This window comes from Cervus canadensis, chromosome 21, assembly GCF_019320065.1.
Source record: "Cervus canadensis isolate Bull #8, Minnesota chromosome 21, ASM1932006v1, whole genome shotgun sequence".
Lineage (NCBI taxonomy): Eukaryota > Metazoa > Chordata > Mammalia > Artiodactyla > Cervidae > Cervus > Cervus canadensis.
Window position 1 is genome coordinate 17,655,980 of NC_057406.1, and position 72,089 is coordinate 17,728,068.

At 39.6% G+C, this 72,089-nt stretch overlaps 2 protein-coding genes across 4 annotated transcripts; one reads left to right on the forward strand and one right to left on the reverse strand.

The window, feature by feature from the left end:
- Positions 1–27,622: 27,622 nt before the first annotated feature.
- On the forward strand, positions 27,623–37,877 carry CLEC4E (C-type lectin domain family 4 member E). 2 transcript variants are annotated; one of them, XM_043441611.1, is made up of 6 exons: positions 27,623–27,884; positions 28,785–28,877; positions 31,666–31,755; positions 33,320–33,471; positions 35,810–35,925; positions 37,549–37,877. In XM_043441611.1, the coding sequence occupies exons 1-6, from the start codon at positions 27,848–27,850 to the stop codon at positions 37,697–37,699; spliced, it is 639 nt and encodes a 212-aa protein (XP_043297546.1). In that variant the 5' UTR covers positions 27,623–27,847; the 3' UTR covers positions 37,700–37,877. The 2 variants fall into 2 exon arrangements, with proteins under 2 accessions (XP_043297546.1, XP_043297547.1); XM_043441612.1 differs by lacking the exon at positions 31,666–31,755.
- Positions 37,878–42,782: 4,905 nt separating this feature from the next.
- On the reverse strand, positions 42,783–51,986 carry CLEC4D (C-type lectin domain family 4 member D). Of its 2 annotated transcripts, XM_043441571.1 has the most exons (7): positions 51,902–51,986; positions 51,487–51,597; positions 49,815–49,907; positions 46,168–46,272; positions 45,308–45,459; positions 44,128–44,243; positions 42,783–43,624 (listed from the first exon to the last, which is right to left on the reverse strand). In XM_043441571.1, the coding sequence occupies exons 2-7, from the start codon at positions 51,512–51,514 to the stop codon at positions 43,477–43,479; spliced, it is 642 nt and encodes a 213-aa protein (XP_043297506.1). In that variant the 5' UTR covers positions 51,515–51,597; positions 51,902–51,986; the 3' UTR covers positions 42,783–43,476. The 2 variants fall into 2 exon arrangements, with proteins under 2 accessions (XP_043297506.1, XP_043297507.1); XM_043441572.1 differs by lacking the exon at positions 51,902–51,986 and having other exon boundaries at positions 49,815–49,904; positions 51,487–51,678.
- Between the last annotated feature and the right edge of the window lie 20,103 nt (positions 51,987–72,089).

Sequence of the window (72,089 nt, forward strand, 5' to 3'; positions counted from 1 at the left end):
CAGGCAGATTCTTTACCAGCTGAGCTACCAAACTTTAGTCAAAGAATAAATTTAATCAGAGAGGTGAGAATATGCAGAAAGGGAATCAGTCAAGCAAGACAAAAATAATAATTTAGCCATTCAATGAAGTCAAGGATCTTTAGTTCTTCCTCTAGAATTATAGACAGCTTTCTGAGTCATGTCTTTTGAGTTGTTGTGCAGATGCTAAAACTCCCTCCAGGAAGGAGAAAACTGTATGCTGCCCATAAGCACATGCTTCCCAGATGGCCCAGGGGTAAAAGAATCTGCCTGCCAATGCAGGAGATGCAAGACACTTGCATTCAATCCCTGTGTTGAGAAGATCCCGTGGAGTAAGAAATGGCAACACACTCCAGTATTCTTGCCTGGAAAACTTCACAGACAGAGGAACCTGGTGAGATATAATCCATAGGGTCCCAAAGAGTTGGACACACCTGAGCACCACCACCACCATCATGACACCACCCTAGATCGGTTGGAACCAGAAGCCTGATGATGCTGATTTCCAGTGATCTCACCACCAACCATTCAGAAGAACATCTATGAGCTGATCACAACCTGCTGCTTGAAACAGTACTTTAAAACCCCTAGTGGGGCACACAGTTTTAAGGGCATTAGCCCACAGTGGCCCCCTTTGACTTAACAATAAACCTATTTCTACTTCACCCAAAACTCTATCTCTGAGATTCAAGTCTGTGTCAGTGCACAGAGGCTCAATTTCAGCATCAACATCTATAATTTGTGACAGCAATACAAGACACAAATGAAATGATCCTTGTGGCCTGTTTCAGAAATATCTAAATCATATCTTCTCTGTAGAAATTGAATACCTATCGTGGTATGAATTGCTGTGTGTACATAAATTCTGCTCAGGTCTAATATCTGTCTAGTTCTCTCCATCATCCCTCCCACTCCTATTGGTACCAAAAGAGTGTGTGCGGTCCAAATGCTCGCTGCTCAAAAGTCAATAAACACGCCAGGTTAGTGGAAAGGAAAGTTTGCTTTATTTCAAATGCTGGCAACTGGGGTGGGGAAGGGTGGTGGACATCTGTCCAAAGGCCTACTCCCCCATCTGACCACTGGCAACCAGTGGGGCAAGAGCTTTTATAGACAGAAGGAGGGGGCTACATGCAGAAACAGCCCAATCAGTTCTGACAGTCATCTTCCAAGTTCCAGGGTCCATTTGTTCCCATTTCTTTGGAGCCAATTCTCAGAACTGTGGCAGCTCATGTTCTGGGTACAGTCGGGTCATCATGTGGTTAACTTCTCCACCTGGTGTTTTAGTATCTCTAAGACAGCTCACAGGATATGGCTCAGAATATTATCTACAGCCCTTGAGAAAGAACTAAAGGTCCTCGCTTGGGGGGAGCAAGGACCATACTGTCCTGCTCCATTTCACTATGACAATATTATATCTAATTAGGTGTCAATAATAATAACTTTATATTGAGCTCCTTGAATTCTCTACACTGTGGCCACAGGTTTCCTGTGGCAAACCTTGTTTTCCCACTTCCATGCTTTGGTTCCTCATTTGAAAAAAAAAAATTAAACTGTTGGGACTTCCGTGGTGCTCCGGTAGCTAAGACTCCACTGCACACCCAGCGCAGGGGGCCTGGGTCTGATCCCAGTGAAGGAACTGGATCCCACATGCCCCAACTAAAGATTCCTTCATGCCCCAACTAAGACCCTGCACAGCCATATAAATATTTTTTTTAAGTTACTCTTTTAATACTATTTATAAAGCCCTATTTTCCTAAGTCCCTGTTTAGCAATCCAGCCTCATTTTTTACCATGATCTCTCAACTCATCCACACTTCATGCTCCACCCAACTGTCAGATTGGTTTTGGGGGGGGTGGGGGGAATGAAGTATAGTTGATTTACAATACTATATATTTCAGGTGTACAATGTGGAGATTCAATATTTTTATAGACTACAGATTTTACCCCATTTGAAGTTATTATAAAAATTTGCTATGCCCCTATGCTGTATGTACAGGGCTTTCTTGGTGGCTCAGTGGGTAAAGAATTCACCTGCAATGTAGGAGACAAAGGAGATGTGGGTTCGATCCCTGGGTTGGGAAGCTCCCCTGGAGAAGGGCATGGCAACTCACTCCAGTATTCTTGCCTAGAGAATTTTATGGACAGAGGAGCCTGGTGGGCTACAGTCCATAGGGTCACAAAGAGTCAGACATGGCTGAAGCAACTTAGCACACACGCCCACAATGTATCTTATTTATTTTACCCATAGTAGTTTGTACCTCTTAATCCCTCCCTATCCACACTCATAGCTACTATTTGTTCCCTGTATGTGTGCATCTGTTTCTGTTCTATTTATTCATTTGTTTTTATGTTTTAGATTCCACATATATGTGAAGTGTACTTACTTTTTCTTTCTCTGACATTTCACTGTGGTGATCAATAGAGGAGCTAGAGGGTGGGCTGGCCAAGTATGGGCACGGTTGAGGGTATTGGATGAAGCATAAGATATGGAGAAATAGAACAATGACCAGGAGCAAGTATCACTGTAACAAACTTTAGCAACTTTGTGATTGTGCTGAGCAACAAGTCTCCTGAGACCAAACTGAGCCCAGATGTCAAAGCTGCACCTCCTAAGGGGGGTTTTGTTAGGATGAAAAGTTCGAGTCCTTGCTGTCACCTCTCCCCTCTTTCACTCTCAGCCTGAAATTACAGTCCTTGAGAAGTTAATAGCTTCTCCTTCAGCACCTGCTTCCAATTAGTCCAGGAGCAACAGGTGAAATTATGTTTAGAATCTTGCAAACCTCCAGAGGGTGGTTGATGTACTCATTAAGCCTAAGGCTTCTGGAAAGTTCTGAGCTGTGAAACTGGACTCTCTCCTTTGGATTGTCAACAAAACCAAGTCTCCTGGAAGTTCAGATTATTGCCTGGCCCAAGAGGCTAAGTAAGTTAGGAAAGTTTTTCAAAAGTTACTCAAGCAAGCAAACAAGGTAAACTTGCAGGCTCACTGATGTAAGAAACTGAGCTCAGTTAAGAGCAGTAAAAAAAAAGTCAAACTACAGACTTCCCAGAAAGTTTTATTCTTAAAAGCCTTCATAATAGGCTTTTCCTTTCTTTTTAAAAAAAAAACTTTATTGAAGTGTAATACAATGTTGTGTTAATTTCTGCTATATAGCAGAGTGATTCAGATATATATATTCAGACATATATATATGATTCAGATATATATATATCTGCATGTGTGTTTTAATGGGCTTTTAAAAAGATAACTTTAGACTTATAAAAAAAAACTGTGAAAGTAGTAGAGTTCTCATATGCCCTTTACCCAGCTTCTCCTAATGTTAATATCTTTTATACTCACAAAATATTCATCAATAGTAAGAAATTATGGTACATAACATGGTGCTTGATAGTATTAGTACAATACTATTTACTGAATACAGAACTTATTCAAATTTCACCAGATTTTCCATTGTCTCTCTACAACAGGATCTAATGTGAGACTGCACATTATATGTAGTTTTGTCCTATCTCTTTAGTTTCTTCCAATTTGTAACAGTTCCCCTGTTCTTCCTTGTCTTTATGACTTCATACTTTTAAGGGTGCTTGTTAATTATTTTGTAGACTGTGCCTCAGTGTGGGCTTCTCTGATGATTTCTCATTAAGATGGGATGATACCCCATTAGGAAGGAGTCAAAGCTGTTATAGCCACTCTTTCCGCGAAACAAACTCACTCAGAAGGACAATGCAGATAGTGGAGTGCAGTTTATTACACCGGCAGGCCCAAGGCAGAGTCTCCTCTTAGCCAAGGACCCCAACCAGCATTTGTGAAAATCTTTTATACCCCATGTGTACGTGTCCAAACCCACCACCCCAAATTCCTTGAGACTTACAAAGGAAGGGTAAATACAATCACAATAACCCCATCATTCGTGTGTTATGTGTTCAAACAGTTAATAATCAATAAGCCCGTGGTTACATTCCAACCAGTTAATAACCGATAAGCCTGTGGTTACATTCTGATAGATATTGTCTGGAGGCAGGGGCGATTATAGTATGTTTTCTCTTAGGCGATGAGTAACCTGGATATGATCTTCAAGGTTCCCCTGTCCGGAGGGGGTCTTATCCTTCCATTGTGGTTCCCACAGGCACTAAGCAGAGAGTTCAGAGTCCATTGGAGAGGCTGCCGAGCACGATCAGCACGGACAGGCCTCAGATGGAGTCCAGGCCCTATGAATTCCTTCTTCAAAGCCAATGTGCCTGTTGGTTGCATCCTCAGATACATTCTCCTTTCCTTCTTGATGCTCAGCCACCTAAGCAGAGGCCTCATTTTCTGATTCCCGTAATTCTTGTGCTCAGTCATGTCTGACTCTTTTGGACCCCGTGGCCTGTAGCCCTCCAGGCTCCTCTCTTCATGAAATTTCCCAGTCAAAAATATTAATACTGGCACAGGTTGCCATTTTCTACTCCAGGAGATCTTCCTGACCCAGGGATCAAACCCGCGACTCTCACATCTCCTGCACCGGCAGGGAGATTCTTTACCGCTAGCACCACCTGGGGAATGCTTAAGCACAACCATAAGACTGGGTACTTGACAATGTGTTTGTTAGTCACTCAGTCGTGTCCGACTCTGCAACCCCATGGACTGTAGCCCATGGCCCGTCCATGGAATTCTCCAGGCAAGAATACTGGAGTGGGTTGCCATTTCTGAAGGAGTCTTTTGGGCCTAGAAAAGAGAACAACAGTCTCAAAGGCCCCTTGCTGAATCATCTAACTTCGGAGAAAACAAAGCATAACTTTAGTTCCATCCTGATGCTCCAGGCCAGCTGCATCTATCTGGAACTTATCACCCCCTGTCCAAAAACCTACCACCCCTTACACCCGCCCAGAAGACTTATCACCCCCTGCCCAACTACAAGTGTCATCTCAACAAAAGAATACTCAAAATATCCCGCCTGATTGACGTTTCCCTTATCGCTTCCACAAACCTCCCTATAAGTACGAAGCCTCCCTGATCCCTTTCGGCACTCAGCCTGGTCATTAGGCCGACTGTCGCCCCTCCTTGCCTGAATAAAGGTAACCTACTTCTGTTGAGGTCGTCTTTCCTTTTCTGCCTCGCCGGAACTATGCCTTACAATTTCCTCCTCTGGGGATCTTCAGGGATCAAACCTGGATCTTCTGCATTGCAGGCAGTTCCTTTACCATCTGAGCCACCGGGGAAGCCTGAGTGAAAATGCAAATACAATTTTGACCTTGTTTTCTTAATGGGAAATTACGTGCCCTGTACTTCGTTATTTTCCCTTCCTACACATTGGACCATGAACACAGCAACGGCCTACCTTTGCACTTTGAGCAGCTTTGACCAACAGCGATGCACCAGGGCACCTTTTTCTCAATACGGTTCCCAGAGAATTTCCTCCAGAGAATTATTTGAATGATCATTTTCTCAGTTCTCCCAAGGAGTACATGGCTAGGACAACTTTAGGTGCAAAGGAAATAATTAATCACCCAAAATGAATGCAATGAGCATTAATTCTCTCCCAGAACAAATGGAGAGAAGATGGTGGAATTCTAAGGTGGAGAGAACCTAAGTCTTCAAATTACCTAGAGAGTTCAGACATGCCAGATTGATATCTTAAAGAGAAATAATATAAAATAGATCACTAATGATAACATACTGCATAGCGCAGGGTACTCTACTTAATGCTCTCTGGTGACCTGAACAGGAAGGAAGTCTAAAAGGGAGGAGTCCAGTGTAGTTAATTCAGTTTGCTGTACAGTAGAAACTAACAAAATATTGTTAGTTTAGCAACTATACCTCAAAAAAATCAATTTTTAAAAAAAGAGAAAAAAGACTTCTATCTTACTTTGTTCTTGTATCTATGTTTATCTTTGTAGCATTTATTCTCACTACTAAACATCCCTTCTTAGTTCTTTCAGGGAGAACATATTTCATTGCACTGTAGTATATTGGGTTAGGGCAGACTGGCCCAGTATTAGCTCATAAATGGATGTTTTGGATATTTAGATATTTTTACCCTTAATCAAAAACTGATAAATTTTATTTATTTGTTTTTTAAGATGTCAGTGGTTTAACAGGGAGAGGGATCTTACACGTCCGAGGCAAGGTCCTGGAATATAAGACATCTAACAAGCACAACACAAGAGATGGAAACAACTGAGCAAAATACAAGCAGTAACCACATCTGAGAAAATACCATACTTGCCTGTGATTTTTTGTCCTAGCCTGCAATACAGTTCAGAAAACTCAACTTCTCAAAAATACAAGAAACGTGTCTAAAATCATACAGATAGGAAATTTCCTGGAGGCCCAGTGACTAAGACTGCACTCTTTCACTGCCTAGAGTGTGACTTCAATCCTTGGTGTGGGAACTAAGATCCCATGGGACCAAAAAAAAAAAAAAAATTTTTTTTTATCACATATGCAATGGCCACCTAATTTTACCTTGGATGTCTGAGACACAGCTCAGACATTTTCACTTTCAAATACATTCACTTCCTCAATGGACAATACAGATGTACAATGCAGGTCTGAAAGACAAAATAGACATTCCCTGATATGAAAATTTATATCTTAGTCTTCCTCTTCTAAGAAGGCTAGGGTAGGTAAACTTAGACCCACCCAGCAATTAATGCTCCAATATTTTATCCTATTTGAAATGACACAGATAAAAAATTCTCTCTGTTTAACTTAGTTTACTTTCAAGTTACCAAAATCTGGAGACGATTTTTGAGACAGTCCCCAAAACAATTACTTCTGTAGCATTTGCCTCAAAGTTCTTTTCTTCCTTGACTCTTAGAGATCACGTGAGTTCCAGAGAGCTCAGGTAGATCATTCACATCTCAAAGGCACAAGAGAAACACTGATTCCGTCTAGGAATTTAGCTTAACTAATGACAAAAGTCTCACTGAGATACAACAGCAGAGCCATTAGAAGCCATTGTTCTCCAGATCTCTGGGCAGCCCCCATTAATCAAGGACGGCCACACAACACACACAATAGTGGATCCACGCCCCGACCCCCCCCCCCCACACACACACACACACACCACCACCACCACCAGCAACCTCCACCCTGGGATTTCCCCACAACTTTTAGGATCACTCCTGGAGCATTTGGGCCCCACGTGTTAATGGACGGTCACCCCGGGATTATGTTAACGCAAGTTCATGTGCCCAACACACAGTGAGGCCAGACAAGCTGAAACGTGGGGGTTTGGAGTAGAGCTAGGTTTATTGCAGGGCTATGCAAGGAAACCAGGTGGCCTCATGCCCTAAAAGGTCCCAAGCTTCTCAATGATTTTTGGCAAAGCATTTTTAAAAGGGCGGGTGAGGTAGCGGGGTTGCAGGGTCTGTGATGAGCTTGTGCACAGTTCTCCGATGGGCTGATGGTGAGACAGCAGGTGGTGTCACAGGGGTGAACTTGACCAGTCCTTAGGCTCCAGCAGGCCTGGGGCGCTGTGCTTTTGACTATCAGGTAGTTAACATCTTCCGTTTGGCAGGTGAGGTGGGGTGGTGATTCCCGTTGACAATACAACTCAGGAAATTTGCATCAAATACTATAATCCAGGTACTTCAGAGAGGAGTGAAAGCTGAGGATGTGGGAGAAGGCCTGTCCTGGGAAGACAATTACATTCAAAACTCGGGCACCACATACTAGAGGATGGCTCTCACAACATTCCATCCCTGTCCTATATTTCCCTACATCTATGTGCTCACAGAGTTTTCTGGGTCTCCTAGCTGCCCTGCCAGTTGTTGGCCTGCACCCCAGAGGCTACAAGGCCTACACTTGCTCAGCATTAAGATCAGTGAAAGAGCCCAGAGTCAACAACTGAGACATCAGCCGTTTAGTGGATGAGAGTGGAGCTTTCGTGTCTGAAGAAAGGTCCTGGAGCGACACCCTATGGCATGTGGCAGACATGGCAGGCAAGACATGGCGGCAGTCTTTGCTCAAAATCTGATACCTTTTAAGTAAAATGGGTATTGACTCTGAATCTAACCTGTCCCCTAATGTCACAGTAGGCAGACTGAAAACAGAGGGCAGACAGACAGAAAACCACAATCACAGAAAACTAACCAATCTAATCACATGAACCACAGCCTTGGCTAACTCAGTGAAACTATGAGCCATACCCTGTAGGGCCACACAAGACAGATGGGTCATGGTGGAGAGTTCTGACAAAATGTGGTCCACTGGAGAAGGGAATGGCAATCCACTTCAGTATTCTTGCCTTGAGAACCCCATGAACAGTATGAAAAGGCAAAAAGATAGGACACTGAAAGATGAACTCCCAAGGTCGGTAGGTGCCAAATTTGCTATTGGAGATCAGTGGAGAAATAATTCCGGAAAGTATGAAGAGATGGAGCCAAAGCAAAAACAACACCCAGTTGTGGGTGTGACTGGTGATGGAATCAAGGTCCAATGCTGTAAAGAACAATGTTGCATAGGAACCTGGAGTGTTAGGTCCATGAATCAAGGCAAATTGGAAGTGGTCAAACAGGAGATGACAAGAGTGAACATCAACATTTTAGGATTCAGCAAAGTAAAATGGACTGGAATGGGTGAGTTTAACTCAGGTAACCATTATATCTACTACTGTGGGCAAGAATCCCTTAGAAGAAATGGAATAGCCATCATAGTCAAAGTTCTAAATGCAGTACTTGGATGCAGTCTCAAAAAATGACAGAATGATCTTGACCTCTGTTCCTTTCCAAAGCAAACCATTCAATATCACAGTAATCCAAGTCTATGCCCTGACCAGGAATGCTGAAGAAGCTGAAGTTGAACGGTTCTATGAAGACCTACAAGACCTTCTAGATCTAACATCCAAAAAAGATGTTCTTTTCATATAGGAGACTGGAATGCAAAAGTAGGAAGTCAAGAAACACCTGGAGTAAAAGGCAAATTTGGCTTTGGACTAAGGAATGAAGCAGGGCAAAGGCTAATAGAGTTTTGCCAAGAGAACACACTGGTCATAGCAAACACCCTCTTCCAACAACACAAGAGAAGACCCTACACATGGACATCACCAGATGGTCAACACCAAAATCAGATTGATTATATTCTTTGCAGCCAAAGATGGAGAAGCTCTATACAGTCAGCAAAAACAAGACCAGGAGCTGACTATGGCTCAGATCATGAACTGCTTATTACCAAATTCAGACTTAAATTGAAGAAAGTAGGGAAAACCACTAGACCACTCAGGTATGATCTAAATCAAATCCCTTACCATTATACAGTGAAAGTGAGAAATAGATTTAAGGGACTAGATATGATAGACAGAGTGCCTGATGAACTATGGATGAAGGTTTGTGACATTGTACAGGAGACAGGGATCAAGACCATCCCCAAGAAAAAGAAATGCAAAAAAGCAAAATGGCTGTCTGAGGAGGCCTTACGAATAGCTGTGAAAAGAGGAGAAGAGAAAAGCAAAGGAGAAAAGGAAAGATATACCCATTTGAATGCAGAGTAATGAGGTCACAAAGAGTCAGACAGAACTGAGTGACTGAACTGAACTGAATGTCACAGCAAACTCAAGAGATTAAATTATTTTTCTTGTGCTCAGTCGCTAAGTCATAGACTCTTTGCAACCCCATGGACTATAGCCTGAAAGGCTACTCTGTCCATGAGATTTCCCAGGCAAGAATACTGGAGTGGGTTGCCATCTCCTCCTTCCTGACCCAGGAATCAAACCCGAGTCTCTTGTGTCTCCTGCATTGGCAGGCGGGTTCTTCACCACTAGTGCCATCTGGGAAGCCCAAATAAAGCTCAGCAAACAGCAAAAAACTGTGAGAAGCTAGAAAAACTTAAAGCTTGGTAGCTGCATTCAACAGGCAGATCTATGCTATGGCAGCAAATAGCCTCAAGCTTAGTGACTTAAAACCGTAAAAAAATGGATTTCTCACTCACACTACATATCCTGTTGGGGCCAGTGTAAGAAAAGCAGGAGAGACTCCATTTTGAAGCCTATTATCCATCTTAAAAACAGAATGCAAACTGGGCCTGAACCCTGCCTAAGAATGAGGAAACTGTTGCTAATGAAAATCAGGTCTCCTGGAGACTTCCCTCCCTACGATGGCAAATAGATATTGTAGTTGAGTTCAGGCTGCCCCTGTGAGATTAACCATGGAGACATCCCCCTTGATGTATAATTATTGTCCGTCCCCCCCCCCCGCCCCCACCAACATTAATTGTTTGTTCTCCTAGCACCTACTTGTTGTGAAACTTAGGCAAATACTACAAAAAGGTTGCTAACATGTAACTAGTCATGTAGCCAGGGGTATAAAACTGGGCCTCTCAGAAACATTAGGGTCCTTGTTGGGAACTGATTCCCCTTGGATTCGCTGGCATAATAAACTGTACGCCTCTGTCTTGAGTGTCCTCCGGGGTGTGTTTTGCAACTCCGGATTCCACAACATTTTGACAACTGTCAGGGTGAGAAGAGTATGAAACTCTACCCTGTATAGTCATTCAAGCACCCGGGCTGACAGATGTTCTATTATCAGTTGATATTGACAGCTCAAGAGCAGGCTTCAGATTTTGCTGCAGTCAGGTAAATAAGTACCAAAGGATCTCACCAGCAATGCACTAATCTTTTCTTGGGTAAAAACCTAGGAGTGGGCGGGACTTTTCTGGTGGTCCAGTAGCTAAGACTCCACACTCCCAATGCAAGGGGCCCAGGTTTGACCCCTGGTCTGGGAACTAGATCCTGCATGCCACAACTAAGACCCAGTGCAGCCAAAGAAATATTTTTAAAAAGCAGAAACGAAAAAACTAGATGTGGGATGGCTGAATCATATGTGTAAATAACTTCAAGGGTTTGTTTACATTTTTAAGAAACTATCAAATGGTTTTGCAAAGTAGTTGTATTATTGTACATTGTCAGCAACAGCATGTGAGCATTCCAGTCACTCCACATCCTTGCTAATATTTGGAATAGTCAAACTTTTAAATTACACATTCTAACAGGTAAAGAGTGATCTCTCATTAAGATTTAGACTTGCATTTCTCTAACAACTAATGGTACACAGCTTCTTTTCATCTATTTAATTGCTATTGGTCAAACTTCTTTGGTAAAATGTCTGGTTGAAGTCTAATTCAAGTTTGCCCATTTTTAGAATTGTATTGTTTATTTTCTTACTATTGAATTCTGAGTTCTTTGCATATCTAAATATGTCTTTTATCAGATATGTAATTAGCAAATGTTTTTGTCATTTAGCCACTAAGTCATGTCCGACTCTATTGCAACCCCAAGGACTGAAGCCTCCAGGCTCCTCTGCCCATGGAATTCTCCAGGCAAGACTACTGGAGTGGGCTGCCATTCCCTCCTCAGTGGGATCTTCCCGACTCAAGTATCCAACCTTCGTCTCCTGCTGCTCCTGCCTGCATTGGCAGGCAGATTCTTTACTGCTGAGCCACCAAATTAAATATTATCCAGCCATAACTGTTTGGCTGAATAATAGTGGCTGGAGAAGGGATCAGCTACCCACTCCAGTTTTCTGCCCTGGAGAATTCCATGGACAGAGGAAACTGGCAGGCCATGGGGTTGCAAGGAGTCGGACATGACTAAGCGACTAATGCTTTCACATTCACAGAATATGAATTAGCTAAGCATTAGCTAATGCTTAGTGATAATCATGTTGCAATATGTAAATGTATCAGATCAACACATCATACATCTTAAATTTACACAATGTAATATGCCATTTATATCTCAATAAAAATTACACTAAAAAAAGTGGTGGGGCTTCCCTGGTGACTCAGTGGTAAAAAATGTGCCTTCCAATGAAGGAGACATGAGCTCAGTCCCAGATCTGGGAAGATCCCACATGTCACAGAGCAACTAAGCCTCTGCACTGCAACTATTAAGCCTGTGCTCTAGAGCCCAGGAACCACAACTACTGAGCTTCTTTGTGTTCTGCAGCAAGAGAAGCCTCTACAATGAGAAATCTGCACACCACAACTGGAGAATAGCCCCCACTCTCTGAAACTAGAGAAAAACCCGTGCAGCAAAAAAGATGCAGCACAGCCAAAAATAAACAACTAAATACAATTTTTTTAAAGTGGTGTTTTGTGGAAGGATATATAATCAGAAATCTCAGAAACATCTCTTTCAAAGAGATGGTAAATGATGATGCCAATATTTTGTAGTAAGTATAAATGGAAAAGAACTTCTAAAATTGCATAGAATTTAAAATTTTTTATAAAATGAACAATATGTTTTATATAGGATTCATATTTATGCAAGTTTATGTCCTTTATTCACAGGATAATCTCTTTAGAAGCAGAAGCCCACAGGTTTATCAGTTCAGTTCAGTTCAGTCACTCAGTCATGTCCAATTCATTTGCGATCCCATGGACTGCAGCAAGCCAGTCCTCCCTGTCCATCACCAACTCCCAGAGTTTTTTCAAACTTATGTCCATTGAGTCAATGATACCATCCAACCATCTCATTCTCTGTTGTTCCCTTCTCCCGCCTTCAAACATTCTCAGCATCAGGGTCTTTTCCAGTGAGTCAGTTCTTCACATCAAGTGACCAAAGTATTGGAGTTTCAGCTTTAACATCAGTCCTTCCAATGAATATTCAGGACTGATTGGCTTAAGGATGAACTGGTTGGATCTCCTTGCAGTCCAAGGGACTCTCAAGAGTCTTCTCCAAAACCACAGTTCAAAAGCATCAATTCTGTGGTGCTCAGCTTCCTTTATAGTCCAACTCTCATATCCATATATGACTACTGGAAAAACCATAGCTTTGACTAGATGGACCTTTATTGAGCAAAATAATGTCTCTGCTTTTTAATATGCTGTCTAGGTTGGTCATAACTTTCTTTCCAAACTGTAAGCATCTTTTCATTTCATGGCTGCAGTCACCATCTGCAGTGATTTTGGAGCCCCCCAAAATAAAGTCTGCCACTGTTTCCACTGTTTCCCCATCTACTCGCTATGAAGTAATGAGACCAGATGCCATGATCTTAGTTTTCTGAATGTTGAGCTTTAAGCCAACTTTTTCACTCTCCTCTCACTTTCATCAAGAGGCTTTTTAGTTCTTCTTCACTTTCTGCCATAAGGGTGGTGTCATCTGCATATATGAGGTTATTGATATTTCTCCCAGCAATCTTGATTCCAGCTTGTGCTTCATCCAGCCCAGCGGTTCTCATGATGTACTCTGCATATAAGTTGAATAAGCAGGGTGACAATATACAGCCTTGACGTCCTCCTTTCCCTATTTGGAACCAGTGAGTTGTTCCATGTCCAGTTCTAACTGTTGCTTCCTGACCTGCATACAGGTTTCTCAAGAAGCAGGTTAGGTAGTCTGGTATTCCCATCTCTTGAAGAATTTTCCACAGTTTATTGTGATCCATACAGTCAAAGGCTTTGGCATAGTCAATAAAGCAGAAATAGATGTTTTTCTGGAACTCTCTTGCTTTTTCGATGATCCAACAGATGTTGGAAATTATATCTCTGGTTCCTCTGCCTTCTCTAAGACCAGCTCAAATATCTGGAAGTTCACAGTTCATGTATTGCTGAAGCCTGGCTTGAAGAATTTTGAGCATTACTTTGCTAGCCTGTGAGATGAGTGCAATTGTGCGGTAGTTTGAGCATTCTTTGGCATTGCCTTTCTTTGGGATTGGAATGAAAACTGACTCCAGTCCTGTGGCCCCTGCTGAGTTTTACAAATTTGCTGACATATTGAGTGCAGCACGTTCACAGCATCATCTTTTAGGATTTGAAAGAGCTCAACTGGAATTCCATCACCTCCACTAGCTTTGCTCATAGTGATGTTTCCTAAGGCCCACTTGACTTCACATTCCAGGATGTCTGGCTCTAGGTGAGTGATCACACCATCATGATTATCTGGGTCGTGAAGATCTTTTTTGTACAGTTCTTCTGTATATTCTTGCCTCCTCTTCTTAATATCTTCTTCTTCTGTTAGGTCCCTACCATTCTGTCCTTTATTGAGCCCATCTTTGCATGAAATGTTCCCTTGGTATGTCTAATTTTCTTGAAGATATCTCTAGCCTTTCCCATTCTGTTGCTTTCCTCTATTTCTTCACACTGATCACTGAAGAAGGCTTTCTTATCTCTCCTTGCTGTTCTTTGGAACGCTGCATTCAGATGGGCGTATCTTTCCTTTTCTCCTTTGCTTTTCGCTTCTCTTCTTTTCACAGCTATTTGTAAGGCCTCCTCAGACAGCCATTTTGCTTTTCTGCATTTATTTTTCTTGGGGATGGTCTTGATCCCTGTCTCCTGTACAATGTTACAAACCTCCATCCATAGTTCATCAGGCACTCTATCAGATCTAGTCCCTTAAATCTATTTCTCACTTTCACTGTATAATCGTAAAGGATTTTATTTAGGTCATACCTGAATGGCCTAGTGGGTTTCCCTACTTTCTTCAATTTAAGTCTGAATTTGGTAATAAGCAGTTCATGATCTGAGCCATAGTCAGCCCCTGGTCTTGTTTTTGCTGACTGTATAGAGCTTCTCCATCTTTGGCTGCAAAGAATATAATCAATCTGATTTTGCTATTGACCATCTGGTGATGTCCATGTGTAGGGTCTTCTCTTGTGTTGTTGGAAGAGGGTGTGTGCTATGACCAGTGCGTTCTCTTGGCAAAACTCTATTAGCCTTTGCCCTGCTTCATTCCTTAGTCCAAAGCCAAATTTGCCTGTTACGCCAGATGTTTCTTGACTTCCTACTTTTGCATTCCAGTCCCCTATAATGAAAAGAATATCTTTTTGGGTGTTAGTTCTAGAAGGTTTTGTAGGTCTTCATAGAACCGTTCAACTTCAGCTTCTTCAGCATTACTAGTCGGGCATAGACTTGGATTACTGTGATATTGAATGGTTTGCCTTGGAAACGAACAGAGTTCATTCTCTTTGCATCCAAGTACTGCATTTACGACTCTTTTGTTGACTATGATGGCTATTCCATTTCTTCTAAGGGATTCTTGCCCACAGTAGTAGGTATAATTGTCATCTGAGTTAAATTCACCCATTCCAGTCCATTTTAGTTGGCTAATTCCTAAAATGTCGATGTTCACTCTTGCCATCTCATTTGACCACTTCCAATTTGCCTTGATTCATGGACCTAACATTCCAGGTTCCTCTGCAACATTGTTCTTTACAGCATTGGACCTTGCTTCCATCACCAGTCACATCCACAATTGGATTTTGTTTTTGCTTTGGCTTCTGTTCATTCTTTCTGGAATTATTTCTCCACTGATCTCCAATAGCAAATTTGGCACCTACTGACCTTGGGAGTTCATCTTTCAGTGTCCTATCTTTTTGCCTTTTCATACTGTTCATGGGGTTCTCAAGGCAATAATACTTGGTTTATAGACAGTTACTAAGTACCAGATCAGAGCCAGTGCAGAGCACTGGGGTAGAGAGATAACACCACATGTAAGAGGAACAGACTTATCAGAAAGAATATGAGTTAATATGTGCCAAAGGAAGTTTTACTGGAGAAACTTTAATTTCCTACCAACCTATCAGTGTGACTGACATTCCTACAGTTTCTTGCATTAGCCATTTGAGGTACTACACTAAATTGGACCTGTGACTCTGCATCTGTAACAGTGAAGAACATCTCACCTTAGTCCGTGGACACAAACCTGGAAGGAACAGGAAGAGAGAATCAGTTGTTCCAATTTAAAGGTTTAATTTAATTTCATTTAATTGAAAGGCTTTATTTAACTGGTGATGGTTTAAAGTGATGTTCAGGACTAGGCCATGGAGTGTCCTTCCAAAGGGCAAGGCCTGCACACTGAGGCATTAGGAAGGCATAGGACAGAAATAAAGGCTGTGAGCAGGGCTAGGAAAACACACGCCAACAATCAGAAAGGGAACTGTACTGATGACTGCAAAAACAAACTTTAGCAGCTTCATAATTACGCCTCAAGAGAGGCCTCCTCTGAGAATATACTTGAGCTGAAAACAGATGCAAAATAGTTAGTCCTTCCCACAGGGTCTGTGACTTCCATTGTTTTCATGGAAAATTTTTACTCACTCAGTTAACTTTGCTCATTTTTTTTTTTTTTCATTTACTTTCTGACCAAACTTACAGTCATTGAGAAGTTTCTGCCCTGTGAGTCTGCACCTGTCTGGAAGATTCCTCACCTCTAGAGGGAGGCAACTGAGAGGCCCAGGGAGAGATGTGAGTGGGAATTCCCACTGTTCTTCAAGTTTCAACATGCCTGAAGTTTCACATTGCTGCCTCGAGGTGGATGCTGAATGAAGTCAGAATGTCAGAAAATACAAGTTCAAGGCTAAAAACTTTGAAACACCAAGCCAAAGCCATGAACTCATACAATAAATCCAGTCAAACAATGGTCAATCCAAGGGAAACGTCCTAGGCATTATTACTGGGCATGAAATAAATTTCACAGCACAACAATATACAATTGTTATTGTATTGTTATTGTTGTTATACTAGGTAAGTGTTTATCTCAGTGATGAAACAGGAACTTCTGGTTGACATTATACATGCTCAATGGCCAAATGGCTAAAATATAACTGTTGAAAAAGTTAACTTTTATGAAAGAAGTAAGTATCTTTGGGAAAAGATCTATTTCCGTTATGAGAGGAACTGTTAGGACGTAGCAAAATAACTGGCATCTTGAAAAATTAATGAGGAAAACTGAAAGGAGAGAAAAAAAGTTCACCCACTTCACAACTTGCCCTGAGTCTATGAAACAACTTGTGTGAAAAAGAACAATAGATCTTCTATTATGGGGACTTCAGAACATCACTCCCACATCCAGTGACATTAAACCACATTCTTAAATTTTAGAATGTGAAAAAAAATTCTGGAAAAAACCAATTCTGCTATGAAGGAATCTTTACTTCGGAAGGTAGTAGCCTTCATTATTACAATGAAAGAAAAATAGAAAAACAGAGAATTGTTGTGAAGCCAATTCTTTAGGTTCAAACTTGACTGCTAAGTATGTCAAGTTAAGTAATAGAATTACCAAGGAATTCACACTCTTGGCTTCTAGGTAAAATTCTGCCGTGTGAACCAGTCAAGCATTCTTATTGTTGTTCAGTCACCCAGTCGTGTCCGACTCTGAGACTCCATGCATGCCAGGCCTCTCATAAAAATTAAAATATGTATTAAATATATACACATATAAAAATATATATTTTAATTTTTGTTGGGGTATAATTTACAATGCTCTGTTGGTTTCAGATGTCCATTAAAGTGAATCTGCCATGCAGGTACATATAACCACTCTTTTTTAGCTTCTTTTCTCATATAGGCCATTACAGAGTACTGAATATTCCTGTGCTAAACAGTGGGTCTTTACTTGTTATCTAATTTATAACAAAATATATTAAATAAGATGTTTTTAATAGAAAACACATAAGCCAGATTTTTATATCAATCTGTTGACAAAAATGTGACCAGAGCCTCACTATCACTAGGAGAGCAGTTCAGTGGTCTCCAGTTCCATGTTCCCAGTGATATCACATGATATAAGGACCCTGAATAATGAGAATGAGCTGTGTACACACGTACAGATGTTCTATCACCAAATATAGAGTGAGATGAAAGTTTAATGTGAATTTCTGCATTATAATTTAACATTACTAGACAAATACATCGAGTTTCCCAGGTGGCGATCAGTGCAGGATACATAAAAGACAAGGGTTCAATCCCTGGGTCAGCAAGATCCCTTGGAGGAGGGCATGGCAACCCACTCCAGTATTCTTGTCTGGAAAATCCCAGGGACAAAGGAACCTAGCAGGTTACGGTCCATAGCGTCACACAGAGCTGGACATGACTGAAGCGACTTAGCACACATGCAGACAAATATGTCACAGCATTTCATAATAAGCACCCTGAACTCCTAAAGTAATTGTGAAATGATTTGACAGCCAGCTAGAGCCACACGAGGGCACCATTACTCCAGGAAAGAAATTATACAGAAACGAAATTTATTTAACTTATTTGTTGTTTATTCTCTCATCATTTACTTTATTTTGTTCAATTACACAGCATTCATAGTTCTTAACACATCAGTTGGTACAAGGCAGTCATTCAATAATTTCACTGGACTCAAAATTATATGAAATTTAGCTAGGGAACTTTCTGGCAGTCCCCCCTGGAGGAGAAAATGCAACCTACTCCAATATTCTTACTGGGAAAATCCTATGGACAGAGGAGCCTGGTCTGTCCTTGAGTTTGCAACAAGTCAGTCACAACTGAAGCAACTGAACACAGTCCTGGTGGTCCAGTGGTTAGGACTCTGCACTTTCACTGTTGAGGGTCAGAGTTTGATCCCTGGTATGGGAACTAAGATCCCACAAGCTGTGTGACATGGTCAAAAAAAAGAAAAAGAAATTAGGTAAAAGTGTGGGTTCAGTATAGTCACAGATAAATAAGTGAGTGAAAGTCACTCAGTCGTGTCCAACTCTTTGCGACCCCATAGACTGTAACCTGCCAGGGTCCTCTATCCATTGAATTCTCCTGGCCAGAATACAAGAGTGGGTAGCCATTTCCTTCTCCAGGGGATCTGATGAAAATCAGTGAAATGATGATAATGACACAGACACACCCAGAAATACTGTTTAGTTAAATGTCTGGGTTTCCCATGATGCAGTCAAATTGACACATCAAATTAACCATCACATTCTGTCTATCCTCAGATTTAAACAATACTAGTATTTAGATTCCCCGTGCTTATGACAGTAATAACATCCTGGCAAGTCTCTCTGCCTCTCTTTGTCTTCCTTCAGATTATTTTGAGAGTGACTATTTTTGAAACTTGAGTCAGATTGTGTCAGTCTTTTGCTCAAAACCCTGTAATCGTTCTCCATTTCAGTCTGACAAAAAAAGTCTTTACAATGACCTTCAGTCTCCACATGTTCCAAACACCTTATTTCTCCCTCCTCCCTTCTTCCCTCCCCCCAGTATACTCCTCCTCTGTGACCTTCTTTTTTTTTTTTTTCCTCTGTGACCTTCTTTGGTTATCATCCACATTCTGCTTGAAAGTGAAAATGTTATTCACTCAGTTGTGTCCAACTCTGCAACCCCATGGACTGTAGCCCTCAAGGCTTCTCTCTCCATGAGATTTTCTAGGCAAGAATACTGGAGCGGGTTGCCATTTCCTCCTCCAGTAGATCTTCTCAACCCAGAGATGGAACTCACATCTCCAGTGTTGGCAGGCAGATTCTTTACCTCTGAGCCACCATTTTTTCTTCAATTAAGAAAAAAAAAAAAATTTACTGAGTATCAGTTATTTCCAATACCTCTGTTATTTGGGGTAGCCTGCCATACGACTGCAGCCACAGTGGCCACCATGGCCAACTCCAAGTGAAGCTCTAGCAATCAAGAAGTTGGAGGCACTTGCCCTTGTGCATTTTCAATTGAGAAGACCCAACAGAGGGGGAAGCCCAGTCCCTTCCCAGTCCACTTGCCTTCTCCCTTTAAAGATTTTTATGAAGGATTGATTTATTACTGAAAAATAAGAAATGACCGAGGATCCAACAGCTAAAACTCCGAGCTCCCAATGCAGGGAGCCTGAATCCCTGGTCAGGAAACTAGATCCCACACACTGCAATGAAGATCAAAGAACCTACATGTGACAACAAAGACCTGGTGCAGTCAAATAAATAAACTTTTTTAAACAAAAAAAAAGAAGAAGAAGAAGAAGAAATCAACTGTACAAAAGAATTTCTTGTCCAGAAAAATAAATAAAAAACTGAAAAACTACATCTTCTGCATTTTGGGTAGATTCTTTACCACTGAGCCACCAGGGAAGCCCAAAAATGTCTGGACATTGCCACATATCCTCAATGGGAAGCAAGCCAAATTACCACCAGTTTATAGCCACTAGGCTATCAGTTATTTGGTTAATTGAAACCAGATGTTATCCAACCTATATTGAAGATTTTTAAAAAACCAAATTCTTGATATTATTTTGTTTATTCTTTCAGTAAAAAGAATATTGGGGTTTCCCCAGTAGCTCAGTGGTAAAGAATCTGCCTGTCAATGCAGGAGACATGGGTTTGATCCCTGATCCAGGAAGATCCCACATACTTCGTAGCAACTAAGCCCATGTGCCACAAGTACTGAGCCTGTGCTCTAGAGACCAGGAGCTGCAACTATTGAAGCCCAATCACCCTGGAAACTGTGCTCCACAACAAGAGAAGCCACCACATGAGAAGCCGGTGCACTACAACTAGAGAATACTCCTGTTCACTGCGACTAGATGAAAGTCCATGCAGCAGTGAAGACCCAGCACAGACAAAAATAAATAAATGTTAAAGCTTAAAAAAATTACCTAGGATGAACACCTATGATGTCTTAAGTGTTCTCTGCCCCTGGAATACAGTGATGAACAAACTAGTTAATTCTCTGTCCTCAGAAGTTTATATTCTAATGGAGATGGTGAAGTTGTTCCTCACCACCTGAAGTTGGTGGGAAAGCTTCCCAAGTTGTTCTGGGAAAGCTTGACACATTCCCTACAATTTGGTGATAACTTATACAGATAATTTGTACCTTCTGAAGGCAAGAGGCTGATGGAGTTGTATATACCAGTCAGAGAAAGTGCTTCATGATGTAGTGTGCTTGGAAAGAAAGAGAGGGAGAAGACCCCTGGTTTCCTTGACTTCACATGAAGGAGCTCAAGAGTATAAACAAGAACAAAGGAGCTACCTGACTCTCAGACAGCTTCCAAGGGAGGGAATTTCTTACCCTGAATTATGGGTGTAAAATTATAAATGGGGAATTTATTTCTCTGAGGCAGTACTAGGTGGTAGAGACAAAACTGAAACATGCCTCCAAGAAAATGTGCCCAAACTGCACATTACACCACTAGCAGGCAGAGGAACCAAAATAAGCCTCAGCCAACGCTCCCTCACCAGGAATCATGGGCCAAAAGCATAGCATGACTTCTCTCCTCTCTGTGCCCTGAAACAGAGAGACCAAATGCAGAAGCTGAAAGGAGGGGGATATTTCAAAGAGGGAAGTTATTTAAAGAGCAGAACAGAGACTTCCCTGGTGATCCAGTGGCTAATGTTCTGCCCTCCCAATGCAGGGGGTCTGGGTTGGATCCCTGGGCAGAAAACTAGATTTCACATGCTGCAACTAAAGATCCTGAATGCTATGAAGATCAAAGATCTCGAGGGCCACAACTAAGACCTGTTGCAACTAAATGTGTGTGTGTGTGTGTGTGTGTGTGTGTGTGTGTTAGTTGCTCATTCATATCTGATTCTTTGTGACTCCATGGATTTTAGCCCGCCAGGCTCCTCTGTCCATGGAATTCTCCAGGCAAGAATACTGGAATGGGTTGCTATTTCCTTCTCCAGGGGATCTCCTCAATCCAGGGAGTGAATCTGGGTCTCCCACCTTGTGGGCAGATTCTTTACCATCTGAGCCACCAGGGAAGCTATATGTATATAATTATATGCATTTTTTTTCATTTATTTTTATTAGTTGGAGGCTAATCACTTTACAACATTGTAGTGGTTTTTGCCATACATTAACATGAATCAGCCATGGATTTACATGTGTTCCCCATCCTGATCCCCCCTCCCACCTCCCTCCCCATCCCAATATATATATTTTAAAAACAAAGGGCAGAATACCTTCTCCTTTCTTGGCTGCAGACTCCTCAGGCCATGGCCCATGCCTGTGGCTCAGCAGGTTAGAAGATCCATTGGAGAAAGAGGAAAATATATGTAAGATATATACAATCAGCTTTAAGATGGGTTAGACAAGTTTCACAACTTGCCTAGTGAAAGTGACCTGAAAACCAAAGGATCTGCCAAGATATTAAAATATCTGCTACTCAGCAAAAAAGAGAATTTTGACACAGCATGGTAGAGGACATTGTTTGGAAATAATGAAGTCATATCATAGTACACGCTGCACCGAGCTGACTGCTCAGTCACCTGGTTGGCAAGTTAATAGTGGCTCAAGTTTTTCTCTGTAAATGCACAATACCTCTCTCCATTTACAAAAAGATAGTCTGAACAAGCTACTAGCAAACACCTCAAAATTCTGATGGGTTAAACAAGTTTTTGTGTTGATTTGTGAGTGCATGTGTGCTAAGTCACTTCAGTCATGTCCAACTCTGTGTGACTCTGTGGACTGTTGCCTGCCAGGCTCCTCTGTCCATGGGATTTTCCAGGTGTTGATTTGAGAACTTATTTATTTCTATTGGAAAATATATATTCTAAATAACTTAAAGATTACTTTATTATTTTTTAAAGCTAATGCTTTGGAGTCATAAACCGTTGTAAATGGGTAACTCTTTATATCTGTCCTAACTTATGATGGTCACTTCCACTCTCCTTAAAAACTCTGAACTATTAATGTTAAATAGTAGTTATTATAAAAGTTCTTTATTTTAAAATGGTAAAATTAACAAGGAAATTGAAAGTAGGTACACTAAAAGTGAAATATCTATAAATAGCATTAATACAATCATTCATAAAAATTTAAATAACATACACACATTTATAAAATTTGAAAAATACAAATGCAATAGAAATTAATTATATCATAATCTAATCTTTGCAGAATACCTCTGTTAGACAAAGCGCTCTTTATTTTTTATTATTTTTATGTTTTTTTTTCCATTTATTTTTATTGGTTGGAGGCTAATTACTTTACAATATTGTAGTGGTTTTTGCCATACATTGACATGGATCAGCCATGGATTTACATGTATTCCCCATCCCGATACCCCCTCCCACCTCCCTCCCCACCCCATCCCTCCGGGTCTTCCCAGTGCACCAGCACCGAGCACTTGTCTCATGCATCCAACCTGGGCTGGTGATGTTTCACCCTTGATAATATACATGTTTCAATGCTGTTCTCTCAGAACATCCCACCCTCGCCTTCTCCCACAGAGTCCCAAAGTCTGTTCTGTACATCTGTGTCTCTTTTTCTGTTTTGCATATAGGGTTATCGTTACCATCTTTCTAAATTCCATATATATGCGTTAGTATGCTGTAATGTTCTTAATCTTTCTGGCTTACTTCATTCTGTATAAGGGGCTCCAGCTTTATCCATCTCATTAGGACTGATTCAAATGAATTCTTTTTAACGGCTGAGTAATATTCCATGGTGTATATGTACCACAGCTTCCTTATCCATTCATCTGCTGATGGGCATCTAGGTTGCTTCCATGTCCTGGCTATTATAAACAGTGCTGCGATGAACATTGGGGTGCATGTGTCTCTTTCAGATCTGGTTTCCTCAGTGTGTATGCCCAGAAGTGGGATTGCTGGGTCATATGGCAGTTCTATTTCCAGTTTTTTAAGAAATCTCCACACTGTTTTCCATAGTGGCTGTACTAGTTTGCATTCCCACCAACAGTGTAAGAGGGTTCCCTTTTCTCCACACCCTCTCCAGCATTTATTGCTTGTAGACTTTTGGATAGCAGCCATCTTGACTGGCATGTAATGGTACCTCATTGAGGTTTTGATTTACATTTCTCTGATAATGAGTGATGTTGAGCATCTTTTCATGTGTTTGTTAGCCATCTGTATGTCTTCTTTGGAGAAATGTCTGTTTAGTTCTTTGGCCCATTTTTTGATTGGGTCATTTATTTTTCTGGAATTGAGCTGCAGGAGTTGCTTGTATATTTTTGAGATTAATCCTTTGTCTGTTGCTTTGTATGCTATTATTTTCTCCCATTCTGAAGGCTGTCTTTTCACCTTGCTTATAGTTTCCTTTGTTGTGCAAAAGCTTTTAAGTTTCATTAGGTCCCATTTGTTTATTTTTGCTTTTATTTCCAATATTCTGGGAGGTGGGTCATAGAGGATCCTGCTGTGATTTATGTCGGAGAGTGTTTTGCCTATGTTCTCCTCTAGGAGTTTTATAGTTTCTGGTCTTACATTTAGATCTTTAATCCATTTTGAGTTTATTTTTGTGTGTGGTGTTAGAAAGTGTTCTAGTTTAAAAATAAAATATTTTTGACACTTAATTTCCATTTAGATCTTTTAAGATGAATTCTATTTGGGAATTATTCACATATTACAAAGATAAATTAACAGCAGAATATCAATTTTGTCACCTCAAAATTTCATAAGGGAGAAAAGTTCCAAAATCTCATTCAACAAAATTCATGAAAAATCATATTTGATATAGGAAGACTGTTTCACAATTATTCAAGAATGTGACTAAGAAAGGATTAAAGAAAAGTGAAGTAGCAAAAACATCTTATTCTCTACTCTCCCATAAGGAAGAGGAAGGGTTTGTCCCACAAGAAAAAATTGCAGTATGACTGTCACAATTCTATTGTGCTCTATTGAGTAATTAATGTTCCTATATTGTCATGTCTTTGTGTTACATTTCATGGTAAGGCTTTGATATTAAATTACAGTGAAAATAATTGACTTGAGACAAAATTTCAGGTTTATTTGTTTATTGCTGCAGATATTTGGATTTTATTTTTTAAATGTTAATGATAAAGGGTTGTAAGTTCAACATTATAAAGTCAGGTATACATTATAATGAAGTGAACTACATTAATTAGCAATATGCACAGTTCAGTTCAGTTTGGTTCAGTCGCTCAGTCGTGTCCAACTCTTTGCAACCCCATGGACTGCAGCACACCAGACCTCCCTGTCCATCACCAACTCCCGGAGTTTACTCAAACTCATGTCCATTGAGTCAGTGATGCCATCCAACCATCTCATCCTCTGTTGTCCCCTTCTCCTCTCACCCTCAATCTTTCCCAGCATCAAGGTCTTTTCAAATGAGTCAGTTCTTCACATCAGGTGGCCAAAGTATTGGAGTTTCAGCTTCAACATCAGTCCTTCCAATGAATATTCAGGACTGATTTGCAATATGCACAATATGACTTATTCTTTGATCCTGATCTTTAGAATTCATGTTTATCGATTTATATCTTACAGGTTTTTTATTTGAATACAGTTGAAAACAGGCTTCCCTGATGGTTCAGCTGGTAAAGAATCCACAATGCTGGAGACCTGGGTTCAGTCCTTGGGTTGGGAAGATGCCCTGGAGAAGGGAATGGCTACCCACTCCAATATTCTGGCCTGGAGAATTCCACAGACTGTATAGTCCATGGGGTCACAAAGAACTGGACACAACTGAGTGACTTTCCCTTTCACTTTTCACAGTTAAAAGCAAAGCTATAATGAAAAGCACTATGTTTGGTGTTTTTAAATATTTATTTATTTATTTGACTGTGTGAGGTCTTAACTGCCTGACAGCATGTGGAATCTTACTTCCACTGCCAGGGATCAAACCTGTGTCTCCTGCACTGGAAAGCAGATTCTCAACCATTGGACCATCATGGAAGTTCCCAGCACCAGGTTTTATAATTGGGATGAGCTTTCTCAATAGGCAGAGGGAAGGAATGTGACTGATTCATCTTTTACTGTCTTAAATGTGTATAAGAAAATCACTTTATACTGACATGCTTCAATATTAAAATCAGCATTATAAACTAGGCATTGTAATCCCTAATTTTCATAGTAGAGAGTCAAGATTTAAATATTTACAAGAATTGCATTGATATAGATTTATGGTACTCCAGTTCAGTTCAGTTCAATTCAGTCACTCAGTCGTGTCCGACTCTGCAACCCCATGGACTGCAGCATGCCAGGTTTCCCTGTCCAGCACCAACTCCCGAAGCTTACTCAAATTCATGTCCATCAAGTTGGTGACACCATCCAACCATCTCATCCTCATAATCAGTCCTGAATATTCATGGGAAGGACAGATACTGAAGCTGAAACTCCAATACTTTGGGCACCTGATATGAAGAACTGACTCGCTGGGAAAGATTGAAGACAGGAGGAGAGGGGGATGACAAAGGATGAGATGGTACTCCAAATAAACATGAAATTTGGGTTGCAGGCTAAGAGAGCTTATGTCATACTACTCATGTCAGCTTCAGGAAAATGTGGTAGATTTCCAAAATCTAGCCCCTGCTCATCACAACTAGAGAAAGCCCATCTTCAGCAACAAAGACCCAGTACAGCCAAAAATAAATAAATAATTTGTTTTTAATCTCTCAAAGTATGTAAGAAAAAATCATCAACTGTGATTGGCTTTAGAAGTATGGACTAAGGATAGAGGGAGGTCTTTCACTAGTCACATTTTTCTCGTATTATTGAACATAAAAATACTATTTTTATAACTTGGAGAAAAGTAGTAAAACAAAGGGGATACAATCATATTCGTATTTTAGTTGATGAAAACAGGGCTATTAATCATTAATATCTAGCTAATTGTATATTCATTAAATTATTAACATAACTGTTCATTCGTATTGATTCCTGCTGATTGATAATAATAAATAATGGGCTGTAGTTAGTGTGATTCACCATTTAATAATTCATATAACTCACCCACTAGACACTTTCTCTATCTAGTGGTTCAAAGCCATTTGCTGACAGCATATATTAAAAATGTGTATGTTTATAAAATAAATGTGTAAAATTTGTAAGCATTCTGTAATCTATATAACTGTTAAATGGAAAATGTGGAGGCAATTGACCAATACATTCAAACAATAAAAAGTCCCTTTGAGAACAGGGATATTTTCTAACACATGGGAAGTCTGTGAGTCATTGGGTGTGGGGATTACCAGGTTTTGTGTATATATATATATATAAAACAAATGTGAGCTTAAATCAACTGAGACCAGTTAATCTTATCCTTAAGTAACAGAACATGACTATATCCAACTAATCTTCCAGAAACACACTGTATTCCAACGTCTAATTGAAATTATTTCTTCCAGCACTCAAATTCATTTTTCCCATTGAGAGAAATAGGCTATAATATTAATATAAAACAAAACCCCCAAGTAATTTAGAACAGTAGAATTAAACTTTCTACTGAGCCTCCTCCAGAACCTCAGAAGCTATGTTATGATGTAAGAAATTGAGATGAGTTTCAAAGTGTATAGTCATACTTCCCAAGGCTGTTCATCTGAGTTGAACCTGTAAAATAGCCTAGTGGCCATCACTTGATAAAGGGCATATGTAATCCAAAGTAATAGACTGTTTAAGAGCTTCAAATGAAAGTGGAAGAAAAAGCATAAAAGGTGAAAAGAAATTCACATGGTCAAGGTAAAAATACATAAACTACACGCCCAGCTTTGTGTCCAATGTGTCTCCTTTTCAGTTCAGTCTTGTCCGACTCTTTGCAACCCATAGAATGTAGCCTGCCAGTCTCCTCTGTTCATGGGATTTTCCAGGCAAGAATACTGGAGTGGGTTGCCATTTCCTTCTCCAGGGGATCTTCCTGAACCAGGAATCGAACCCAGGTCTCCCTCACTGAAGGTAGACTACCATCTGAGCCACCGGGGAAGCCCCCTTTTCCGTTAACAAATGTATAATAGTAAAAATCAAAGTGGTTTGGAAGTGCAGAGGTGAGCTCCACAGATGTCAAGGAAAAATTTAAGGATAAGTGAGGTCTGGAAGAAAGCACAGAAATTTATCCACCAAAATATTAATAAAACAATAATTTTTAAGCCCATCATATCTCCACAAGTTCTGTCTGTCTTGTTGATGCTTAAAACGTCTTCATTTCCCCATTTCGTTGTTTCCTGGAGTGAGGAGACTGACTGTTGTCCGGTAAACTCCCTTGTCCTCCTTATGCAACAAAGGAAATCTTGACATAAACACACAGCCACAGAACAAGTTAATTTTCTTATGCCTTAGGGTTGAGCTTCCTAAAGCACAGATCAGGTATTCCTCCTTCATTTTCTTTGGCTCTTATCAACAAAGCACTCTGGGACTCAGAAACTAAGGACAGAGACAGGGAGGAGGAGAGGAGGAGGAAGAAAGAGACAGTGCGAAGGAGAGGAAAGGAAAAAAGAGAAAAGAGAAAGAATGAATTCATCCACATCACCAGCATCACAAAGCACAGGTAAGATTTGCAACTATTCCTTTTCCTTCAGTCTTCCCTAGTGGCTCAGTGGTAAAGAATCTGCCTGCCAATGCAGGAGTCACAGGAGACATGGGTTCAATCTCAGGGCTGGGAAGACTGGAGGAGGAAATGGCAACCTACTCCAGTATTCTTGCCTGGAAAATCCCATGGATAGAGGAGCCTGGTGGGCTATGGTCCATGGGGTCGCAAAGAGTAGGACATGATTGAGCACACATGCACTTTGCTTTCATAGATTTTTCATGAAAGAGGTGATAAACATTCTGGGGACAGGACAATAAATTTAGGAATGAGTGAGGTCTGGAAGAAAGTGGAGAAATTTTATCCATCAAAATAAAACGATATTTTTAAAGCCCTTCGTATCTCTCCAAGGTCAGTTTGTTTTGTTGATACTTAAAATGTCATCATTTCTCCATTTTGTTGTCTCCTGGAGTGAGGAGACTGACTTGTTGCCCAGTAAATGCCAGTAGAGTAAGAGTGGAGAGACAGAGAATGAAAGAGAGGGAAATAAGAGAGGATGGTTAGAAGGCTAGATGTTCTTCTGGAGAGATTGCAGGAGACTGAGTTCAGAGAGAGCTACCAGACTACTACCTTTTCCATTCAGTGCTTCTCTAGGTGTGGTCCCCAGGCCAGCAGCATTCTCAGCTCCTGGAAACTTATGGGTTCTATACCAGCTCTACTGAATTTTTAATTCTGGAGGTGAGACCCCATGATCTGTTTTAGCCAACCCTTCCAATGATCTTGATGCATGCTGAAGTGTGGAATTACTCAGTATAGGTAATACAAGTGGAAGAAAATAAGCAGGGTCAAATATAAATTTCTTTTATCTCTTTTGTAGCTTTTTAGGGAAGATTGACCACGTGTATGTCTTTCTTTCTACAGAAAGAAGATGCTTCTCTTCCCAGCTGTTCTTTTGGGTCATTGCTGGCACTGCCATCCTGCTCCTGAGTGCCTGTTTTATCACCAGATGTGTTGGTGAGTTCTGAGGGTCACATTCAAGCTGCCTAGTGAACATTAGGAGTGACTTCTTCCTTGTTGACTGTGGGTTCTCTTCTCCCACAAAGGGTATTTCCACTTCCCTGGTGACTCAGATGGTAAAGAATCTGCCTGTGATGCAGGAGATGTGGGTACTATTCCTGGGTCAGGAAGAGCCCCTGGAGAGGGAACTGGCAACCCACTCCTGTATTCTTGCCTGGGAAATACCATGGACAGAGGAGCCTGGCAGGTTACAGACCATGGGGTTGCAAAGAGTCAGACACAACTGAGTGACTGATGCTTTCCCCCATATTTATCTCCAGGTTACTCCTCAAGCCAGAAACTCCAACCAGCATAAAACTGGTACTAAGTTTCAGTGACCTGTGAAACGTTCTTCATGGTACACACTTGTTATCTCCTTAGTGGCCCTGAGTCCACCCTCTCTGTAATCTCGTCATTAGTGTAAACCTCTCTGAGATCCTAGCCAGAGGCACAGGAAGTCACTTCTTGGAAAGAAGTGTTGAGAGGTTAGACTTGGCAAAAGAGAGAGTCTTAGGCAATTTGTATTGTTCTTGTGGGGCCTTCCCTGGTGGCTCAATGGTAAAGAATCTGCTGGCAATGCAGGAGACGTGGGTTGGATCCCTGTGTCGGGAAGATCCTCTGGAAAAGGGAATGGCTATCCACTCCATTCTTGCCTGAAGAATCCCATGGATTCTGGCAGGAGCCTGTCAGGCCATAGTCCATTGCAAAAAGCTGGACATGACTTAGCAACTAAACAACAGCAACAAAAGAGAGTCCAAACACATTTATTATATATATTTAACAGATCATGGTATCTGGTCCCATCACTTCATGGGAAATAGATGGGGAAACAGTGGAAGCAGTGTCAGACTTTATTTTTTTGGGCTTCAAAATCGCTGCAGATGGTGATTGCAGCCATGAAATTAAAAGATGCTTACTCCTTGGAAGGAAACTTATGACCAACCTAGATAGCATATTAAAAAGCAGAGGCATTACTTTGCCAACAAAGGTCCGTCTGGTCAAGGCTATGGGTTTTCCAGTGGTCATGTATGGATGTGAGAATTGGACTCTGAAGAAAGCTGAGTGCCGAAAAATTGATGCTTTTGAACTGTGGTGTTGGAGAAGACTCTTGAGAGTCCCTTGGACTGCAAGGAGATCCAACCAGTCCATTCTTTAGAGATCAGTCCTGGGTGTTCATTGGAAGGACTGATGCTGAAGCTGAAACTCCAATACTTTGGCCACCTCATGAGAAGAGTTGACTCATTGGAAAAGACCCTGACACTGGGAGGGATTGGGGGCAGGAGGAGAAGGGGACGACAGAGGATGAGATGGCTGGATGGCATCACCGACTTGAAAACTCCAGGAGTTTGTGAAGGACAGGGAGGCCCGGCGTGCTGCGATTCATGGGGTCGCAAAGAGTCGGACACGGCTGAGCAACTGAACTGAACTGAACTCACTGTTGAGTTTATTTTTCCAGATTATGCACACACTACTAGGAATACATCCAGGTAAAATATACAAGCTGCTAAATTGAATTTGGCAATTTATATGATCAGTGGCCATTCCAATAATTCATTCATTTAACGTTACTGAAACCAATCTTCTGCATTATCATCATCATGTTGTTAACGAAGTTCATTCAATAAATAGATAATTCATTTTCATCTTAGACTAGAACTTATTGCTTAGGACTTATCAAGCATATTGTACCATTAGTAAGACAGCTATATTTAGCTCCATAATTTCTACAGGTAAATTCATATGTGTGTCTTTCTTTGGTAAGAAATTGGCTGAGAAGTATATTTTGTTTGTGGAATCAAGGAAAACATTAACATTTCAAAAATATTTGTCTTTTAAAATGCATTCTACCAAGTAGGTGAGGAAAAAAGTTTTCTTCTACTCTTCTGTCTCAGCTAGGGCTTTGTTACAAGAAAAAAAAAACCATACAAATGTATTTAATGTGAGTTTCACATTTGTTTTCTTTGGGTCTTCGAACCTGAAATAAAGTACATTTATCTTCATAAATCAGGAAAAGCATGAAATGTGAATTCTCTCTTCTTTGAGTAAGCAAACCTCAGTTCCTATCCATGTTGAAGTAAAAGTACATAGTAAGGAAATATCATAACTGCTGGTACTTTTATAACTATAAAAAAAATCTAATGTATTTGTAAAAAATTTTAATTGGAGAATAATTGCTTTAAAATGTTATGCTGGTTTCTGCCATATGACACTGTGAATCAGCCATAAATATACATATGTCCCCTCCCTCTTGAGTCTCCCTTCCACCCCATCCCACCCCTCTAGCTTATCACAGCCAATGGGTTGAAATCCCTGCATCATACAGCAAATTCCCACTAGCAATCTATTTTATATATGGTAATGTATCTTTTTCTCAATTCATCCCACCCTCTCTCTCCCAGACTGTGTCCTCAAGCCTGTTCCCTATGTCTGCGTCTCTATTCCTGCCCTGCAGATAGGTTCATCAGTGTCAGATAAAATGTACTTTTACTAAAGTGAAAGTGAAGTCGCTTAGTTGTGTCCAACTCTTTGCAACCCCGTGGACTGTAGCCTACCAGGCTCCTCCATCCATGGGCTTCTCCAGGCAAGAATACTGGGGTGGGTTGCCATTTCCTTCTCCAGGGGAGCTTCCCGACCTAGGGATCGGTCCCAGGTCTCCCACACTGCAGGCAGATGCTTTACCCTCTGAGCCACCAGGGAAGCTTTTAGTAAGGGTGATGAATATTAGCTGTGCCCCTTTACTTTATAGTGACATATGGCATCTTACAACTATGTGATGAGAAAAAGTTCCAGCCACCTGGGGATTCCATGGAACTCTCCTGCTATAATGATGGATCAGGTATGTGTGCTGTGCTTAGTCGCTCAGTCATGTCTGACTCTTTGTGACCCTATGTAGTACACCAGGCTCTTCTGTCCATGGGGATTCTCCAAAATACTGGTGTGGGTTTCCATGCTCTCCTCCAGGGGATCTTCCCAACCCAGAGATCAAACCCAGATCTCCAACATTGCAGGTGGATTATTTACCATCTGAGCCACTAGGGAAGCCCAATGGGTCAGGTATAATAGACCTCAAACTTGAACGTCTAAATTTACATAGCAACATTTTCTGGCTTTAGATTGATTTGGGGATAAGTAAAATAATCAAGTTGGGTCCTGTTTTTCAAAAGCAAAATGCAAAATCTTGCCTGTACTGTCAAAGAATAATGAGAAGTTGGAAGACAAGAATAAAACTTTGAAAGTGCAATTTGTGTTCAAGCAGGAAACTTTGGGAACATTATAGCAAACCTTTAGAATAAATGTGAGGTGTATGGCTTAAGAGTCAGTCTAGAAGTTGAAGTGCTATTCCCAGAAGTGTGCTTTTTATTTTCATCCATCACCTGCTTCCAAAATGAAGTGAAGGAGAAAAAAAAATGTAGGAAGGAAACTTGAAAATATCTCAGAAATATGCTCCCTATACTCTTCCATATTGTCCTGGTCCAAGTCTTAGCAAAATGTTACTTGACTTCCTTCTCTGAGCTATAATTTCCTCACCATTCAATGAAGAGGGATTGGGCTATTTATTTTTAATAAACTTCATAGGCTGAAATTCTATAGTTTTAAGAACTGTAGGACAACTGGTTTGGAGATTCTGTTGAGGGTACATTGTTTGGAAAACATGAGAGACAGTTGCTGAGTGGTCACTCAGATAAAATGCATAATTTTTCTCTGAACTTGGAAGTCTATGAACAGATAATAAGGTCCCATGTCAATAGCATAACTAAGGAAGATTGTATATATCAGGGGTTCTCAATCTCTTTGGGGATAAGTAAAGTAATTGAGTTGAGTCCTGTTTTTCAAAAGTAAAATGCAAAATCTTGCCTGCCAGAGAATAATGAGAATTTGGTAAGAGGACAAGAATAAAATTTTGGAAGTGCAATTAGCATTCAAACAGGAAACTTTGGGGATGTTACAGCAAACCTTTAGAATAAATGTGTACCAGTCCAAAGACCAGTACCTCCTGTCAGATCAACAGGGGCATTAGATTAGAAATAAAGTGTACAATATAAATGCAGTGCACTTGAATCATCCTGAAACCAGCTTCCCCACCTGATCCGTGAAAAAATTGTCTTCCGCAAAACCTGTCCCTGGTGCCAAATGGTTGGAGACCACTTTTATATGGTTGTGTTAATATTTATTGGCACTGACATCTAGAAAGTAAGGATTATGTCTTGAAAGACAAGAACATTGCTGTTTGTGTTTGTTGACTGAGGAATTACCTAAAGTCTTGGATAGTAAGATGTGGAGCATGAACAAGGGGTTCCAAGGCTTCTGATTCTAAGTGAAGAACTTATCAGCTCAGAGGAAGGTTTCTATCATCTTACCCAGTTCATGTGAGACTCTCACAGAAACTTCTCTCCTTCCAGGTTCAGTCAAGAATTGCTGTCCATTGAAGTGGGTCCATTTTCAATCCAGCTGCTACTTCTTTTCTGTTAACACCATGTCCTGGGCAGCAAGTCTAAAAAACTGCTCGAGCATGGGCGCTCACCTGGTGGTTATCAACACGCAGGAGGAGCAGGTAGTTGAGTACAGCATCCTCCAGTGTCGTGAAACATCCTCCACAGGACCCACCTCCCTTTACCCTATACATGCTGTGTATAGTATTTGACCCACAATTTCTATGGGTCATGCTGTTCTCACCTTTTCTGGAAGTCATTACCAACTTTATTTTCTTTACTAGAAGAAACCAGGATAAAAAGAAATGTTCATGTTTAATTCCTTTATTAGGAAGGCAGGGGAAACAAAGGGCTGGGACTTCATTTTATTTACTATTTATTAATTTGCAATTATTATTACCTAAAAGATGATGCTGTGAAAGTGCTGCACTCAGTATGCCAGCAAATTTGGAAAACTCTGCAGTGGCCACAGGACTGGAAAAGGTCAGTTTTCATTCCAGTCCCAAAGAAAGGCGATGCTAAGGAATGCTCAAACTACTGCACAATTGCACTCATCTCACACGCTAGTAAAGTAACGCTCAAAATTCTCCAAGCCAGGCTTCAACAAAACATGAACCGTGAACTTCCAGATGTTCGAGCTGCATTTAGAAAAGGCAGAGGAACCAGAGATCAAATTGCCAACATCCATTGCATCATCAAAAAAGCAAGAGAGTTGCAAAAACACATCTATTTCTGCTTTACTGACTATGCCAAAGCCTTTGACTGTGTGGATCACAGTAAACTGTGGAAAATTCTTCAAGAGATGGATACCAGACCACCTGACCTGCCTCTTGAGAAACCTGTATGAAGGTCAGGAGGCAACAGTTAGACCTGGACATGGAACAACAGACTGGTTCCAAATAGGAAAAGGAGTATGTTAAGGCTGTATGTTGTTACCCTGCTTATTTAACTTATATGCAGAGCACATCATGAGAAACGCTGGGCTGGGTGAAGCACAAGCTGGAGTGAAAATTGCCAGGAGAAATATCAATAACCTCAGATATGCAGATGACACCACCCTTATGGCAGAAAGTGAAGAAGAACTAAAGAGCCTCTTGATGAAAGTGAAAGAGGAGAGTGAATAAGTTGGCTTAAAGCTCAACATTCAGAAAACCAACATCATGGCATCTGGTCCCATCACTTCATGGCAAATAGATGGGGAAACAGTGGAAACAGTGGCTGACTTTATTTTGGGGGGCTCCAAAATTACTGCAGATGGTGACTGCAGCCGTGAAATTAAAAGATGCTTACTCCTTAGAAAGAAAGTTAGGACCAACTTAGACAGCATATTAAAAAGCAGAGACATTACTTTGCCAACAAAGATCCATCTAGTCAAACCTATGGTTTTTCCAGTAGTCATGTATGGATATGAGAGTTGGACTATAAAGAAAGCTGAGAGCTAAAGAATTCATGCTTTTGAACTGTGGTGCTGGAGAAGACTCTTGAGAGTCCCTTGGACTGCAAGGAGATCCAACCAGTCCATCCTAAAGGAGATCAGTCCGGAATATTCATTGGAAGGACTGATGTTGAAGCTGAAACTCCAATACTTTGGCCACCTGATGCAAAGAGCTGACTCATTCCCTGATGTTGGGAAAGATAGAGGGCAGGAGGAGAAGGGGACGACAGAAGATGAGATGGTTGGACGGCATCACCAACTCAATGGACATGAGTTTGAGTAAACTCTGGAAGTTGGTGATGGACAGGGAAGCCTGGTGTGCTGCAGCCCATGGGGTCACAAAGAGTCGGACATGACTGAGTAACTTCACTGAACTGAATTATTACTTTATTTATTCATTTTTAGTTTGTATTTTGTATATTTTATTTTATTTTTATTCTTATTTTATTTATTTATTATTTTTATGGAGCATAATTGCGTTACAATGTTGTGTTAGTTTCTGCTGTACAACCAGATGAATCAGCCATATGTATACATGTATCCGCTCCCTCTTGAACCACCCTCCCACCCCTGTCCCACCCCTCTAGGTCATCACAGAGCACTGAGCTGAGCTCCCTGTGCTATATAGCAGCTTCCCACTAGCTATTTATTTTACACACGATGGGGTGCATATGGGGACCTCATTTTAGAATTACCAGTGTGTTTAGAAACATGTGGAAGAGGGTAAGCAGAAATTGTCCATTATATTTAAGCTAAGATTTATAATGTTTTGTGCTACCCATAACCATAGATAATCTTTGCATGAGTTATTGAGAAGCTTCTCTGTTGAAAGCTCCTTTTCACTGGCGTAATTTTATGTTATCTATGCTTTACCAAAATAAATCCTCTATAATCTTATCATTTCAGGCTCATTTTTCTATCATCTCCAGTCCAAATCCTACTTCTCTCTTAATAACAATTACCTTCAACATTTGTTTGGAATTGGAATAAATGATCTCCTCTTTTGTTGTGTGTGTCTTCCACAGGAATTCCTTCACCATGCAAAACCTAGAAACAAAGAGTTTTATATTGGACTGACAGACCAGGTGATTGAGGGTCAGTGGAAATGGGTAGATGGTACACCTCTCACAGAGTCTCTGAGGTAATTTCCTTCTTGTAGTAGAATTATTGGTTGTTGTTTAGTTGCTCAGTTGTGCCCAACTCTTTTGAGACCCCATGGGCTGTAGCCTGCCAGGTTCCTCTGTTCATGGGATTTTCCAAGCAAGAATACTGGAGCAAGTTGCCATTTCCTTCTTCAGGAAATCTTCCTGACCCAGGGATTGAACCTGTGTCTCCTTCATTGGCAGGTGGAGTCTTTACCACTGAGCCATCTGGGAAGCCCAGTAGAATTATAACACTAGCCCAAACTGTAAAGTTAGACCACTGTTGAGGAGAGTCCTCAGAACCTCCTTCTGGTCCAGGAGGTATATTCATGTCCATTCTTGGTGATATTAAATGCAAAAATAAAAAGAGCTGATATATAAGGCAGAAAAGAGAAGCACAAGGATCTGCTTCCTCCATCTCCTAGAATTACCTCAGAATAAAAAGGGAAATAATAGACAAAATGAGAAGAGGCTTAAAACTGAACACTAATTCATGGGAAATGCAGGGGAGGCAAAGAGTGGAATTTGGAGTCTTATGCCCCCAAACTGTAGTCAATGAGACAAAAACAATGATTTGAGAAAAACAACAGATTCTTTTCTTAGAGCTTTGAATTTTAAAAAATTAATTATTTTTGGCTACACTGGGTCTTTGTTGCTTTGTGAGGACTGACTCTAGATGCGGGGGCTACTCTTCATTTCAGTGCATGGACTTCTCATTGTGGTGGCTTCTCTTGTGGATGAGCGCAGGCTCCAGAGTGCGTGGACTTGGGTAGCTGTGGCCCACAGGCTGAGAAGTTGTGGGTCTCGAGCTCTAGAGGGCTTCGGCTCAGTAGTTGTCATGCACAGGCTTAGCTGCTCCGTGGCATGTGGAATCTTCCCAGATCATGGACTGAACCTGTGTTCCCTGCATTGGTAGGTGAATTCGTATACACCGCACCACAAGCGAAGTCTGAGCCAACAGATTCCTATGGACTAAAAGTAGGATGTTCTGACCCTTTAAAACATTGTTCTCTGGCCCCAGTGAAGTATGCACCTCAGTGAATACAAACTCTATAGGATAAGGGGAGCTAAACACGATGTGAGCTATGTATGTGAAGGAAACAAATCCACCAGGATATCCCTCTTTCCCCTAACGTCTCCGTTTTGGGTCTAAAGCCATGAGCGACCACAGCAGGATAGAAAGTCAGAAAGGTCCTATTTAACTTCACTATTCACAAACTCTATGACTTAGAGAAATGGTTTAGCTGTTCTGAGATTCTTTTGCTTCATCAACAAAGTGGGGATTATAATATCTCTTTCATAAAATTGTTGTAAAATCAAACACAAATGTATTTTGCCTAGTTTATAGGACTTCCCAGGTGGAGCTAATGGTAAGGAACCAACTTGCCCAATGCAGGAGAGGTAAGAGAGGTAGCTTCAGTCCCTGGGTCAGGAAAATGCCCTGCAGCAGGAAATGGCAACCCACTCCAGTGTTCTTGCCTGGAGAATCCCATGGACAGAGGAGCCTGGTGAGCTACATACAGTCCATAAGGTCACAAAGAGTCAGACATGAATAAAGCAACTTAGCATGCATGCGTAAGTCACCTTGCCTCATGTAAATCTCCCCTGTTGTTCTCTTTCAGCTTCTGGGATGCAGGGGAGCCCAACAACCTGATTACCTTGGAGGACTGCGCCACCATAAGGGACTCCTCAAATCCAAGGCAAAACTGGAATGATGTGCCCTGTTTCTCCAGTACGTTTCGGGTTTGCGAAATGCCAGAAAGAAAGATTTGAGAAAAGAAAAATCTTCAAGACACAAGGCACAACCCTAAAATGCATAAATGGAAAAAGAACAAGCGTAATCATAACCACACAACTCCAACATGAGAAAAGCAGGCATTGCACTTTTTTAGGACTTCATAAATATTTGTTGCTTTGATATAAATAAAAATAAGTCATTTTGAAGGTGTAATTCATGGTTATCAACTGAAGTGCATTTTTGTCTACATCGGTCTTGGGATTTCTCAGAATTTACCAAGCTTCTCTAGCAATGCTGCGAGAAGGACTATTCCTTTCTCCTTTTGGTATAAATGCTTCATTTATGAGTATTTATGTGAAAATACAGGGACACAAACAAGCACCAAATCCAGCAAAGAAGAGAATTTTGGAAAGTGTCTTAAACAGTTCAAATTCAGGCTCTGTGTCATGTCTTCTTTATAGTTCCTGAAAAATCTGTCTTCTTGATTTCATTCTGTTTTTTACCCCCTACCCAAGCATATTGCTTCACTGTGTTCTCCTCTATAATGAGTAGGAAACTTTTCAAGTCATGAACTTATTCCTGATTAAAAGACTGGTGTGAGGGATGGGGTGGGGAGGGAAGAGGGAGGGGGATTCAGGATGGGGAACACATGTACACCCATGGCGGATTCAAGTCAATGTATGTCAAAACCAATACAATGTTGTAAAGTAAAATAAATTAATATTTAAAAAAAATAAATAAAAGACTGGTGTGGACTTTCCAGTCAAAGGCATTTACTTTGCCTACTTATTAATAGAAAGGCCATGCTAACCTTTAGCTCCAAAAAGACTGTCATCCAGGGACTTCCCTGCTGGTCCAGTGGCTGGGACTTCACCTTCCAATGCAGAGGATTCAGGTTCAATCCCTGGTCAGGGAGCAGGAATCCCATATGCCTCATGGTCAACCAACCAAGACATAAAAAGCAGGAGCAATATAAATTATTCTAAGAGAACAATCAATTTCACCCTTTCCTGTCACAAGCCTGTCCATTTATTGCATAATAGTCTATCAGTGGTCTTCCCTGGTAGCTCAGCTGATAAAGAATCTACCAGCAAGAGACCCCGGTTCCATTCCTGGGTCAGGAAGTTCCCTGGAGAAGGCATAGGCTACTCACTCCAGTATTCTTGGGCTTCCCTGGTAGCTCAGATGGTAAAGAATCTGCCTGCAAATGCAGGAGATCTGGGTTTGATCCCTGGGTTGGGAAGATCCCCTGGAGGAGGGCATGGCAACCCACTCCAGTATTCTTACCTGGAGAATCCCCATGGACAGAGGGGCCTGGTGGGCCACAGTCCACGGGGTCATAAAGAGTTGTACACGACTGAACAACTAAGCACAGCACAGTCTGTCAGTACTGACAAGGTTATTCAAGAATATGTAAATGACACAGCAGCTTTTATAAGCATGTTTCTTGCACACAGCACCATAAATAGACCCTCAAAATCATACATTGGAATTAATGTATAATCATTGAATGGGAAAATTCAACTGAATAAACAAATATAGTATATTAGCTTTCTTTACAAATGTTTATTTCTCATAGGCGTGACAATCTGTGTTTTTGAAATCAATATTCCTTTAAAACAAAAGTCATGCAACCTGAAAGAAATTCAATAAATATATCTTCAACTTCCTAATTTCTTTTTTCATATCATAAACATCAAATGAGGAAACATTTAAAAATATGTGGAAATGTGTTTGTTCATGGCTTTGATACTTCAGATGGCTATAATATTTTAAATTTTGTTTTGATATTGAAAGACACATAAAAATATTAATGCATATATTTCACTATTTACAAGTTAAGTTATGCAACTAACAGTCTTCAAAGTTTGCCCAAAAAAAAGAATTGTTAAGATTTTATTAGAGTAAAGATCATTAGAACCTAAATTATTTATCAGAAAAATTCTTCTTTGAGAAGCAGATCATCCAATGGAAATTGTTTTTAAATATCATATTTTATAAATGGGGTTATATAAATACTTAGGCACCAGAAAACCCAAAAAGTCACAAAAAATAAAGAGTAATCAGTCATTCATATTCCCAAGACCATGTTCTCCAAATAAATCACTGTTACAATTTAAATACTATTACCACTTGGGCCCCTAATTTTAAAAAAAAAAAAACAAAAATCCCTTTACTACATCTTTTAAAAATGTTACGTATTTATTATTAAAAATTTTTACAGAGCAACAATTGTATAAAGATGAAAGCTAAAAAAAGAATTGAATTCCAAGTTGATATAGGTTAAGATTGATAGGAATCATACAGCAATGATGTATGAAATTTCAATTTAAATTTCTTTTAAAGTATGAATTTAATTTTACTTAAATTTACCAAACAAAAAAATTAAAGTGAAATTAAAGAATTTTTGAAATTTAAGAATTTTATAGGCCTTATGCTACTGCTGCTTAGCTGCTTCAGTTGTGTCCAACTCCATGCAACCCTAGGGACTGAAGCCTGCCCGGCTCCTCTGTGCATGGGATTCTCTAGGCAAGAGTATTGGAGTGGATTGCCATGCCCTCCTCCAGGTTATAGGCCTTATAGATAACCACAAAAATTTTTTTCCTAAAGGGTCCCTAACAGAAAAATAATAAGGAATCATGTAAAATGTTCTTCTTGCTCTTTTCTTTTTTAAATTGGAGGATAATTGCTTTACAATGTTGTGTTAGTCTCTGCTGTACAATAATATGAATCAGCTATACGTATATCCTCTCTCTTGAGCCTCTCTCCCACTCCCACACCCGTCCCACTCCTCTAGGTTGTCATAAGAGTACCCAGCTGAGCTCCCTGTGCTACCCAACAGCTTCCTACTAGATAACCACTTTACATATGGTAGTATAGATAGGTCAGCGCAAATCTCTCAATTTATCCCACCTTCTCCTTCCCCTTGCTGTGTCTACAAGTTCCTTCTCTATGTCTGCATCTCTATTCCTGCCCTGCAAATAGCTTCATCAGTACCATCCTCCTAGATTCCATATATATGCATTAAGATACAATATTTGTGTTTCTCTTTCTGACTTAACTTCTCTCCTCTTGTTCTTTCATTTCTTCCTCCTCCCAACCTGCTGTCCTCCTTTTCCTTTCTCAACAATATAGCCCCCAAATCATTCATTGGGTGGGGCAGGCTTAGGGAGCTTTTACATGTGCACATGTGGATGCATGCAAGGAGACATAACCATATGTGGATATACGTATAAGAAATCAGTAATCATAGTTACGCTGAAGGGGTATTTAGAGGTTCGGAGTGGAAGAGAGAGTCACCTTATACTTTTAATAATGTTTTTTACTGTTTGCCTTTTTAACACATATACATTACTTTTTCAAAGATAAAAAATGTTTAGATTTTCTTTTTAAAGACTTTCTTGATGTGGACCTTTTTTAAAAGTCTTATTGAATTTGTTACAATATTTCTTCTGTTCCACGGTTTGGTTTTTTGGCCATGAGTCATGGGAGATCTTACCTTCCCAACCAGGGATCAAACCGGCACCTACTGCATTGGAAGGTGAAGTCTTAACCACTGGACTGCCAGGGAAGTCTCCAAAAAGTGCTTAGGTTTTTTAAATGTTTCAGACTTCTAGGACATTCTATTACAATGTCCTTAAGAAAGTAGCATTTATTTTTATGAAATTACTATTAGCTGTTTTAAAAAAAATTGTGAAGACTATATATGAGAGGTGCCATGAGAATTGAGAATTGACTGAAAGGAACCAAGGGTGGAAACAGGGAGATCAATCAGAAGGCCATTATAATAATCCAGGTAAACAGATGTTTACTTGGTCCGGTGGAAGCCATGGAGAGAATGAAAAATGATCTGAATTGGGAGAAAAAGATTAGGGTATAGATGTAGACATAGATGTATAAAATTACAAAGAGGTCACATTTTATTGACAACTGAATCTTTAAATACAGTTTTATACAAATGAAGAATGGATAATATTAACTATACAAAGTCTATTTCAACAAGTTTTATAGATTAATGCTATGTAATTTATGGCAAACATGAAGTCCCTTGGTGCTTCTTCAGTTAAAAGCATCAGCTTTAAACACAGACATGTAAAGACATACACATACAGTCAATCAAACGCTAATATTCTGAAACTTAGAAAACCACTAATTTCAGAATAAATACTATTTTTTTTAAATACTATTTTTTTAATATAGTAGTAAGGAAGATGAAAATGTTAGTTTTTCAGTCATGCCCGACTCTTTGTGATCCCATGGACTGAAGCCCACCAGGCTCCTCTGTCCATGAAATTTTCCAGGCAAGTATACTGGAGTGGGTAGCCGTTCCCTTCTCCAGAGCATCTTCCTGACCCAGGGATCAAATACAGGTCCTCTGCATTGCAGGCAGATTCTTTACTATCTGAGCCACCAAGGAAGGTAGCTAAAAAATTGTCACTTGAAATTTTCTAGCTTGGATCCAGAAAACATCAGCAAAATAAAATGTTTTAGAAAGACCTCCATATTTTGTTGATGTTGGACAGGACTGCATCACAATTAAAACTACATATATCACAAAAGCACAACTTCAGGTTGTTAAAGCCATGACTTTCTTGCTAGTTCGAACTGTAACTTTATACTTCTAAATAAACGTGCTAACAATTTACATAAATGGATTGAAAATATGATTTTCTTCTGATTCAAATTAAAAATACAGAAACACTAATACAGTGTTACATGAATAATTAAGAACTATTATCTATCTGTTAGCCAAGAGGCCACAGCACCACCAGTAACTTTTCTGTAACACCAAAGGGAACACATTCCCCCTACTATGAAAGCTAGTTCTGGGCCACAGTCCTGTTTGCATCATAAACTAACTCTGTGAAGGTGAGCTCTTTGGCTTCCCAAAACTTTTGTTTCCTTAGCTATAGAATTAAAGGAGTTTGCTTAAGATGGCCTGTAAGGGACTTTTCCACTCAAAAATAAATTGTCAGCTTGAGACTCTTCACTATGGTAAGATTTTTAAAGTAGAGTAAATTTTTTAAAAGATAAATGAATATTTTTTTCTTGCTGGGAACCCAGGTCTACCACACTGCAGGTGGATTCTTTACCATCTGAGCCACCAAGGAAGCCCAAGAATACAGAAGTGAGTACCCTATCCCTTCTCCAGCAGATCTTCCCAACTTAGCAACCCAACCAGGGTCTCCTGCACTGCAGGCAGATTCTTTACCAACTGAGCTACCAGGGAAGCTCTTTCTTCCTGGGCAATACCATAATTCTAACTATTCTATACTGTTCTTCAGAAAATATTTTGCTCATGGAATTTCAATCTAATGACTGATACTATTAAAAAACCTGAAAACATAGTACCAGACAACAAAAATGCTGCTTAAAAACTTTAGAGTTTGTGATATTTAGGTTAAAAAAGTGATACACCACCACCAATTGGAATATCCCACCTTTGAACTTTAAGTTCTAAGAATCATCAGGGCAGAGGAAATGGTGACTTAAGAGTTTTCACCATTCAAGCTATTAAATATGTAATCAATACACACCAGTTGAAAAGTAAATACCCTGCCTGAAATACTATCAAGAAAGCAAAGTTAATGAAAACTGACTGTCACAGAAAAATATGATTCTTTCCACCAAAACACTACACAAAAATACATTATCTTGAATGAATGAAACAAAAAAATAAATAAGGCCATCATGACTGAAAACCGTCTATGATGGAAAATGTTTTCTCTGTTCCCACAATACATGTATGTTCTGCTTTAGTCACATTGCTTCTTGTTTTCTGTCCTCATCACAGGGCCCCCTTCGTAGGTTTTTAGTTGAATGCAGTTCCAGTTATCTTGCAAATCCAACTTGCCTTATGGTCACAAGGAAAATCATTCCAGGCCCATTTGTCTTTGTCGTTAACAAGAACAACACATATTTCTTTCTGATCATTGTTGGGTTCACGCTTGTGCCAGAATCTGAAATGAAAAAGTATATACACACGTGTATGTACATGTTGTGTGTGTATAGTAGAGGTCAGAGTACAAAGCAGAGAAAATGCCCCTAGTGAAACATTTACAGTTGCACTGTCCAGCAGAATCAGAGCAACTGACTAGCATAGAGGTTCCAGAACAGGCAGTGCTCTGTTCTGAGTAGGCATTCTTATACTGGCATTGCTGTTGTTTAGTTGCTTAGTCATGTCTGACTCTTTTGCTACCCAATGGACTATAGCCCGCAAGTCTTCTCTGTCCATGGGACTTCTCAGGCGAGAATACTGGAGTGGGTTGCCATTTCTTTTTCCAGGGGATCTTCCCAACCTAGGGATTGAACCTGCCATCTCCTGAATTGATAGGCGGATTCTTTACCACTGGGTCACCAGGGAAGCCCTACACTGATATACCCCACCCCAAAATGAATTCAGCTTGCTGTCTTCTTCCTACTTTTGCCTATAAGGCTATTTTACCCTAGTTGGTATACTCACACCATCTGTGGGTTAAATGGTGTCTTGTCCACCCAATGCCACTGGCCGTCAAGGTTCTCATTCCTAAGTCCCAGGAAATATGAAAATCGTCTATCCAAAAATTGAGTGATAAAGTTCTGCGTAAAAATGTGAATTTTTATAAGTATATTTGCATTTATCAGCTGATAACCATTATTTTAGGAAAAGAGGAAAGAGATCAAATAAACTACTAGTTAAACACAAAAGCATTGGTTAGATGTTTTCAGATCCTGCCTCTGACATTTATGGTGTGATGTTAGTAAGTGCTTTAATGTCACCAAACCCCAGTTTTCTCAGCTCCAAAAGGGACAATTCCACTACTTCAGAGGGTCACTGTGAAGATTAAATGAGATCAGCTTGCAAATTACTTAGCACAGTTCTTAATGGGATTGGATTTTTAGGAAATTTTATCCTTAAAATTGCCTTCATTAATTATTTGCATATTTCATTAAATTACACTTATTTCAAAGAGTTGCTGAACCTATAGCTGCAAAGCCATGGAAACAAAGTCCTCCAGGAAACCATGTTAACCAAGAATGGAGTAGAATCTGAATCTGGGTATATAGTATATGGAAATATATTGTGTGAGGAAATAAATTTCAGCTCAGAAATGACTTTACCTTGAGATTTCTTTTTTTAGAATAACAAACGTACATCTGAATTATCTGTCCTATTCTTTATCCTGAGAAGATATTTCAGTCCTGATTAACCATTCATTTATTTACTTAATCATCAAACACTTATCAAGGTCTATCTAAGTGGGCCTAGCACTGCACAGGCCATTGGAGATACAAACATGGATAAAGCATGGCTGTAGCCCTCTGCAAAGAAGGAGTCATTGGAAGAGGTGGAGTAGTGAACACTGAACTAAGTGCCCTGGTCATACAATGCACAAAATACCCTGAAAGTATCTCCAGATTAGAACAAGAAGGATGGAGTGGGGAAGGTGGTCAGGGTAGTTTTCTTGAGAAAATATCACATGAGTGAGATCTGGGAAGACCAGAAGATGTTGGCCACATGAAGAAAAATGCAAGAGGAAGAAAGTCTTTCCAGACAGATGGGAGAGACAAGCAAAGGCACAGAGGTGGAGCAGAGCTGAGAAATTCCTCTCTCTGCAGAGATTCAAACCAGCAGAGAAACTGACATGAGCCTCTCAGCATACCTGCTCAGCCCCTGTGCTGATGGTGGCCAGGTGACCTCCCATCCCAGAGCAGTGGCTTTCACTCTGAGCCCACGTCTTGTTGTCATTAAAAGGAAAATAGCAGTTGGACTGGAAGGCTCTCCAGCCCACAGGACAGCAATTCCAGGTGCCCCCTCATGTGAAAATCGAAAGGAAAATTAAGTCCAAGGGAGCATGCCATATGTAACAAATCGTATAGTTATTTTACTACCTAATATCCAATTAACAAGTAAGAGAAAAATACCAGGATTACCACAATCATTCTGTCCCCCCTATAAAAAAAAGGATCCTGAAAATTACATTTCTAAATAGCTCCTAAACGAAAGTATCTGAATCACATAATGACCATGAGAAAATTACAAGGTTTTCTCTTAGAAGACGTGATCATTTTTCAACATCCCTACATCTATTTACAACCATATTTGAAAGAGTTCTCATAACAAAGCTTTTGATGGGACATTTTATCTGAAGGAGGCAAAGAACCTGCTAAAATGCTCATGTAATGAGACTTCACAGAATAAAAAAGATAAAGACACTTTGGCAAAGTTTACATATTCTAGGAGGGAGCAGTGCTTATATATCTGAACCAAAAGAAAATGTTATGCTTTGGATGCCAAAAAAGCTTCATAAATGTTTTGTTTATATTCTCTGGTTAGTTATTCAACTGTTCACAATCATGAAAATAATTCTATCTCAATTTACTGATGTCTGCTCTTGTGCCAGATTTCATCTTGTGTTCTTTTCATCTCTCTCTTTATATAGTAATGTAGAAATGATATGCTTTAAATCAGGCTATGAATTTGAATGGAAATAAGGAAGAAATTATCTTCCAATCGCTGTACCTTTCAGTTCTGCTTTCTCTCTGATGCATATCACCTTTGGGTGCTGCTTTGGGAGCCTGAAGAACCCCGTTCCTTTCTTACAGGGTAGAATGTTGTGGTGAGTCACTGTGAAGGAGGAAAAAAATCTTAGTTTCCTTTTCCTGTATAACCACTTACTTTGGGGGCATACTGCACTAAGTAAATTTTCTTTTACCATAATAGTTAAGGTCCCCACCTTCTCTGTTCTTCCTATGCAGTTCCTTTGTTTCAGCTCCAGGTGAATTGGTTGAAAAGAATTGTTGAAAATTAATATTTTCATTATTATACATGTGTGTTAAGACATTTCAGTCGTGTCTGACTCTTTGCAACCCTATGGACTGAAGCCCGCCAGGCTCCTCTGTCTATGGGATTCTCCAGGCAAGAATACTCCAGTGGATTGCCATGCCCTCCTCCAGAGGATCTTCCTGACCCAGGAACTGAACCCGCATTTCTTAGGTCCTCTGCATTGGCAGGTGTGTTCTTTACCACTAGGGTCACCTGGGAAGCCCTTAGTGTCCATTTCATGCTTTATGGGGGTAGTTTTGCAAACCTTAATGTCCATGTGCTTTTAAACATGTTTTTCTATCAATATTTGTGCTTAGAGTGGAGATTTTGGTGACCACTGGTATTCTTCTGCAAAGTCCTACAAGTCTTACACACTAATCTTTTCAGTATTTTCACTTTGAAATATAACCAAGTATAATGAAGTGAAAAACATAAATGTACAGTTTATCAAATTATTATAAAGTGAACATTCCAACAACCCAGCTCAAAAATGCAACATTACCAATGCCCCAGGTGACCTTCACAGCCCAAACACAAATCCCTCACTTTCTCTTAAAGGTAATCATGCCATGGCTTTTAAAGCAATCTCTTCGTGCTTTACTTCATAATTCTACCACTTCATAACCTATCACAAAACCATATAGATCAGATTTGCCTGCTTCTGAACTTTTTATGAGTGAAATCATACTTTGGGTTCTGTCTTCTGCTCAGGGTTGTTTCTGAAATTTATCTATGTTGTTTCATGCAACCATAACTCGTCAGTTCTCATTGCTAAAAAGTGATCCATTATCTTAATGAACAAAAATGTATTTATCTTTTCTTCTTCTGTTAGATAGTTGCCTTGTTTCCAGTGTTTGGCTAGTATAAGCTCTGCACCTCTGAGCATTTTTGACCATGTATCCTTAGAGCACAGAAGCATGCATTTGTGTAAGGTCCATACACACGTATGCAACTGCTGGTAATAGGTTATACCTATTGCCAACTGTGGTTGGAGTAACCTTTTTCAAAGTGACTATACTGCTGTATGCAGTATAATCTGTATGCAGGTAAATAAGCAATAGTTAGAATCAGACATGGAACAACAGGCTGGTTCAAAAGGGAAAGAAGTACATCAAGGCTGTATACTGTCACCCTGCTTATTTAACTTATATGCAGAGTACATCATGAGAAATGCCAGGCTGGATGAAGCACAAGCTGGAATCAAGATTGCCAGGAGAAATATCAATAACCTCAGATATGCAGATGACACGATCCTTATGGCAGAAAGTGAAAGAAACTAAAGAATTTCAAGATGAAAGTGAAAGAGGAGCGTGAAAAAGCTGGCTTAAAACTTAACATTCAAAAAACAAAGATCATGGCATCTGATCCCATCACTTCATGGCAAATACATAGGGAAACAATGGAAACAATGAGAGACTTTATTTTGGGGGGCTCCCAAATCACTGTAGATGGTGACTGCAGCCCTGAAATTAAAAGACACTTACTCCTTGGAAGAAAAGCTATGACCAACCTAGACAGCATATTAAAAAGCAGAGACTACTTTGCCAATTTTGACTAATCAAAGTTATGGTTTTCCCAGTACTCAAGCATGGATGTGAGAGTTGAACTATAAAGAAAGCTGAGCACTGAAGAATTGATGCTTTTGAACTATGGTAATGAAAAAAACTCTTGAGAATCCCCTGGACTGCAAGGAGATCAAACAGTCCATCCTAAAGGGAATCAGTCCTGAATATTCATTGGAAGGACTGATGCTGAAACTGAAGCTCCAATACTTTGGCCACCTAATGGGAAGAACTGACTCCTTGAAAAAGATCCTGATGCTGGCAAAGATTGAAGGCAGGAGGAGAAGGGGATGACAGAGGATGAGATGGCTGGATGGCATCACCAGCTCGATGGACATGAGTTTGAACAAGCTCTGGGAGTTTGTGATGGACAAGGAAACCTGGCGTGCTGCAGCCCATGGGGTCACAAAGAGCCGGACACAACTAAGCCACCAAACTGAGTACCACTGTATACTCCCACCAGCAGAAATTCACTGAAGGTCTACTTGCTTTGCAGCATCATCAATACTTGCTACTGCCAGACTTTAATTATTACCATCCCCAAGTTTTCAGTGGTATCTCATTTGTATTTCTCTGAAAACTAATGAAGTTAAACACATTTTACATGTTTATCAGACATTTCATTTTTTTCTTTTCTATTGTGCCTGTTCAGGACCTAGCCCGTTTTTCTGTTGTCAGTATTTTTCCTATTGATTTGGAACAATGGTTTAAATATTCTATACTCTAATCCTTTATTAATTATATGCATTAAAACATATTCTCCTGTTTTCTGTTGTCATTCAGTGTTATTTTTGTTGAACAATAATTCTTACTTTAATGTAGTATACTTTGGTGACAGTCTCTTTAATGGCTAGCACATTTTGTGACATATTTAAGAAATCATTCTCTGTCTCAAGGTCATGAATATATTCTCCATGTTTTTTTTCTAAAACATTAATTTGCTTTCCTATTTTAATCAATTCTCTGCCTTATGTTGGTTTTTGAACATGATATGAGGCAGGAGAACAATTTCATTTTTTAATATGGATAATCAATCCTCTCTACTACAGTAACTGAACAAAACTGACTTCTCCCTAAACTCTGCAATATCCCCTTCTGTTCACTTTTTAATTAATTTTCATTGGAAGATAGTTGATTTATTCCCTTCAGTTTTATTTCGTTTATTGTTGTTTAGTCGCTCAGTCCTGTCCAACTCTTTATGACCCCATAGACTGTAGCCAGCCAGGCTGCTCTGTCCATGGGATTCTCCAGGCAAGAATACTGGAGTGGGTAGCCTGTTTTATATAGAGTTCATAAATACAGATCTGTAACAAAGCTCTCAACATTCTTTCTCTATTTGTTTATTCTTGCACCTATACTATATTACTTAATTTATAATAACTTCATACAATGTCTTGATATCAGAAAGAAGTCTTCCTGTTGTTCTTCTTTTCAAAGGCAGACTACAATCCATCTGAAATTTGAGGGTTTTTTCCTGGTTATTCTTTTCTAGAAAGATGCAGTCCTTGTTATCCTGGTCCAAAGTGAAGAATGATTTACTGTAATCTCCAACCTTCCAGTGTATAGGAACGGGTCTAAGTTCCATCGTTCATTCCCTGGCTCAAGGCTGCATCATCAAAAAACAGAAGGTCAAGTATGTAACTCTGAATATTAAATCCAAGCCCTGAGGGCTTTCTGGATTGGTATATTGGAGAAGGTCATGATAACAAAAGGTTTAGGGCAACTTTCTGAAAGTTTTTCGAGTGAATAATTCAAGGAGCGTTCCACTTGCTAATAACTTACCCACACAATTTGCAATAAAACAGGCACTTAGAAGTGACATGAAAAAAATAGCAATGGTCCAAGGGATCAGCTGGGAATGCTGGCCTCTTTCTACTAAAACAAAAAGAAAGATAAATAGGTTATCTTCTTCTCAGCCACAAGAACTAAGGGAACTAACACCACCAAGGAGAAAGCTTAGAATGAGATAATCCAAAATATTTTAGAACTGGAAGAGAGCTTAAAGATTTCCCCTGAATAAGTCAACTTTAGAGTTCACTGATAAATTAATTAATTAATTATATATATTTATTTGCAAATAAAATGTATTTCTTTGGGGGTTTTTGGGGGGATTAGGAACATGCTTTTTATTAACCAGGCTCAAAACCCCGAAATCTTTAAAAACTGATAATTGCAGTACATAAAAATCAAAGCTCCTTTATAAACAAATAATGTTAAAACACAAGGAACACATGGAAGAAAAATCTTGTCACAATGCTAATATCCAGACTGTATAAAGAATTTCAAAAACCAATTTGAAAACTGAGCAAAAATTTGAGCAGAAAATTTGCTGAAAGTATTTTGAAAATCCATTAAACAAACTAACAAACAGCGTGCTCAATCAGAGGCATGTAAACCAAAATATTACAGCATGGTTTTGTCATATATCAAATTTTTAAAAGTAAATTGAGAATATGGAGTGTGGCAAGGCCTACAGGAAATAAACACTCAGTGAGGAAATAAATGCCACTACTGAACTATAACCTAGAAAACCTTTTAGACAGATAAAGTTAGGAACACTTATCAAATTTTAAATGCATTACATTTGCCACAATTTAAATTCTAGAGATCAAGCCTATAGAAGCAATTAAACTTATTTCTATAAAATGATATTTACTGCAATAATTTTGGAAATTGAAAAAACAAAAAAACCTTGAAACCTAATACTTGTACGCGTATCATCAAAAGCAGAGACACTAAATTATGGTGAACTCATATGATGAAATTCTATAGAGCAATTAAAATAACCATGTATACAAGTATGCATTAACAGAAAGAAGTCTCCAAAACATATTGCTACATAAAAATGTGATTTTCAGTACCATTGTACATCATGAGCCCATTAAAATTTGGGTGGAAAAAAAAAAAAAAAAGAAAGTTTATGTATATCTCAAAAAAAAAAAAAAAAAAGTAAAATTTGGGTGGAGTGATGAGATGAAATGAAACATTAATTTCAAAATTAGGTATTTCTGCATTCATTCTATATATTTCTCAAAATTATTTTTAATGTTTTTACAGTATAAACCCATTTATGTGTCACTTAAGTAGAACTTGAGTATAAAAAGAAATAAAGTCAGAACCTCAGGTTCACTGCTGTCCCAGTCCATGTGTTTTCTGTATCTCTCTTCTCTATTTTTCCTTTAAACAATTTTCCCAAATTAGTTTCTTTCATCTTATTTTTTTATATACTTGGTGCTCTCTCTTGTCCCTGTATATGTTTTATAAAGAAGTTTCTAATACCCCAAATGTTTGAATCTATGTCCCTCCTCTTCACCAAAATCATTTTCACTTTCTTCAACTTCCTCCCCATCACCATCTTCAATCTTCATAACTACAACTATCATCAATTCATATTTTAAAATCTTAGTCATAATTAAATATGCTTCTTTAAAACTGAAAGGAGACAAATACTCACATTTATTTTGCGGTTCTTCTTGCCCCATTGTGTGTTAAATCTCTGGTGATTCAGCAGTGGAGAGAACCAGCAGCCTCAGCAGCCTCTTAATTTTTTCCCCACAGTTTATTTCTGTGGATAAAGAAATATATTCAGAAATTTTTGAGATTGAACATTAATCTTGCCTATTCTGGTAAGATCAGAAAGCTCTCGATATTAAAGACAGCTCAAAAGAAGAAGTCTTTCCAAACATGGGGGTTTCCTTTGATTCACTCTAGGATGGAGCAAAGAAAAAGGAAATTGAGAAAGCCGCACTCAAAAGCAGTAGAAATTTTCCTAAAATCGCTACGCCAGTATGTCATGTAGAATTTCTTAGTTTATTTTCACTTGTTCAAGCAAAAAATGTAGCCATACCCTAAAAGAATCATAACTTTACCTAATCAAAAGCAGAATAAACATTTCCTCAAGTTTCTTTTCCTGGATATTATATTTTCAAAGGTAGTTGTGTGCTTGAACAAAACTCTGCCCCGGAAATTTCTCTGAACTAAGTTGCATGCAAGATGGTAAAAGGTAATGTGAACAATGAGCAAAAGTTTTTAATCTGCACAGCGTATGTATGTAAAGACAAAAAACTTTTGCTGTAGAGTTGAGAAAAATGTTGTGGAGCTGTTGATTAAATTCCCAAGTATTCCAATGAGAGAAATTAAGCTTCTTTGCCCTATAGGGGCAAAGAAGAGGAAATGAGAAATTCTGTGGTAAAGAACACAATCTTCAACAGAGGTGAAATGTACTAAACTTGGTTAAGTTGCAAAGACTCCAAAACCAAGCTTAAATAACTTTTGTTGTTGTTCAGTCGCTCAGCCGTGTCCGACTCTTTCCGACCCCATGGACTGCAGCACGCCAGGCTACCCTGTCCTTCACCATCTTCCTGAGTTTGCTAAAATTCATGTCCAGTGAGTCAGTGATGCCATCCAATATCTCATCCTCTGTCATCCCCTTCTCCTCCTGCCTTTAATCTTTCCCAGCATCAGGGTCTTTTCTAAGGAGTCAGCTCTTTGCATCAAGTGGTCAAAGTACTGGAGCTTCAGCTTCAGCATCAATCTTTCCAATGAATATTCAGGATTGATTTCCTTAAGGATTGACTGTTTGATCTCCTTGCAGTCCAAGGGACTCTCAAGGATCTTCTCCAAAAAGACAATCTCTTTAACAAGTGGTGCTTGGAAAGCTGGTCAACCACTAGTAAAAGAATGAAACTAGGACACTTTCTAACACCATACACAAATATAAACTCAAAATGGATTAAAGATCAAACAGAAACTATAAAACTCCTAGAGGAAAACATAGGCAAAACACCCTCTGACATAAATCACAGCAGGATCCTCTATGACCCACCTCTCAGAGTAATGGAAATAAAAGCAAAAATAAACAAATGGGACCTAATGAAACTTAAAAGCTTTTGCACAACAAAGGAAATTATAAGCAAGGTGAAAACACAGCCCTCAGATTGGGAGAAAATAACAGCAAATGAAGCTACTGACAAAGAATTAATCTCTAAAATATACAAGAAGCTCCTGCAGCTCAATTCCAGAAAAATAAATGACCCAATCAAAAAATGGGCCAAAGAACTAAACAGACATTTCTCCAAAGAAGACATACAGATGACTAACAAACACATGAAAAGATGCTCAACATCACTCATTATCAGAGAAATGCAAATCAAAACCACAATGACGTACCATTACACGCCAGTCAGGATGGCTGCTATCCAAAAGTCTACAAGCAATAAATGCTGGAGAGGGTGTGGAGAAAAGGGAACCCTCTTACACTGTTGGTGGGAATGCAAACTAGTACAGCCGCTATGGAGAACAATGTGGAGATTCCTTAAAAAACTGGAAATAGAACTGCCATATGACCCAGCAATCCCACTTCTGGGCATACACACCAAGGAAACCAGATCTGAAAGAGACACGTGCACCCCAATGTTCATCACAGCACTGTTTAAAATAGCCAGGACATGGAAGCAACCTAGATGCCCATCAGCAGACGAGTGGATAAGGAAGCTATGGTACATATACACCATGGAATATTACTCAGCCATTAAAAAGAATTCATTTGAATCAGTTCTAATGAGATGGATGAAACTGGAGCCCATTATACAGAGTGAAATAAGCCAGAAAGATAAAGACCAATACAATATACTAATGCATATATATATATATGGAATTTTAAAATATGGTAACGATAACCCTATATACAAAACAGAAAAAGAGACACAGATGTACAGAACAGACTTTGGGACTCTGTGGGAGAAGGCAAGGGTGGGATGTTTTGAGAGAACAGCATCGAAACATGTATATTATCAAGGGTGAAACAGATCACCAGCCCAGGTTGGATGCAGGAGACAAGTGCTTGGGGCTGGTGCACTGGAAAGACCCAGAGGGATGGGATGGGGAGAGAGGCAGGAGGGGGGATCGGGATGGGGAACACATGTAAATCCATGGCTGATTCATGTCAATGTATGGCAAAAACCACTACAATATTGTAAAGTAATTAGCCTTCAACAAATAAAAATAAATGAAAAAAAAAATCACAATGAGGTACCATCTCACACCAGTGAGAATGGCTGCTATCCAAAAGTCTACAAACAATAAATGCTGGAGAGGGTGTGGAGAAAAGGGAACCCTCTTACACTGTTGGTGGAATGCAAACTAGTACAGCCACTATGGAAAACAGTGTGGAGATTCCTTAAAAAACTGGAAACAGAATTGCCATACGACCCAGCAATCCTACTGCTGGGCATACACACTGAGGAAACCAGAATTGAAACAGACACATGTACCTTAATGTTCATCAAAGCACTGTTTATAATAGCCAGGACATGGAAGTAACTTAGATGTCCACTGGCAGATGAATGGATAAGAAAGCTATGGTACTTATACACAATGGAATATTACTCAGCCATTAAAAAGAATGAATTTGAATCAGTTCTAACGAGGTGGATGAAACTGGAGCCTATTATACAGAGTGAAGTAAGTCAGAAAGAAAAACACCAATACAGTATGCTTCAGTTGTGTCTGACTCTGTGAGAACCCCACAGAGAGTAGCCCACCAGGCTCCTCTGTCCCTGGGATTCTCCAGGCAAGAATACTGGAGTAGGTTGCCATTTCCTTCTCCAATGCGTGCATGCATGCATGGTAAGTCACTTCAGTCGTGTCCAACTCTATGCGACCCCATGAACTATAGCCTACTAGGTTCCTCCATCCATGGGATTTTCCAGGCAAGAGTACTGGAATGTGTTGCCATTTCCTTCTCCACCAATACAGTGTACTAACGCATATATATGGAATTTAGAAAGATGGTAATGACGACCCTATATGTGAGACAGCAGAAGAGACACAGATGTAAAGAACAGTCTTTTGGACTCTGTGGGAGAAGACAAGGGTGGGATTACTTGAGAAAATAGCACTGAAACAATATTATCATATGTGAAACAGATCGCCAGCCCAGGTTCGATGCATGAGGCAGGGTGCTCAGGGCCGGTGCATGGGGAAGACCCTAAGGGATGGGATGGGGAGGGAGATGGGAGGGGGGTTCAGGACAGAGAATATATGTTCGCCCATGGCTGATTCATGTCAATGTATGGCAAAAACCACTACAATATTCTAAAGTAATTAGCCCCCAATTAAAATTAATTAATTAATTTTTTTAAAAAGTCTTCTCCAACACCACAGCTCAAAAGCATCAATTCTTCAATACTCAGCCTTCTTTATGGGCCAACTCTCACATCCATACATGACTACTGGAAAAACCATAGCTTTGACTAAATGGACGTTTGTTGGCAAAGTAATGTCTCTGCTTTGGTGGCTGCACAGCGCTGGAGTAGCCATGACGAGATACCCTATGTCCAAGTAAGAGAAACCCAAGTAAGACAGTAGGTGCTGACAGAGGGCAGACAGACTGAAACCACAATAACAGAAAACTAGCTGATCTGATCACATGGACAACAGCTTGTCTAACTCAATGAAACTAAGCCATGCCATGTGGGGCCATGCAAGATAATCGGGTCATGGAGGAGAGGTCTGACAGAATGTGGTCCACTGGAGAAGTGAATGGCAAACCACTTCAGTATTCTTGCCTTGAGAACCCCATGAACAGAGTGAAAAGGCAAAAAGGTAGGACACTGAAAGATGAACTCCCCAGGTCGGTAGGTGCCCAACTTGCTACCGGAGATCAGTGGAGAAATAACTCCAGAAAGAATAAAGGGACCGAACCAAAGAAAAAACAACACACAGTTGTGGATGTGACTGGTGATAGAAGCAAGGTCTGATGCTGTAAAGAGCAATAATGCATAGGAACCTGGAATGTTAGGTCCATGAATCAAGGCAATTGGAAGTGGTCACACAGGATATGGCAAGAGTGAATGTCGACATTCTAGGAATCAGCAAACTCTGATGGACTGGAATGGGTGAATTTAACTCAGACGACCATTATATCTACTACTGTGGGCAAGAATCCCTTAGAAGAAATGGAGTAGCCATCCTAGTCAACAAAAGAGTCCCAAATGCAGTACTTGGATGCAACCTCAAAAATGACAGAATGATCTCTGTTTGTTTCTAAGGCAAATCATTCAATATCACTGTAATCCAAGTCTATACCCCATCCAGTAATGCTGAAGAAGCTGAAATTGAATGGTTCTATGAAGACCTACAAGACCTTCTAGAACTAACACCCAAAAAAGATGTTATTTTCATTATAGGGAACTGGAATGCAAAAGTAGGAAGTCAAGAAACACCTGGAGTAACAGGTAAATTTGGCTTTGGAGTAAGGAATGAAGCAGGGCAAAGACTAATACAGTTTTTCAAGGAGAACACACCGATCATAGCAAACACCCTCTTTCAACAACACAAGAGGACTCTACACATGGACATCACCAGAGGGTCAACACCGAAATCAGATTGATTTTATTCTTTGCAACCAAGGATGGAGAAGCTCTGTAAAGTCAGCACAAACAAGACCAGAAGCTGACTGTGGCTCAGATCATGAACTCCATAGTGCCAAATTCAGACTTAAATTGTTGAAAGTGGGGAAAACCACTAGACCGTTCAGGTATGACCTAAATCAAATCCCTTATAACTATACAGTGGAAGTGAGAAATAGATTTAAGGGACTAGATCTGATAGACAGAGTGCCTGATGAACTATGGACGGAGGTTCGTGACGTTGGACAGGAGACAGGTATTGAGACCATCCCCAAGAAAAAGAAATGCAAAAAAGCAAAATGGCTGTCTGAGGAGGCCTTACAAATAGCTGTGAAAAGAGGAGAAGAGAAAAGCAAAGGAGAAAAGGAAAGATATACCCATTTGAATGCAGAGTTCCAAAGAATAGCAAGGAGAGACAAGAAAGCCTTCCTCAGCGATCAATGCAAAGAAATAGAGGAAAAGAATAGAAGGGGAAAGACTAGAGATCTCTTCAAGAAAATTAGAGATACCAATGGAACATTTCATGCAAAGATGGGCTCAGTAAAAGACAGAAATATTAGGGACCTAACAGAAGCAGAAGATATTAAGAAGCGGTGGCAAGAATATACAGAAGAACTGAAAAAAGATCTTCATGACCCAGATAATCACAATGGTGTGCTCACTTACCTAGAGCCACACATCCTGGAATGTGAAGTCAAGTGGGCCTTAGGAAGCATCACTACGAACAAAGCTAGTGGAGGTGATTGAATTCCAGTTGAGCTCTTTCAAATCTTAAAAGATGAAGCTGTGAAAGTACTGCACTCAACATATCAGCAAATTTGGAAAATTCAACAGGGGCCACAGGACTGGAAAACGTCAGTTTTCATTCCAGTCCCAAAGAAAGGCAATTTCAAAGAATGCTCAAACTACCGCACAATTGCACTCATCTCACACGCTAGTAAAGTAATGCTCAAAATTCTTCAAGCTAGGTTTCAGCAATACATAAACCGTGAACTTCCAGATGTTCAAGCTGGTTTTAGAAAAGGCAGAGGAACCAGAGATAAAATTGCCAACATCCACTGGATCTCTGAAAAAGCAAGAGAATTCCAGAAAAACATCTACTTCTGCTCTATTGACTATGCCAAAGTCTTTGACTGTGTGGATCACAATAAACTGTGGAAAATTCTGAAAGAGATGGGAATACCAGACCACCTGACCTGCCTCTTGAGATACCTGTATGCAGATCAGGAAGCCACAGTTAGAACTGGACATGGAACAGCGCACTGGTTCCAAATAGGGAAAGAAGTACGTCAAGGCTGTATATTGTCACCCTGCTTATTTAACTTCTATGCAGAGTACATCATGAGAAACACTGGGCTGGATGAAGCACAAGCTGGAGTCAAGATTGCTGGGAGAAATATCAATAACCTCAGATATGCAGGTGACACCACCCCTATGGCAGAAAGTGAAGAACTAAAGAGCCTCTTGATGAAAGTGGAAGAGGAGAGTGGAAAAGTTGGTTTAAAGTGCTACATTCAGAAAACTAAGATCATGGTATCTGGTCCCATCAGTTCAGTTCAGTTCAGTCGCTCAGTCATTCTGACACTTTGCGACCCCATGAACCGCAGCATGCCAGGCTTCCCTGTCCATCACCAACTCCCGGAGTTCACCCAAACTCATGTCCATTGAGCCAGTGATACCATCTAACCATCTCATCCTCTGTCGTCCCCTTCTCCTCCTACCTTCAATCTTTCCCAACATCAGGGTCTTTTCCAATGAGTCAGCTCTTCGCATCATGTGGTCAAAATACTGGAGTTTCAGCTTTAACATCAGTCCTTCCAATGAACACCCAGGACCGATTTCCCTTAGGATGGACTGGTTGGATTTCCTTGCAGTCCAAGGGAATCACTTCATCGCAAATAGATGGGGAAATACTGGAAACAGTGGCTGACTTCATTTTGGGGGGCTCCAAAATCACTGCAGATGGTGATTGCAACCATGAAATTAAAAGACACCTACTCCTTGGAAGGAAAGTTATGACCAAGCTAGACAGCATATTAAAAAGCAGAGACATTACTCTGTCAACAAAGGTCCATCTAGTCAAGGCTATGGTTTTTCCAATAGTTATGTATGGGTGTGAGAGTTGGACCATAAAGAAAGCTGAGTGCAGAAGAATTGATGCTTTGAGCTGTGGTGTTGGAGAAGACTCTTGAAAGTCCCTTGAACTACAAAGAGTTTCAAAGAGTCGGACACGAATGAGCAACTGAACTGAACTAGGTCGGTCATAGCTTTTCTTCCAAGGAGCTAGCGTCTTTTAATTTCATGGCTGCAGTCACCATCTGCAGTGATGTTGGAGCCCAAGAAAATAAAGTCTCTCACTGCTGCCATTGTTTCCCTATCTATTTGCCATGAAGTGATGGGACCAAATGCCATGATCTTAGTTTTTTGAATGTTGAGTTTTAAGCCAACTTTTTCACTCTCCTCTTTCACCTTCATCAAGAGGCTGTTTAGTTTTTCTTCACTTTCTACCATAAGGGTGGTGTTATCCCCATATCTGAGGTTACTGATATTTCTCCTGGCAATCTTGATTCCAGCTTGCACTTCATCCAGCCTGGCATTTCGCACGATGTCCTCTGCATATAAGTTGAATAAGCAGGGTGACAGTATACAGCCTTGACATACTCCTTTCCCTATTTGGAACCAGTCTGCTGTTTCATGTTTGTTTCTAACTGTTGCTTCTTTACCTGCATACAGGTTTCTCAGGAAGCAGATAAGGTGGTCTGATATCCCCATCTCTTGAAGAATTTCCCACATGTTGTGATACACACAATCAAAGGCTTTAGCATAGTCAAGAAGCAGAAGTAGATGTTTTTCTGGAATTTTCTTGCTTTTTCTATGATCCATTGAAGGTTGGCAATTTGATCTCTGATTCCTCTGCCTTTTCTAAATCCAGCTTGAACATTTGGAAGCTCTTGGTTCACGTGCTGTTGAAGCCTCGCTTGGAGAATTTTGAGCATTATTTTGCTAGCGTGTGAGATGAGTGCAATTGCACAGTAGTTTGAACATTCTTTGGTATTGGAAGGAAAATTTACCTTTTCCAGTCTTGTGGCTACTGCTGAGTTTTCCAAATTTGTTGGCACACTGAGTTCAACCCCTTAACAGCATCATCTTTTAGAATTTGATATAGCTCAGCTGGAATTCCATCACCCTCACTAGCTTTTTTGTAGTGATGCTTACTAAAGCCCACTTGACTTCACACTCTAAGATGTCTGGTTCTAGGTGAGTGAGCACACCATTGTGGTTATCTGGGTCATGCAGATCTTTTTTGTATAGTTCTTCTGTGTATACTTGCCACCTCTTCTTAATATCTTCTGCTTCTGTTAGGTCCATACAGTTTCTGTCCTTTATTGTGCCCATCTTTGCATGAATTGTCCCTTGGTATCTCTAATTTTCTTGAAGAGATCTCTAGTCTTTCTGCTTATATTGTTTTCCTCTGTTTCTTTGTATTGGCCACTTAGGAAGGCTTTCTTATCTCTCCTTGCTATTCTTTGGAACTCTGCATTCAGATGGTTATATCTTTCCTTTTCTCTTTTGCCTTTCGCTTCTCTTCTTTTCTCAGCTATTTGTAAGGTGTCCTCAAACAACCATTTGCCTTTTTGCATTTTTTTTCTTGGGGATGGTCTTGATCACTGCCTCCTGTACAATGTTATGAACCCTGTCCATTGTTCTTCAGGCACTCTATCAGATCTAATCCTTTGAATCTATTTCTCACTTCCACTGTATAGTCATAAGGGATTTGATTTAGGTCATACATGAATGGCCTAGTGGTTTTCCCTACTTTCTTCATTTAAGTCTGAATTTGGTAATAAGGATTTATTATCCTTAAGTTAGTAAATAACAAGGATAGATAGATATTAAAATAGTTTTATATATTATTTATTCATATTATAATGATAAATTAGAAATATTTGAATATACAAAATATGAATTTATAATGATTCAAAAGGAAGCAATTCATATTTCCAACATAAAATGTGAATATATATTATAAGACTTGCTTATTTTTTAAAAACTTTTTATTTTGTATTGGGTTATAGCCAGTTAACAACATGTGATAGTTTCAAGTCAACAGCAAAGGGATTCAGCCACACATATACATGCATCCACTCTCCCACAAACTCCCCTCCCAATCAGGCTGCCATATAACATTGAGCAGAGTTTCCTGTACTGTACAGTAGATCCTTGCTGGTTGTCCATTTTAAATATAGCAGTGTATACATGTCTATCCCAAACTCCCTAACTATCCCTTCCCCTCAACCCTTGTTTATTTTGAACTGACATTGCAAAACAAATGTATTATTATGATATGTACATCAATATTTGTTTTTTCTTCTTTCAGTAAGAGTATATGCATTTCCAAGCATAGATGTTTCCTTGTTCTGTTTTGTAGAACTAAATAATAGATACAGAAGTGGTAAGACAAGTAATTCTGGAGGAAAATTTCTGGAGGAAAAACAGGAATGACTTTTGTGCAGTGGTTGCTACATCTAGAAAAGCAAGCAGAAAGAGAAACCAGGAATTCATACAAAGTAACTGAATAGGGGATTTCCATGGCAGTAAGTAAGCCTGATTAGGACTCCAGGCTTCCACTGCAGGGGGCACAGGTTCAATCCTTGGTATGAGAACTAAGATCCCACATACCTGTGGGGTAGGTCCAAAAAATAAAAATAGAAAGAGAACTCCTAATGTGCTACAAAGTTATAAATTAGTCAAACATACTAAGCAAAAGAGCTAACAAGAAAGACTCCCTTATACTCTAGAAGATAAGACCCTAACATCAAAGGACAGACTTTGAAAATATAAGAAATGCATGGCTTTGGAATAATGCTAACAGATGAATTCAATGAGTTATGTAGCATTTAGCCAGTAAGATAGTAGTATATATATGATCTTTCTGGAAGAAATGTCTGGTTGCAAAAAGGGGGGGGGGGAGGATGTGAAAAGCACAAGATCAAAATAGACTGATGTCACAAGTGAAATTTAAGAATAAAACAGCTATCAGATTCTGGTTCAAGACAGTGTTATAAGAGGCTCCTGAACACACTTCCTTCCATGGACACACCAAATCTACAGCTACACATGCAATGACTCACTCTGAAAGAAATCTAGAAACAAGCTTAGTGACTCCTACATATCAAGCAAACATGAAAAAAACATCAAAATGGCTAGGACCATGGTTGACATATTGTCAATCTCTAAGGAAAACAAACTCTGGAGTCATGATTCAGCAGGAGAATGTTCACACCTTGGTCAGACTTGAAAGCAGACAAGTAATAGCACTGAGAGCCTTGATAACATGTGTGTAGGTACAGAGAGCTGCCAAAGGAATGGCTTGAAAAAAGGATAGGTACAAGTACAGATCACGTCAGTCATGTCTGACTCTGCAACCCTATGGACCGTAGCCTGCCAGGCTCCTCTGTTCATGAGATTCTCCAGGCATGAATACTGGAGTGGGTTGCCATACACTCCTCCAAGGGATCTTCCTGACCGAGAGATCAAACCCATGTCTCCTGCATCTCCTTCACTGGCAGATGGGTTCTTTACCATTAGCACTACCAGGGAAGCCCTAGAAAGGATAGGATTGTGGGTCAAATGAATAGTTTCCAGCACAGGGTCCAAAATCCAGCAAGAAACCAGAGCCAGACTCATGGGCACAAAGCCTGAAGCAGAAACCTAATCATATTAAATGGATGAAAAATGGGTGTATTGGAAAGGGTATTATGATCATAAGGTAAAGGTTTTAAAAAGTCATAGATGTTGCAAGTAACTTATACTGTAGACATTAGGCTTTTTGGCAGCAAAATTGATTTCAACCCTACAAATCAGAGGAGCTGGTGTCCTTTATGATTTTACAAGTCATCTCAGAAGTTGAGAAATACTGAGTCTGTAGGACATTGACATTGGCAAATAAAATTGGAAAAGGCTGAAGAGAGGAGTGGCTGACAAGTGTGGGTGCTCTGTAGACTGATTCCTAAGACGGTCTTAAAGGTTTTCTCTGATTCATTATCCAAATCTTTTGTTTAGTATGTCTGACACACCAACACTCCTGACAGTGTATGTCAAAACTTGGACTTTATCCCTAAGGACAATTCTGGCCTTTCTTTTCCCCTTCCTCAACGAGGGACCATGAAAACAAAATTAAGCAAATTATTTCAAGGAACTCTGAAAACTATCATGGGCCATGCCAGTGTAAGTTGTGTTGTATGAGTGGGCACCATCTTTGTTGTTATTACTGTGTAAGAAAGCAGTTTCTTTTGCACAAATGTTCTTAAACTGAAATCATGCAAATGAGACCAAAATGCAGGATCACTCAAGCTATTTGGAAGTAAAAAGCCAACCAAGACTAATGTTTAAAATTCATGAGTTGAATCAGTGCTATAAAACCTCAAATTAGCATGTTGGTGGCATGCTCAAGTCACTGGGCAGCTCTGCACATCTTCAGGAAAGAAGAATTAGACTTCTCAACGATTGAAGAAGAGGTATAAATGTACATCATTTAAACGAGGACAACAGGTATTCATTACAGACTAACAAACTCCATTTCAATGATGGTCAATTAAGCAAAGCAGTATTAGGTATTTTAAAATTAGCTTCCAAAAAGGATTCATATTGGTTTGGAAAATTTAAACAAAGGCATCTTATTCAAGACTCTGTTTTGAAGAAGATAGCCATTATAAACAAGGGAATGAAGCAAATTTGGCTTGTCTTACAGACTAGTTATAGCAGCTCAAAACCATATGTCCCTGTTGGTGGAAATGTGAATTGATATAACCACAATGAAAGACAGTATGGAGATTCCTTAAAAAACTAGGAATAAAACCACCATATGACCCAGCAATCCCAATCCTAGGTATATACCCTGAGGAAACCAAAACTGAAAAAAACATATGTATCTCATTGTTCATTGCAGCACTATTTACAATAGCTAGAACATGGAAGTAAACTATGTCCATCAACAGATGAATGGATAAAGAAATTGTGGTACACAATGGAATATTACTCAGCCATAAAAGGGAATGCATTTGAGTCAGTTCTAATGAGATGGATGAACCTAGAGCCTAATACACAGAGTGAGGTAAGTCAGAAAGAGAAAGATTATAAGCCAAAAAGATAAAGAACATTACAGCATACTAACACATATATATGGAATTTGAGAAAGATGGTAACGATAACCCTATATGCAAAACAGAAAAAGAGACACAGAAATACAGAACAGACTTTTGAACTCTGTGGGAGAATGTGAGGGTGGGATATTTCAAAAGAACAGCATGTATACTATCTATGGTGAAACAGATCACCAGCCCAGGTGGGATGCATGAGACAAGTGCTCGGGCCTGGTGCACTGGGAAGACCCAGAGGAATAGGGTGGAGAGGGAGGTGGGGGGGGGGGATCAGGATAGGGAATACGTGTAAATCTATGGCTGATTCATATCAATGTATGACAAAACCCACTGAAATGTAAAAAAAAAAAAAAAGAAAATTTTTCTTTAAGGCCTCTTAACACTAAAATTGGAAGACAAGTTAATTAAAAGGTTTCTTGTGTTGGTGGTATTCAAAAAAAATAAAAATTAAAAAATTTAAAAAAAAGAAAGAGAAAGATAAATATTGTATACTAGCACATATATACAGAATCTAGAAAAATGTTTCTGAAGAATTTATTTGCAGGGCAGCAGTGGAGAAACAGACATAGAGAACAGACTTATGGACATGGGGAGAGGGGAGGAGAGGGTGAGATGTATGGAAAGAGTAACATGGAAACTTACATTACCATATGTGAAATAGATAGCCAACAGGAATTTGCTGTATGGCTCAGGAAACTCAAACTGGGGCTCCATACCAACCTAGAGAGGTGGGATGGGGAGGGAGATGGGAGGGAGGTTCAAAAGGGAGAGGATATGTGTATACCTGCGGCTGATTCATGTTGAGGTTTGACAGAAAACAACAAACTTCTGTAAAGCAATTATCCTTCAATTAAAAAATAAATTTAAAAAATGTGCCCTCCACATTAATGAAGAAGCTAGACTGTGTCAACAGTTTCTAAAGTTGAAAATACTTCAGGGATTCTCAAACAACAAAATGCTTTATTTAAAAACACACACAAAGATTTAGACTGCTACAGAGAGTTTGTGGGGAAAGATTTTTTAAGTCCTTTGGTTGAAAAAAAGTTAATATAAGTAACCCAAGCAGTGCACCTGGGAGAATATGAGTACCAGCTCATGGCAGCTGTAATAACCTTGGAACATTATTTTTAAATGCCTCTAAAGCAGTGATAGTTCACATTAATTCATTAGACCAGGGATTATCCTAAGTACTGAACAGAAATTAACTTCCATGATCTTCACAAAACAAAGTATGTACTATTATCTTCCCAGCATTACAAATAACACACCCATGTCTTTGAAAAGTTAAAAATTTGCCAGAGCTCCCACAGAGAGTATGCTAGCATTCAGATCTAGGTAATATGGCATGAAGCCCATACTGTTAACTACTGAATTATAGCCCTCTGAGAAAAGGACATTTCATCATGTAAAAAGCCACTGATTAACATCAACTGACAGAAAAATTAAAAACATAGCCTAACAGGGAGTAAGACTGTACCTAGTATGGAAATATGACTGGACCATACTCAAAAAGGAGTCAGCAAGAGGAAGGAAAAGAAACAATGCATACCCACTACAGTGGTGATGAAACCAGCATGGACAAACAGAAATGAAAACCACAGCAGCAATCCAGTGTTCAGTGGAGACCTGCAGCTTCCTCTTTTGATGGAGCAAGTAAAGAACACACTGATCTATGGCAACAGGTTTCTTAGAGTCAGACGGTCCAGAGTAAACTAGAGGTGATATCTTGTGTTTTGTTTTTGTTTTTGTTTTTTTGTAATTGTATCTTTCTAATTAAAGGATAATTGCTTCACAATATTGTGTTGGTTTCTACCAAACATCAACATGAATCAGCCATAGGTTTACCTATGTCCCCTCCCACTTGAACAACTCTCCCACCTCCCTCCCCACCCCACCCCTCCAGGTTGTTTACATTTCCATGATGATTAGTGATGTTGAGTATCTTTTCATGTGTCTATTAGCCATCTGTGTGTCTTCTTTAAAAAATATCTATTTTAAAAAAATAAAAATAAAAAATATCTATTTAGGTCCTCTGCTTATTTTTTGAGTTGGTTTCTTCAATGTTGAGTTTCATGAGTTCTGTGTACATTTTGCATATTAATCCTTTATCAGATAAAAATTTTCCAAATTTCTGCCTTTATGTCTTGTTGATAGTTTCCTTCACCATACAAAAGCTTTTTTGTTTGATATATTCTCATTGTTTATTTTTGTTTCCCTTGCTTAAAAAGGCATGTCAAAAATATAATGTCAACCAATATTAAAGAGCATATTGCCTATATTTTCCTCAAGGAGTTTTTATGGTGCCAGGTCTTATATTTAAGCCTTTGGTCCACATTTTGAGTTTATTTTTTGTACATGGTTTTTTTGTACATATTGCTGCACTCATTATGCCAGCAAATTTGGAAAACTCAGCAGTGGCCACAGGGCTGGAAAAGGTCAGTTTTCATTCCAATCTCAAAGAAAGGCAATGCCAAAGGATGCTCAAGTTCAGTTCAATCGCTCAGTCGTGTCTGACTCTTTGTGACCCCATGGATTGCAGCACACCAGCCCTCCTTGTTCGTCACCAACTCATGGAGTTTACTCAAACTCATGTCCACTCAGTTGGTGATGCCATCCAACCATCTCATCCTCTGTTGTCCCCTTTTCCTCCACCTTCAGTCTTTCCCAGCATCAGGGTCTTTTCAAATGAGTCAGTTCTTCAAATCAGGTGGCCAAAGTATTGGAGTTTCAGCTTCAGCATCAGTCCGTCCAATGAATATTCAGGACTGATTTCCTTTAGGATGAACTGGTTGGATCTCCTTGCTGTCCAAGGGGCTCTCAAGAGTCTTCTCCAACACCACAGTTCAAAACAATCAATTCTTCAGTGCTCAGCTTTCTTTATAGTCCAACTCTCATATTCATACATGACTACTGGAAAAACCATAGCCTTGACTAGATGGACCTCTGTTGGCAAAGTAACATCTCTGCTTTTTCATATGCTGTCTAGTTTGGTCATAACTTTCCTTCCAAGGAGCAAGCATCTTTTAATTTCATGGCTGCAGTCACCATCTGCAGTGATTTTGGAGCCCAAAAAAGTAAAGTCTGCCACAGTTTCCACTGTTTCCCCATCTATTTCCCATGAAGTGATGGGACCAGATGCCATGGTCTTAGTTTTCTGAATGTTGAGCTTTAAGCCAGCTTTTTCACTCTCCTCTTTCACTTCAGTCAAGAGGTTCATTAGTTCTTCTTTGCTTTCTACCATGAGAATGCTCAAACTAGCACACAATTACAATCATCTCACATCCTAGCAAAGTAATGTTCAAAATTCTCCAAGCCAGGCTTCAACAATACGTGAACTATGAACTTCCAGATGTTCAAACTAGATTTAGAAGAGGCAGAGGAACCAGAGATCAAACTGCCAACATCTGTTGGGTCATCAAAAAAGCAAGAGAGTTCTATGAAAACATCAAATTCTGCTTTATTGACTATGCCAAAGCCTTTGACTGTGTGGATCACAGTAAACTGTGGAAAATTCTTCAAGAGTTGGGAATACCAGACCACCTGCCTGCTTATTGAGAAATCTGTATGCAGGTCAGGACACAGTTAGAACTGGACATGGAGCAACAGACTAGTTCCAAATAGGGACAGGAGTATGTCAATGCTGTATATTGTAACCCTGCTTATTTAACTTATATGCACAGGACATCATGAGAAACACTGGGCTGGCTGAAGCACAAGCTGGAATCAAGACTGCCAGAATATCAGTAACCTCAGATATGCAGATGACACCACCCTTATGGCAGAAAGTGAAGAACTAAGAGTCCCTTGATGAAAGTGAAAGAGGAGAGTGAAAAAGTTGGCTTAAAACTCAACATTCAGAAAACTAAGATCATGGTATCTGGTTCCATCATTTCATGGCAAATAGATTGGGAAACAATGGAAACAGTGACAGACTTAATTTTGGAGGGCTCCAAAATCACTGCAGATGGTGATTGCAGCCATGAAATTAAAAGACACTTACTCCTTGGAAGAAAAGTTATGACCAACCTAGACAGCTTATTAAAAAGCAGAGATATTACTTTGCCAACAAAGGTCCATCTAGTCAAGGCTATGGTTCTTCCAGTAGTCATGTATGGACATGAGAGTTGGACTATAAAGAAAGCTGAGTGCTGAAGAATTGATGGTTTTGAACTGTGGTGTTGGAGAAGACTCTTGACAGTCCCTTGGACAGCAAGGAGATCCAATCTGTCCATCCTAAAGGAAATCAGTCCGGGGTGTTCATTGGAAGGACTGATGCTGAGGCTGAAACTCCAATACTTTGGCCACCTGATGCAAAGAACTGACTCGTTTGAAAAGATCCTGATGTTGGGAAAGATTGAAGGTGGGAGGAGAAGGGGACGACAGAGGATGAGATGGTTGGGTGGCATCACCGACTCAGTGGACATGAGTTTGAGTAAACTCTGGGAGTTGGTGATGGACAGGGAGGCTTGGTATGCTGCAGTCCATGGGGTCACAAAGAGTTGGACATGACTGAGCGACTGAACTGAACTGAACATGGTGTGAGAATGTAGTCCAGTTTGATTCTTTTGCATATAGTGATCCAGTTTCCCCAACAACATTTACTAAAGAGACTGTCTTTTCTCATTGTATGCTATTGCCTCTTTTGTTTAGATTAATTGACCATATAAGCATGGGTTCATTTCTGGGCTTTCTGTTCTTTTCCATTGATTTCTGTGTTTGTTTTTATGCTAATATCCTACTGTTTTGATTACTATAATTTTTTAATAGAGTTTGAAATCAGGGAGATTTATACCACCCTTTTTTCTCAAGACTGTTTTGGCTATTCAGAGTCTTTTGTGCTTCCATACCAATTTTTGAGCTATTTGTTCTAGTTTTATGAAAAATATCATTGGCATTTCGATAGGGTTTGTATTCAATCTGTAGATTGCCCTGGGCATTATGGTCATTTTAACAATGGCTGTTCTTCCAATTCATGATCACAGCATATCTTTTCATCTGCTTGCGTCACCTTCAATTTCTTTCATCAGTTATCTTACAGCTTTCTGAGCACAGGTCTTTTACCTCCTTGGTTAGATTTATTGCTATGGACTGTAGCCTGTCAGGCTCCTCTGTTCATGGAATTCTCCAGGCAAGAATACTGGAGTGGGTAGCCATTCCCTTTTTCAGGGAACCTTCCTGACCCAGGGATCAACCAAGGGATCAAACCCAGGTCTCCTTCATTGCAGGCAGATTCTTTACCATCTGAGCCTCCAGAGAAGGGTATATTATAATTATAAGGATCCCAAGGGTCAATCCAGCCACAGCATTAGTTCAGAAAGGGGAGAAGTCTGTAGGGACTTGCCATGGCCCCAGGTGAATGTCCCTAGGCATTTCTAGCCAATAGCATTGCTATCAATAGGCAAAGACCAGAAAAAAACAGGAAGTAAAGCGAGGAAATTTGTTGAGAACGATTCTTTGATTTATTATTTGAGCTCCTGTTTACATGTTGATTGAAGCCATTTACTGAAATGGGAGCACTAGAAAAAGCAGTTTTTAGTAAAATCTAGGGCATTCAACATGTTAAGCTTGAAATGTTTGTTTAAGATCTTCAAATAAGGGAACTTTATTCAATATTCTGTAATAATCTACATGGGAACAGAATCTAAAAAGAATGACTATATGTATAACTAAATCACTTTGCAGTACACTTAAAACATTATAACAAAATATTATACACCAACTGTGCTGTTTAGTCACTGACTCTTATAGTATCTGATTCTTGTGACCTTCATGGACTGTAGCCTGCCAGTCTCCTCTGTCCATGGGATTTCCAGGCAAGCATATTGGAGTGGGTTCCCATTTCTTACTCCAGGGTATCTCCAGCCATTCCCCAGTGGCTCAGTGGTAAAGAATCAGCCTGCAATGCAGGAGACCTGCAGAAGGTGCAAGTTTGATCCCTGGGTAAGTCAACTATACTACAATACTGGAATGGGTAGCCTTTCCCTTCTCCAGAGGATCTACCCAACCCAGGGGTTGAACCCAGGTCTCCCGCATTGCAGGAGGATTCTTTACCAACTGAGCCACTAGGGAAGCCCAAGAATACTGGAGTGGGTAGCCTATCCCTTCTCCAGCTGATCTTCCTGACCCAGATATCAACCGGGGTTTCCTGCATCACAGGTGGATTCTTTACCAACTGAGCTATCAGGGAAGCTGCCACAATATAAATAAAAATTAAATTTAAAATAAATTTTTTTAAAAAGATCTCCAAATCAGACTCATTTGGAACTCAGAATGAAGAGTCAGTTGAACAGAAATTTAAACATTAGAACAGAAAGTTTGATTAGTCCTAGCAAAATTATGTATTTCAGTAGGATTACATTTCACAAGCAAGGCATATAAAAATTTTCCATTAGGCAGACTTTTGAAGAGTCACTAGGAAAGAGGAAGGGGGTTTGTTCCTTTACACTATGTTATGTCTTTGTTAGACTACAGAACGTCATGTTCTTACAAACCACCAGAACACAACCACCCCCTCACAGATCACTTTACCCCTGTTCTCCCACATGCACTCTCATTCATGTGCCTTAAGAATACAATTTGCCATCATGATTCCAGCCACTTAATACTAACTTACTCCTTTTGAGAGTTTCTGAAATTTCCTGACTACTACTAACTACAAAGAATCATAAGAGCTAATGTAACAGACAAGAGAAATTTTTAATGCTTTGAGATATCCTGAATTTCTTACAATAAAAACTATCTCTTTGTGTTTTGGAAAACACAGGCACAGATCTTCCAATTCCTCACTTCATTTCATCCCTCTTTTCACTCTTTTTTTTTTTTAATGTGTGGGTACTCAACTCAGTCTGATTTTTCTGTATTTCTTAGTCAAATATGGATTTTCTAATCCACTTCCCCTTGATTAATGAAATACATATTCTTAAACCCTTCTTTCTCTATCACTTGACCTTGAAACACTAAAATGGAGCTAACTTTAGTGATGATGTTGGGTTTGTTCTTTTTTTTTTTTTTTGAATTACACTAACATCTGAGGTTGCTTTTATTTTTAACATTCAAGAAAATTTCAGGTTATCTAAACCAACAAGTTCCAAATTCATATAAGGAGGCAGGTTGTGTTGTGTTCTCTCGCCCTTATCTGATTTTTTTATCATCACATCAGAAAACAGATATTTAAATCATCTGAGAAATAACAAAACAAAGTGATGAGAAATCTTTAATGTCTCTCAAAATAGAAAATCTTAGATGCCATCTTGAATCATGCTGCATGTTTTTCTTATCTTCCCAATTGCTCATAAATCTGAGTTATTTTTCTAATTTCATGTTTCCTTAGCCTATTATTGTATATGATTTCTATTTTAGTCTTAAAATCATCTAGCTTCACAATTCTTTCACTTTCTTGGGCACTTACTTTATAGAACATTACTCTTGAAATCAACATCAATTCCTAAATCCCCATTCTCGGTTTTACTTCAACTCTCCTATCTGGAACTATTATAAAAAGAAAATACAACCTCACTTCCACTTTGAAGTTATTCTTCTAGAAACACTAGTATGCACACTTGTAGTGAGGCATGTGGAATCTCTTAGGTCTGTTTCCCTGAAGCTTTTACCCAGGAAATCTGGATTTATTCAGAGAAGCTAGACCTTAGTCATTTTACTCTGAAAGACTAGGAAACTTTAGATGTGAAATTAATCTCAAAGGAAGTAGTATTGTTAAAGGCTAATTTTTATTCAAGGGGAGAAAAAATTTCTAGAATCTGCATCTGTCATAACAAAAATTACTCAAATTTGGGACTTCCTTCGTGGTCCATTGGCTCAGACTCTGAGCTCCCAGTGTAGAGGGCCTAGATTCGATCCCTGGTCAGAAAATTTGAGCCTGCATGCTGCAACTAAAGAGCCACATGATGTAACAAAGATCAAAGATCCCACATGCCACAACTAAGACTCAGCACAGCCAGATAAATAAGTATTTTTTAAGTTATTCAAATTTCTTTAAAATCCAGATGAAATGTATGCTCTAACTTCCCAGTCCTTTCCCTGGTTGTTCAGCCCTCTGTAGGCTCTTGCCTCCTTTTTCCAGAGACCTTGAATCCAAGTCAATCCAGGCTCAATTTAGACAAGCTGCTTTTTCTCACATTACAGCATTTTCATCATAATGAAGAAAAAGAACATAATTCCTATTCTGCAACATTTGTGTATGAATGTACCCATTAAAAAGTTTAACACAGTATTAAATAATTAGATAATTTTTTAAAGAACTTTATATACATGCAAAACTTCTTTGTGGGATATGACATAATAATTTATAAAAAGATGTACATAATAAGATATATTGATATATTTGGTCTTCAACCTTCATTCATGACACACACCCAAAGTGCTTATAATTTCCTGAGTGATTAGAGCAATAGAAACATCTTTTGTTACACTTGTTTTTGTCCTTGGTTTCTAATATAGCTCAGAGCAATAAACATAAAATGGGTGTC

Excerpts from the sequence above, each read along its gene's own strand:
- CLEC4E (XM_043441611.1), top strand. The coding sequence starts at position 27,848 with ATGAATTCATCCACATCACCAGCATCACAAAGCACAG. Across the intron at positions 28,878-31,665 it reads TTTTATCACCAGATGTGTTG|TGACATATGGCATCTTACAA; the intron begins GTGAGTTCTGAG and ends TTTACTTTATAG. Across the intron at positions 35,926-37,548 it reads CCTCTCACAGAGTCTCTGAG|CTTCTGGGATGCAGGGGAGC; the intron begins GTAATTTCCTTC and ends GTTCTCTTTCAG.
- CLEC4D (XM_043441571.1), bottom strand. The coding sequence starts at position 51,514 with ATGGGGCAAGAAGAACCGCAAAATAAAT. Across the intron at positions 45,460-46,167 it reads AGAGAAAGCAGAACTGAAAG|GGGGCACCTGGAATTGCTGT; the intron begins GTACAGCGATTG and ends TTTTCACATGAG. Across the intron at positions 43,625-44,127 it reads CCATTTAACCCACAGATGGT|ATTCTGGCACAAGCGTGAAC; the intron begins GTGAGTATACCA and ends TTTTCATTTCAG.